General features: G+C 40.5%; 2 protein-coding genes and 1 non-coding gene across 3 annotated transcripts; all 3 read right to left on the reverse strand.

Moving 5' to 3' along the window:
• Positions 1 to 14,656: 14,656 nt before the first annotated feature.
• LOC133294819 (uncharacterized) lies at positions 14,657 to 15,694 on the reverse strand. The gene has a single exon (XM_061493575.1). The coding sequence runs from the start codon at positions 15,692 to 15,694 to the stop codon at positions 14,657 to 14,659; it is 1,038 nt and encodes a 345-aa protein (XP_061349559.1).
• A 171-nt stretch (positions 15,695 to 15,865) lies between these two features.
• LOC133294820 (uncharacterized) lies at positions 15,866 to 16,825 on the reverse strand. The gene has a single exon (XM_061493576.1). The coding sequence runs from the start codon at positions 16,823 to 16,825 to the stop codon at positions 15,866 to 15,868; it is 960 nt and encodes a 319-aa protein (XP_061349560.1).
• Positions 16,826 to 60,510: 43,685 nt separating this feature from the next.
• On the reverse strand, positions 60,511 to 60,617 carry LOC133294822 (small nucleolar RNA R71). The gene has a single exon (XR_009749253.1). It is a non-coding gene; the product is annotated as a small nucleolar RNA R71 (small nucleolar RNA).
• Between the last annotated feature and the right edge of the window lie 11,472 nt (positions 60,618 to 72,089).

Below are 72,089 nucleotides of genomic sequence, written 5' to 3' on the forward strand. Positions count from 1 at the left end.
AGGTCGGCTCTTTAAATCGTATGTCTTTAATTCCATTTTGTCGAGATTGTTGCTTCTTTTTTACTTATAGTTTAAAGCTCTATTTCGATCTTGCCGTAGTCGACTTATAATTCTTCAAGTTTTGGTCGACCTAGGAATATTCTTTTGTTCGTCAACAAAATTGTTATTCCTTTTTGGTCACGAAGCTCCTGAGGCTTCAATTACTTGCGTGGAAATCGATATGCATAGATAACAGAAAGTAACTGCTCTTTTTATTTGCATTTCAACGAAATCTCTTTACAAGGGCTGAGCTTAAAAGCTCGTTTTATTTGCTTGGAAATAAATCTACCTACTGGCTGAGCTTAATAGCTCGCCTTATTTGCGTAGAAATAATTCTAACTATTGACCGAACTTAAGAGCTCGTCTTCCTATTTTGAACTTTGAATATGAGACCTAGCTATAGTAGACCTTTAACTTGTCCGCGTTCCAAGTCCTCTTTACTGGTTTCTTGGAGATAGTTTCCAAGGTGTAGGCTCCATTTCCCATATTGTCTTTGATCTTATAGGGACCTTCCCAGTTTGCGGCGAGCTTTCCATCTCTTGCATTCTTGTTGCCGATGTCTGCTCTACGCAGGACTAAGTTGCCACTTTGAAATGACCGGGGTCGTACTTTTTTATTGAATCTGGCCGTAACCAAACGCTTGGCCATCATATTCTTATATCTGGCATTCTCCCTGCATTCGTCCAGTAGGTCGAGTTCCACAAGGAGTGCTTCCTTGTTTTGGCTTTCGGTTCCTTGTAACCTCTGTACCCTCCTCCAGGACGGCTCACCGATTTCCACCGGAATCATGGCCTCGCACCCATATGTCAGCTTGAAGGGGGTTTCTTCCGTGGCAGACTGGGCACTTGTCCTGTAACCCCATAGGACGAGGTGTAGTTGCTGAACCCAATTGCCTTTGGCTTCAAAGAGCCTCTTCTTCAACCCGTTGATGACCACCTTGTTGGCAGACTCGGCTTGTCCGTTAGTCTGAGGGTGCTCAACTGACGCAAACCGATGTGTGATTTTGAGGTCGGTCATCAACTCTCGGAACTTTTTGTCAGCAAACTGTGTTCCGTTATCTGTTATTATCTCGGCAGGAAGCCCAAATCGGCTGATTAGGTTTCTTTCAAAGAATCTTCGTATCCTTGCCGAGGTAATGGTGGTGAGGGGTTCGGCCTCGATCCACTTGGTGAAGTAGTCGACAGCCACTATCAACCACTTGAGTTGACCTTCAGCCGCAGTAAAAGGTCCCAGTAGGTCCATCCCCCATTTGAAGAATGGGCATGGAGCCGTGATAGTTTGCAGCTCTTCTGGGGGTGCATGAAGGATCAACGCATGCTTCTGACATTGTTCGCACTTTTTGACGTGCTCCTTCGCGTCTGCCTCCATAGTTGGCCAATAGTATCCTGCCCTTAGTGCCTTTCTGGCCAGGGCTTTTCCTCCCATGTGATGCCCGTTTATGCCCTCATGAATCTCGGCCAGCACGTATTCAACCTCATTCTTGCCTAGGCACTTCAGCATGGGTGTGTAGAAACCCTTTTTGTAGAGTTGCCCCTCTATTATGGTGAAACAGGCTGAATTCCTCACGAGTTTTCTGGCCTCTTGCGTTTCGTCTGGCAGGATTGCTTTTTCCAGGTAGGCCACTATGGGCCTTCTCCAATCCTCAGTCTCGGTTATCACTATCACACACGTCGGCTCCAAGATGCTTTGTTGTATCACGGTGCGATGATTTCCTTGGCCCTTTGAGCTGGCCAGTTTGGATCAGAGGTCAGCCCTATTATTCTCGTTCCGAGGTATGTATTGGATTATCACCTCGTCAAACTCGGCTAGCAGCTCCTTAACCTGGTGGAGGTACATCATCATGAGAGGACCCTTGGCTTGATATTTTCCCTCAACTTGTGAGGTAACCAGCTGCGAATCACTCATAATTTTTATTTTTCTGGCCCCATGCTCTTTTGCTTGCATGATCCCGGCAATAAATGCCCCGTATTCAGCTTGGTTATTAGAAGTCGGGAAGTGTAAGAACCCGCACCGTTAATTAAGGTATTTAATTAATTAATTATGCAAAATTAGGAAATGATTCCATAATTGACCCTAATAATTATTTATGAGGCTTAATAATCGTAATAAGTGATTAAGAATGCTGAAAGTCGCTTTTCGGAAGAAAAGTGCAGATACCGGTTCTGCTAGTCGGTATAAATGCGTGCCGAAAAAGTATCCCGGAAAATTAATGTAAGTGCATGATAATTTCTAGAATAATATGTAGGACTTGTAAAACTAGTTTCAAGTCCAGATAGTGAGAACTGGTGCTGGAAATCGGTACTGGCTTGGAAAAGCGCGTACTGGAAAAGTGCTCAGAAAATTATAAGAAAAATATGATAAGTCTTAGAAAATTATGTAGTTTCAGAATCCAAAGTTTGGGATTAAAATGCTAAGCGTAGCAATTAAAGTTAAAACTGTGAGTTTAAGTGGCTTGGGCTATAAATACCCTTTTAAGGGCACACAACCCTAGAAAACTGCCTCTATGCGTGAGTGTCTTGTGGTGGCTGATCAGTTTTACTCTGTGTTGGTGCTCTCTTCCCTTGTGTGAGCCTTGTGACCTTCTACCTCCATGTTACCTCTTCCTAAACACTTGGGCTTGAGGGTGTGTGAGTCTTGTGAGCAGAAAAGAGTCATCTTCCTGAGTTTATGAGTTGTTGTTTGTGAGGTTCTTGCTCTGAGTTGGAGAGTTTGGAGGGGAGTCATCTTGTTCTTGGTGGTTTTGAGCTCCAAGTAGCTTCCTTGGTGAGGAAAGGACTCATCTTGTTGGTCCATTTTCGTGTACCTGTAGAAACAGTACTTGGAAGGGTTGTTGGTGAGCTCTTTGGGTCAATCTTGCTGAGTTTAAGCTTGTGGTATGATCTTCAACCTTTAATCATGAGTTTAATGCTTAAAAATGGTAGCTTGATGCATGTTAAGGTTAAAAGATGATAACTTGTTGTTGGGAGAGGCTTAACACATCTAGAAATGCATGATTAGGTGTTTAAAATCGGTAAAAAGGGAACCTTTGAAGGATATCTTCACGAAAATGCAGAAACTGCATTCTGTCGTGAGATATCCGGATAACTGTCGAACTGATATCCGGATATTGGATATCCGGATATGTGAATCTGTATATCCGGATATGCATATCCGGATATGGACAGTGAGATATCCGGATATTCTGGGATTTCGCAGAACAGCAGCTGTGTTGTGTGTACAGTAGGCTATTGGGGGTTTGTGGACCCTAGTTTGATGAAGTTGAACTTCTGTATTTAATGGATTAAGCCAGAATCATGGGATTAAGGGCTTGTGGCTTTGTTAGAAGCTTCAAGACTTGAAAACGTAATGAAAAGGCGTTGTCTTAATATTGTATGCTTGTGGTGCATGTTGTTGATGTATTGTTGGTCCATAACAGATTGTGAATCTGCTGTGTTTGGACTTTGAGCTGTGGACTCTTGGCTTTTGGAGTTAGCTTGCAAGGTAAGCTTTCGTGTCCTCGGTTTAGCCATGTTGTGGTTCCACCATGTCCCATGGGGGTATGGTTTATGCATGCTGTGTACATGCTTTTGGATATTTGATATGTCGATTGAACTTTACATGTAATGGCTTTTAATATGCATGTGTTGTTTCATCTTAACGGGAAGCCTGAGTATGTAGCGCCATACAAGATGGTGTACCGGGGTGAATGCAAGTGGTACTTGCACGGTGTGTAGGTGATAGGCGTATACCTGCACTGTCTCTGGCCAGTAGATTAGTATTGACACACATGACATGATTATCTGCTGCATTGCATTGTTTTAGAAATGATAAATGATAAACTGCTTTTGAACTTATATTGCATATGTAAGTGAGCTTGGGGTGGAAGATCCTTGAGGACTCACTGACTTACTGAGATTTCTAGATTAGAGATCTTACCCCACGTTTGGGGAATGCTTATTTCAGGATCAGGTAGTATGAGTATTGATGCCTCAGGCAGCAGGAGGCCGGAGCTTAGCTGATTATGTTGTTTCTGCTTATATGTTAGCATGACTGGATTTGGATGTTGTTTATGTTTTCCGCTATTTATGATATGTTGTTGTTGAGACTGATGTTGGGCATGTTTCCTTATTTGAGTGAGCATGGTGATTGTCCATGACACTTTCTGTTAGTACTTGTAGTTTGAAGTTGTATAAACTGTTAGATAGTCTGGTCTGCATTGTTGTAGTTCCGTGACTAGAGCCACACTTTTATTATCTATGTTATAAGGTATTTCAGTTAGCTGTTTTATTGCAATTACATACAGGCGATGTTTTATTAATTGATTATTAAGTAAGTTGGTAATGTTAATGGCATCATAATTGAAAAGAAAAAGTAATTCCGCATTTTTAATTAAGCGCAGCTTAATACGATATTAAGATAACATTACCGGATATATACGGGGTGTTACATTTATGGTATCAGAGCAATGGTTCGAGGGAAAAGCCTGTATGTATTGCAATTGCTAGGTTGTTTGGTTGTGTCTGTCTTTGTGTTTACTCCGTCGAATTTTATTATGATGATGTATATGTTATCACATTGCGTGGGCCTGATCAACTCATAATTTGTGTAACTTGTGCAGAGTCATGGTAAGGTCCGGGAGAACACGAGAGACTTCTGAGGATCAATCTGATCTTATCCTGACTGCATTGGCTGAGATGCAGGCGGCTAGGTTAGCCTATCAGGAGGCCGCTAGAGTGGCCAACGCGGCAATTATGGAAGCTGTTCGCGAGGCGAACCGGATAGCCGCAGCTGAGGTTCGTGAAGCGAACCGGAGGACCACTGAGGAAGTCCTCGAGGTGAACAGGATGGCGAACATGACGATGATGAGAGTCATGTTGGAGGAGATGAGAGCTGGTCCTGCTATTGGCCAGGCTCCACCACCACCGCCTCCACCTAGTGTTCTGGAGGAGAGCCATAGTCACATCGGCAGTGCTACTCATGCCGCTGAGACGGGGGAGCCCCTTGTGGGGATTGCTGAGGATCGTGATGTGATCGATCGCCGGCTGAATGCTTTCAGGAAGCATAAGCCACCTGTGTTTGAGGGGTCTCTGGATCCTATTGCTGCTGCGAGATGGCTAGAGTCGTTGGACAAGATCTTTCGGGTTATGCAGTGTACAGACCCACAGAAGCTGATGTTCTCGACCTACATGCTGGAGGGCGATGCCCATGAGTGGTGGACGCACACCTCTCGTGCTTTCGAGAGGCAGGGCCGTGTCATGACGTGGCCATTCTTTGAGGAGTGCTTTCTGGGCCGATACTTTCCCTATGATGTGCAGGAGAGGAAGCAGGGAGAGTTTGATCGTTTGGTACAGGGCTCGATGTCTGTTGATGAGTACCTGGCTAAGTTTAATGAGCTAGTGAAGTTTGCACACTTCCGGATGGTTCCTCCTACTCCGTTATTTCTAGCAGCTAAGTTCCGCAGGGGACTTAGTGAGGTGATTGCTGAGCATCTTGCTGGTGCTGCTTCGAGGGACTTTGGTACACTGGTTCAGCAGTGTAAGGACATCGAGGATGTTTGCGTGGCAAGCAAGGCCAAGAGGGCCAAGGTTGAGGAGAGCAAGGGAACAGGTGGTTCCACTCCTGCTCCTACTTCTTGGAAGGACATGAGGTTTGCTGATAAGGGCAAGGGAAAGCAGTTAGCGACTAGGAAGGCGCCTGGTTAGTTCAAGAGAGCTGTTTCACATCAGGGGAGTTTTGCTAGGCCTCCTACCACTCCGAGATGTTCGGGATGTGGGAAGGAGCATGTGGGACGCTGTGCTACGGGGCAGTTGCTATGCTTCAAGTGTGGCAAGGAGGGCCACTTCTCTAGAGATTGTCCGTCTTCGACGGCGAGAGCTGCAGCTGTTCAGGAAGTTCCTTTGTAGATGGTTTCGATGGTATCTTCTGCACCTGCAGTGCCACCTTCTGTTGGGAGAGTGTATACACTAGATAGGCAGCAGTCGGACCGCGCTCCGAACCTTGTCAGAGGTACTGTGTCTATTGGTGATTCTTTTGTGGATGCTATCTTTGATTCCGGGGCTACTCATTCGTTTGTTGCTACCCCGATTGCTTTGGGGCTTGAGTTGCCCAGTGTTGTGCTTTCTCCACCGTTGCGGGTGACTACCGCCACCGGAGAGATTTGTGATTCTACCACTGTACATCGCGATGTAGCGTTTCAGTGGGATGGTCGTGAGTTCTCGGTAGATCTGATAGGATTGCCGATGGCCAACCTTGAGATTATTCTGGGCATGGATTAGTTGTCTAGAAACTGTGCTTTGATTGATTGTTGTGCAAAGCGAGTGGTGATGTCTCCGTGTGATTCCACAGCTAGTTCCTCACCATACATTTCACTGCTGCAGGATAGGAGAGCGCTGCGAGCAGGGGCATTGGGTTATGTCATGTTGGGTGGTTTGGTGAGTGGGACACAGGAGGATATCACTGGCATTCCTGTGGTGGGGGAGTTCCTTGAGGTGTTTCCTGAGGAGATTCCTGAGTTTCCGCCACAACGGGAGATAGAGTTCTCCATTGACTTGTTGCCCGGTGTGGGGCCGATTTCTTTAGCTCCTTATCGGATGTCGCCACCGGAGTTGGCTGAGCTGAAGAAGCATATTGAGGATCTTTCGGCGAAAGATTTCATTAGACCGAGTGTGTTTCCTTGGGGAGCACCGGTTATCTTTGTGAAGAAAAAGGACGGGACAATGCGATTGTGCACCGACTACAGGCAGTTGAACAAGGTGACAATCAAGAACAAGTATCCTCTTCCTCGGATTGATGATCTGTTGGATCAGCTCAGGGGTGCTTGTGTGTATTCCAAGATTGATCTCCGGTCCGGATACCATCAGATTCGGGTGAAGCCGGAGGATGTCCCGAAGACCGCGTTTCGTTCGAGATACGGTCATTTTGAGTATTTGGTGATTCCGTTTGGACTCAAAAATGCGCCGGCAGTGTTCATGGATTACATGAACAGGATTTTCCAGCCGTATCTGGATCAGTTTGTGATTGTCTTCATTGATGATATTCTGATCTACTCCAAGACTGAGGAGGAGCATGTGGAGCATCTGAGGACAGTTCTGCAAGTGCTGAAGGAGAAAAAGCTTTATGCTAAACCTTCCAAGTGTGAGTTTTGGCTCAAATCAGTCAAGTTTCTGGGGCATGTGATTTCAGCAGATGGAGTTGCAGTGGATCCCAACAAGATTGAGGCCGTGTTGGATTGGGAGAGACCCAAGACAGCTACGGAGGTGAGGAGCTTCTTAGGTTTGGCAGGTTACTATCGGAGGTTCATCAAGGGTTTTTCCATGATGGTTCTCCCTTTGACTCGCCTTACCCGAAAGGAGACTCCATTTGTGTGGACTCACGAGTGTGAGGCGTGCTTCCAGGAGTTAAAGGAGAGATTGACTTCTTCACCTGTGTTGATCCTTCCTGATCCTGAGGAGCAATTTGAGCTTTACTGTGATGCTTCTGGAAAGGGGTTGGGCTGTGTGCTGATGCAGTCTGGTAGAGCTGTTGCTTTTCCTTCGAGGCAGTTGAAGCCTCATGAGGAGAACTACCCGACTCATGATTTGGAGTTGGCTGCGATTGTGTTTGCTTTCAAGATTTGGAGGCATTATCTTTTTGGTTTGAGGTTTGTGGTGTTCAGTGACCACAAGAGTTTGAAGTACCTGTTCGACCAGAATGAGTTGAACATGAGGCAGAGGAGATGGATGGAGTTCATAAAGGACTACGACTTTGAGCTTAGGTATCATCCTGGCAAGGCCAATGTGGTAGCCGATGCTTTGAGTCGGAAATCCAGTAGTTCATCCAGTTTGCTACTTGGTAACTTCGATGTGGTTGAGAAGTTCCGCCACTTGGCAGTGACCGCTCCGTGTGCGAGCGTACTTCTCGGGTTGGAAGCATCAGATGTCGTGAACGAGCTGCTAGAAAAGATTAAAGAGGCACAAGTTCAGAGATAGTGTCTGGATTATGTGAAGAACCAAGACAGTGTGTCTTGGAATGATGATGGATTGCTTTTGTTCCAGCAGAGGATTGTGGTTCCTCGAGGTCCGTTGACAGAAAAGGTTATGGCAGAAGGCCATAAGGGTCAGTTTTCTATCCACCCTGGTGCTACTAAGATGTACCAAGACTTGAAGAAGAACTTCTGGTGGCCGGGCATGAAGAAAGATGTTGCTATCTTTGTGTCCAAGTGTTTGGTTTGCCAGAAGGTGAAGATTGAACACCAGAAGCCGTCTGGTAAACTTCAACCTCTTGAGATTCCATAGTGGAAATGGGAGAGCATTTCCATGGACTTCGTTGTGGGTCTGCCGAAGACTCAGGTTGGCTGTGACTCGATATGGGTCATTATGGACAGACTGACGAAGTCTGCCCATTTTCTTCCAGTGAAGGTGAGCTTCACTACAGAGCAGTTGGCCAGACTGTATGTTCGCGAGATTGTGAGGCTTCACGGGGTGCCCGTGAGTATCATTAGTGATAGGGACCCGAAGTTCACATCTCGGTTCTGGGAGGCGCTGTAGGGAGCTTTTGGTACGCAGTTGAGATTGAGTATCGCCTATCACCCTCAGACTGATGGACAGACTGAGCGGACTATCCAGACCTTGGAGGACATGTTGCGGGCTTGCACGTTGGAGCAGGGCTCGGCATGGGATAGGTACCTTCCATTGTAGAGTTTTCGTATAACAACAGTTTTCATGCTAGCCTGGGCATGGCACCTTACGAGGCGCTCTACGGTAAGAGGTGTCGTACACCTACCTGCTGGTCGGAGGTTGGGGATCGGGAGTTGTTTGGCTTGGATTTTGTCCAAGATACCACCCTGCAGATCCAGATGATCAGGGAAAAGCTGAAGCAGACGCAGAATCGTCAGAAGAGCTACTACGATGTCAGGCATCGACCACTGGAGTTCAGTGAGGGTGAGCACGTGTTTGTGAGACTTTCACCTGTCACCGGTGTTGGACGGGCACTCGGAGTGAGGAAGCTGAGCCCGCGCTTTATTGGGCCATACCAGATTCTTGGGAGAGTAGGACCTGTTGCCTACCGGCTTGCCTTGCCTCCGAACCTGGCCAACATCCACGACGTGTTTCACGTGTCTCAGCTTCGGAGGTACATAGCAGATCCTTCGCACGTGGTGCAACCGGATGATGTGGAAGTTCGGGAGAACTTAAAGACTCCCGTAGGTCCACTAAAGATTCTCGATCGTGGCGAGAAGCAGCTGAGGAGCAAGATCATTCCGATGGTCAAGGTGCAGTGGACCGGAAGGACTCCTGAGGAGTGTACTTGGGAGCATTAGGACGAGCTTCTCCGGCAGTACCTCGAGTTTCGACCAGGTATGTTTCTGATTTTGAGGTCAAAATCCTAAAAAGGTGGGGTGAATGTAAGAACCCGCACCGTTAATTAAGGTATTTAATTAATTAATTATGCAAAATTAGGAAATGATTCCATAATTGACCCTAATAATTATTTATGAGGCTTAATAATCGTAATAAGTGATTAAGAATGCTGAAAGTCGCTTTTCGGAAGAAAAGTGCAGATACCGGTTCTGCTAGTCGGTATAAATGCGTGCCGAAAAAGTATCCCGGAAAATTAATGTAAGTGCATGATAATTTCTAGAATAATATGTAGGACTTGTAAAACGAGTTTCAAGTCCAGATAATGAGAACTGGTGCTGGAAACCGGTACTGGCTTGGAAAAGCGCGTACCGGAAAAGTGCCTTTCTGGCCAGGGCTTTTCCTCCCATGTGATGCCCGTTTATGCCCTCATGAATCTCGGCCAGCACGTATTCAACCTCATTCTTGCCTAGGCACTTCAGCATGGGTGTGTAGAAACCCTTTTTGTAGAGTTGCCCCTCTATTATGGTGAAACAGGCTGAATTCCTCACGAGTTTTCTGGCCTCTTGCGTTTCGTCTGGCAGGATTCCTTTTTCCAGGTAGGCCACTATGGGCCTTCTCCAATCCTCAGTCTCGGTTATCACTATCACACACGTCGGCTCCAAGATGCTTTGTTGTATCACGGTGCGATGATTTCCTGGGCCCTTTGAGCTGGCCAGTTTGGATCAGAGGTCAGCCCTATTATTCTCGTTCCGAGGTATGTATTGGATTATCACCTCGTCAAACTCGGCTAGCAGCTCCTTAACCTGGTGGAGGTACATCATCATGAGAGGACCCTTGGCTTGATATTTCCCTCAACTTGTGAGGTAACCAGCTGCGAATCACTCATAATTTTTATTTTTCTGGCCCCATGCTCTTTTGCTTGCATGATCCCGGCAATAAATGCCCCGTATTCAGCTTGGTTATTAGAAGTCGGGAAGTGTAAGAACCCGCACCGTTAATTAAGGTATTTAATTAATTAATTATGCAAAATTAGGAAATGATTCCATAATTGACCCTAATAATTATTTATGAGGCTTAATAATCGTAATAAGTGATTAAGAATGCTGAAAGTCGCTTTTCGGAAGAAAAGTGCAGATACCGGTTCTGCTAGTCGGTATAAATGCGTGCCGAAAAAGTATCCCGGAAAATTAATGTAAGTGCATGATAATTTCTAGAATAATATGTAGGACTTGTAAAACTAGTTTCAAGTCCAGATAGTGAGAACTGGTGCTGGAAATCGGTACTGGCTTGGAAAAGCGCGTACTGGAAAAGTGCTCAGAAAATTATAAGAAAAATATGATAAGTCTTAGAAAATTATGTAGTTTCAGAATCCAAAGTTTGGGATTAAAATGCTAAGCGTAGCAATTAAAGTTAAAACTGTGAGTTTAAGTGGCTTGGGCTATAAATACCCTTTTAAGGGCACACAACCCTAGAAAACTGCCTCTATGCGTGAGTGTCTTGTGGTGGCTGATCAGTTTTACTCTGTGTTGGTGCTCTCTTCCCTTGTGTGAGCCTTGTGACCTTCTACCTCCATGTTACCTCTTCCTAAACACTTGGGCTTGAGGGTGTGAGTCTTGTGAGCAGAAAAGAGTCATCTTCCTGAGTTTATGAGTTGTTGTTTGTGAGGTTCTTGCTCTGAGTTGGAGAGTTTGGAGGGGAGTCATCTTGTTCTTGGTGGTTTTGAGCTCCAAGTAGCTTCCTTGGTGAGGAAAGGACTCATCTTGTTGGTCCATTTTCGTGTACCTGTAGAAACAGTACTTGGAAGGGTTGTTGGTGAGCTCTTTGGGTCAATCTTGCTGAGTTTAAGCTTGTGGTATGATCTTCAACCTTTAATCATGAGTTTAATGCTTAAAAATGGTAGCTTGATGCATGTTAAGGTTAAAAGATGATAACTTGTTGTTGGGAGAGGCTTAACACATCTAGAAATGCATGATTAGGTGTTTAAAATCGGTAAAAAGGGAACCTTTGAAGGATATCTTCACGAAAATGCAGAAACTGCATTCTGTCGTGAGATATCCGGATATCTGTCGAACTGATATCCGGATATTGGATATCCGGATACGTGGTTTTGGGATATCCGGATATTGGATATCCGGATATGTGAATCTGTATATCCGGATATGCATATCCGGATATGGACAGTGAGATATCCGGATATTCTGGGATTTCGCAGAACAGCAGTTGTGCTGTGTGTACAGTAGGCTATTGGGGGTTTGTGGACCCTAGTTTGATGAAGTTGAACTTCTGTATTTAATGGATTAAGCCAGAATCATGGGATTAAGGGCTTGTGGCTTTGTTAGAAGCTTCAAGACTTGAAAACGTAATGAAAAGGCGTTGTCTTAATATTGTATGCTTGTGGTGCATGTTGTTGATGTATTGTTGGTCCATAACAGATTGTGAATCTGCTGTGTTTGGACTTTGAGCTGTGGACTCTTGGCTTTTGGAGTTAGCTTGCAAGGTAAGCTTTCGTGTCCTCGGTTTAGCCATGTTGTGGTTCCACCATGTCCCATGGGGGTATGGTTTATGCATGCTGTGTACATGCTTTTGGATATTTGATATGTCGATTGAACTTTACATGTAATGGCTTTTAATATGCATGTGTTGTTTCATCTTGACGGGAAGCCTGAGTATGTAGCGCCATACAAGATGGTGTACCGGGGTGAATGCAAGTGGTACTTGCACGGTGTGTAGGTGATAGACGTATACCTGCACTGTCTCTGGCCAGTAGATTAGTATTGACACACATGACATGATTATCTGCTGCATTGCATTGTTTTAGAAATGATAAATGATAAACTGCTTTTGAACTTATATTGCACATGTAAGTGAGCTTGGGGGGGAAGATCCTTGAGGACTCACTGACTTACTGAGATTTCTAGATTAGAGATCTTACCCCACGTTTGGGGAATGCTTATTTCAGGATCAGGTAGTATGAGTACTGATGCCTCAGGCGGCAGGAGGCCGGAGCTTAGTTGATTATGTTGTTTCTGCTTATATGTTAGCATGACTGGATTTGGATGCTGTTTATGTTTTCCGCTATTTATGATATGTTGTTGTTGAGACTGATGTTGGGCATGTTGCCTTATTTGAGTGAGCATGGGGATTGTCCATGACACTTTCTGTTATACTTGTAGTTTGGAGTTGTATAAACTGTTAGATGGTCCGGTCTGCATTGTTGTAGTTCCGTGACTAGAGCCACACTTTTATTATCTATGTTATGTGGTATTTCAGTTAGCTGTTTTATTGCAATTACATACAGGCGATGTTTTATTAATTGATTATTAAGTAAGTTGGTATTGTTAATGGCATCATAATTGAAAAGAAAAAGTAATTCCGCATTTTTAATTAAGCGCAACTTAATACGATATTATGATAACATTACCGGATATATAAGGGGTGTTACAGGAAGACCAGGTGAAGTGAATGCTCAATGGACACTCCTTCCGGGGTCTCAATGATCACCCCGGCTCCGCTCCCCTTGGAGTTGGACGATCCATCTACGTGTATTGTCTAGAGATCTTCGTTCCCTTTTCCCTTTTCATTGGATGAGGTTAGCTCCAAGATGAAGTCGGCCAGCGCTTGGGACTTTATCGCCTGTCTGGGCTCATACGCAATGTCGAACTCAGAGAGTTCGATTGCCCAGTTTATCATTCTGCCAGCGAGGTCCGGCTTGTGGAGGACTTTCCTGATGGGCTGATTCGTTCGCACAATAACTCGGTGACTCTGGAAGTAAGGTCGGAGCCTCCTTGCCGTGGTAAGCAGTGCGAATGCGACTTTCTCGAGCTTCTGATAACGAAGCTCAGGACCTTGCAAGGTTCGACCTACAAAGTAGATTGGCTGCTGTGATTTGTCAGTCTCCCGTACCAGGGCGGCACTGACGGCCTCTTCCCCAACTGATAAGTACAAGATCAGCATTTCTCCGGGCTCTGGTTTGGACAGTACAGGATGAGTGGCCAGGCAGTTCTTAATATTTTCGAATGTGTTTTTGCATTACTCTCCCCAACCGAATTCGGCTTCCTTTTTTAGGAGCTTTAAGAAAGGCAAAGCCTTTTTAGCCGATCTAGGCAAGAATCTGGTCAGGGCCGCAAGACATCCTGTGAGCTGCTGAATTTCTTTCTTGCTTTCGGGCTGCTTCATTTCAAGCACGGCCCTGCACTTGTCGGGGTTCGCTTCTATACCTCGGTTGGTAAGCATGAAGCCCAGGAACTTTCCAGCTGGTACCCCAAAAGCGCATTTCGCTGGGTTCAGCCTGATCCTGTGAGCTCTTTACTGCTCAAAAGTTTCCCTGAGGTCATTTATATGCCCTGATATTTGCAACGACTTGACGATCATGTCGTCGATGTATACCTCTAGGTTTCTTCCAATCTGCCCTTGAAAAACGCGATTCATCATCCGTTGATATGTCGCCCCTGCATTTTTTAGGCCAAAAGGCATGACTTTGTAACAAAAATTGCCCTTCTTAGTGATGAAGGCGGTTTTTTCGTGGTCGTCGGGGTGTAGTGGAATTTGGTTGTACCCCGAATACGCATCCATAAACGATAGTAGCTGAAATCCTGACGAATTGTCAACTAGCTGGTCAATGCTCGATATGGGGTATGAGTCTTTTGGGCAGACCTTATTGAGGTCGGTGTAGTCCACGCATATCCTCCATTTCCCGCTTGGTTTTTTTACCATCACTACGTTAGACAGCCAAGTGGTATACTGTATTTCCCTAACGAATCCGGCTGCTAGCAGCTCGTCGACGTGCTCATTCAAGGCATGACGTCAGTCAGACCCTATCTTCCTCTTCTTTTGGGATACTGGCCGTGAACGGGGTACATGGAGAGCTTGTGGCAGCAGAAGGTTGGGTCAATTCTAGGGATTTCTGAAGCTTTCCAAGCAAATATATCGCGGTTTTCCTTTAACAAAGAGACCAGCTCCTCTTTGAAGTCGGTTTTTAGGTCTTTTCCCACCTTGGTGTGTCTTTTGCCGTTTTCCGCAATATCGGCATCCTCCAACTCTCCTTGGGGTTCTGGACGAGGTGCCAAGAGCTCCTCTCTTACGTTGAGTTCAACCAAGTTGACCTCTCTTCCGCATGTCTTCAGTGATTGGTCCTTGGTTCCTCCTTCTTTAAGCCGAGTTGGAGATGATGGGCCTCCATGGTGGACTCGTAGAGTCTCGTAGTAGCACTTTCTTGATTCTTCTTGATCACCTCTTATAGTGACGATCTCGTTGTTCATCCCAGGCATTTTCAATGCTTGATGTTTCGCGGAGATCAACATATCTCATTCATGGATTGTGGGCCGACCAATGATTACGTTATAGGAAGACGAGGTGTCCACCACAACGAAACGAACCCTTCCAGATCGGAACGAGTCCTTCGTGCACAAGGTCAACTTTAGGTCGATGTACCCTTTTGGAGGGGACGTCGCTCCATTGAACCCGACCAGCTCAGTGACACATGGTTTTAAGTCCTTCTCGTCGAGGTTCATCCTCTGGAAAGCGTCCCAGAGAATTATGTCGGCTGAACTTCCGTGGTCGATAAAGATTCTCTTCACTCGGCAATTGACTAGCACTCCGGTGATCACCAATCCGTCGGTGTGTCCGGGTACAACCATTGCTAGTTCCTCCTGAGTGAAGAACAGTCTCGGGGGAGCCGGTTTGCTGTCCTTTTCTTTGAATGTCGGCCTGTCTCTTACCGACATGACCTCTTTTAGGTACCTTCTTCTGGCGTTAGCCGAGTCTCCTCCCCCACCTAGAGCTCTACTTATCACGTTGCATTCGAATTCGGCTTCAGGAAAAGCCTCGTCCTTTTCATCGACCTCTTTGCCTTTGGAAGGTCGGTCTTGTCTTTGGTCCTTTCGATCGTCTCTCTTTGGGCTTCGACTTCGGCTTCGGCTTCTTTGCTTGCGCTTATTACTTTTCTTGCCCTGTGTTCGGATGATATACTGCTTTAATTTTCCCTCCCTGACATGCTTTTCAATTGCATCTCGGAGGTCCCAGCAATCATCCGTAAAGTGACCGTTTTGGTCGTGGAATGCGCAGTATTTGCTTCTATCTAATCCGAACTTGGCTTTGAGGGGTCGAGGTCTCTCGACATTGCGCATTTCGGTCTGTGCTACCTCTTTCCATATCTTGGATCTGGACACGTTCAGCGGTGTATAATCGTCATACCTCCTCCTTGGTGATCGGTCTTCCGACCTTTTATCACGAGTGTCATTTGCTTTTTTGGATCCCTTCTGGTCCCGGTCTTTGTTGTTTTTCCTACTCGGGCTCCGACGTGTAGGGCTTCGTCCTCGTGATTCGACATAAACCTTTTGCATGTCCTCTACGTCAATCTATTTGTCCGACCTTCTCCTGAACTCCTCCAGATCGTTCACCGGGTTCTTATAGATGGATCTCGCCAATGGGGAATCGCCATCCAATCCCGAGATGATTAAGTGGAGGTGCACTGCTTCAGTTAACCCTCGTACCTTGAGGGCGGCATCCTTGAATCAGTCGAGGTACTTCCTCAGCGATTCGTTCTCCTTCTGCCGGATTCTTCCTAAAGCACAGGCTGGCATCGGATGCACCTTGCTTGTTGCAAAGTTAAGTCGGAAAGTCCGAGCTGGGTCCTCAAACGAGTCGATTGAGTTCCTAGGGAGCCTGGTTATCCAGGTCATCGCTTGACCAGTCAGCGTTGTCGCAAAGATCCTGGCCTTAATAGGTCTAGTGATCCCGTTGAATAACATCTCGGTTTTAAAAGCCTCTAAATGGGCTTCTGGGTCCTGACTTCCATCGTATGGAGGTATCCTGGTGCTCTTGAATCTCGGCGGTATGGCCAAGTTCATGAGCCTCTCAGTGAATGGGCTATCATTAGCCTCTTCATCCTCCAGATAATTTTCGTCCTGGTTGTCGTTCGGCCCACCACCATTCTGGTTGTTACCGAGGTTAAGGTTCTGCCCATTCTGCCCGTGTCCTTCAAGTGTAGCCGCGTTCTGTTGTCGCGGTCCTCCATCGCCAGCATTGACGGGCCTTCTAGGTCGATCTCCAACGTTTTGAAGCTGGAGGTCTGCAGCATTCTGATGCTGGGCGCCTTCGGCGTTCTGATGTACGCCTTCGGAATGTTGCTGCTGAGGTCGGTTGTTTACGACCCCTCCGGCTCCCCTAGTCTGGCCTTCCGCGTTCAAGGTCCTCAGTTCGGCCTCCAATGTTGCCATCCTTTGGGCATCCATACGCTGCTGGGTCAGGAATCTGTTTTCCATCTCTTGCAACCTTTGAAGGATTGCTCCCATGGCCATGTTTGTCACGTTTAGTGGCTCACTATGTGGAGGCGGACGAACTGCAGCAATTGTTGCATTCGGCTGGGGTCTGGGAGTCGGTCCTTGTGTTCCGACCTCGCCGACCTGTACCTCAACCAGCACCGGGTTTGCTTCCAATTGGGGTTGTTCCGATGCAGGTTGGTGTTGAGGCATGCCATAAGGCTAAGACTGTGGTTGACGCGGCGGTATTTGGGAGGTACTAGACATCGAACGTGTGTTCGTCATCGTGGAATGGGAGTCGAAATTTATCGAGTTCCCACAGACGGCGCCAATGTTAGGTCCCGGATGGACCGTATTGCTATACCGTAAGGTATGCGCTCAGAGATAGTGTATACTGAGTGTATACTAGGCTTATTGCCGAGGTCCCAATCACTGCGCACAAGTAATAGGCTTGTAGCCAAGGGGTGGGTGTGTGCACAGTGTGGGCAGTATTAGTAAATAGGTTCAAAGTGTATACCTGGGGTCTTTAACCTCTTATTTATAAGGGTTACCTCTTGGGCTTGTGTAGATCTCCCAGTTGTAGTAGGATTTAACTTCCTTTCTGTTGGGATAGGGACTCTATCCTTAGCAGCCTTACTGTTTTATATTGTTAGGATAATTGGGTAGTTATCCTTTAAGGGATCCTTGGGTAGTTGGGATATGATATTCATATCCATAACAATGCTGTATAATTCTTTGAACTTGACTCTGGTTGAGTATCTACACAGGGAACATCTTATCCAAATATATATATATATATATATATATATATATATATATATATATATATATATATATAAAGAATAAATCAGTGTTTAAAAATCCGGTCCAGTCATCGACCCAGCTGAGGTCAGGGTCACAGAGTCACGGGTTCAACCGAGGGATCACGGAGTCACTACGCAGACCCGATTTTATATATTATATATATATATATATATATATATATATATATATATATATATATATTAATTAAAAAACAAATCACCATTAATCATCAAAGATTCAAAATATACTTAACATAATTCACCAATTACAACCATAAGTCAATATTACACCACCTAATTAAAGTATCAAGATACCAAAGTACAAAACTCATATTCTAATGATACCAAATTATCAAGATACCACAAGTCTAGGTCACTTGAGAGAAGAGAACGATTAGATCTAGATTTGCAAGTATTTTTATTTTATTTTTTTTAATAAAAAGACGTTGTTTCATGAAATTTTCTTTTAAAAAAGACACATGTAGTGATTCCCTTTGACCCCTCTGACCCGGGAGACACTGAAATCCGACTGAATTTTTGGGGTTGGAGGGATCGATGCGCATATAGGATCCAACATATGACTCCAATCCTCAGAGGAGAGAGGTCAGAATTGATCCGGATCAGCCCGAGAGATGAAATGGGTTTTAAAACACTGGAATAAACTCGCTTTTGCCAGACTTTGATGCCTTGTTCCTTTTATTATTATTATATTATTTATTAAAATTTTCGTTAATCTGTTAATCTGTCAATAACTGATATTTGATCATCATATTAGAAAGAGATATAAAAAATCATCCATTCGCCAGGTAAAAATTATTTGTTTTTATTATTATTATTTTTAAAATATTATGAAATTTATAAATCTAAAAAGAAATTCTAGTTTCAAATTAAAAATTATAATTTACACTTTAAATTAATCAATAATTTATAACTTTACTACTTGTCTGAAAATTATTGATGAATAAATTTACACGAAATGAGAATGTATTCTCTTAAGTTTTTTTTAAATATGATAATTTCATATTGAAATTTTTTATTATTTATTAACAGATTAACGATAAAAATTTTAATAATTATTTTCTTTTATTTATTTTACAACTTTTGTCGTCCAAATTTTGATAATTAATCTACCAATAAATGACTAATATCATATTAAAAAGAGACAAAAAAATTCATTCGCCAAGTTAAAATTAATTATAAGATTGGAAAAAAATAAATATGCTAACAAATAAATTCAAGATTTAATACATTTGACTAATTTATTATAAAATTAAAAAAAAATGGTTCGGTAACAATCCTTTTTCAGTCAATCTCACATTAAGAAAAAACAATTAAAACGAGAAGTATCCTTTAATACCGAATATTTAGTTCATCATCCACTAAAATTAAAAAAAAAATTGATTTAATTGATCGGTTCATTGTTATAATATCATATCAGTGTCACTTATCTTTATTTTTAACTAATATATATATATATATATATATATATATATATATATATATATATATATATATGTGTGTGTGTGTTATAGAAGTACTGAAAAAATATAGAAAAAAATTAAGCCACTCGGCATCCTTTTGAGGAAATATTTTTGATATTAAAGATGGGAGGGATATATTTACAAATTTTTTATTTACAAACTGCATTACGTATTCCCGGGAAAACACTAGGTTACACTACGTTCTCTCAGGAGTACATAGTAATTTGCAAAAATTTGTAAAAAAAAATTAGTAAACAAATCCTTTCCCATTAAAGATATATTGAGCACTCGATACATCTTTTACTAAATATGATAAAAATAATATATTTATATTACCCTTATTTTTATTTTTATGATTTCTTACTTTCATATCCTCATTTTTTTTTTTCTGTTTAGGAGAATGAGTACTTATTCTCAGTCCCTGAGCACCGAGAATATGCTCCCCTTTTGAGGTCATGGGTATGCATGTTAAACAAAATATTATCATTCATAGTTGGATTTTGTCCGTTGATTATCATTTATATTTTATTTATTTATTTGGTATCCTGTTTAACATATATTAATTAACTTATATATGATTCATTGGGTTGAATTTAATTGGTTAGATTATCATAATCATATAGATGATCAGTGTAACACCCCGTGTATACCCGGTTTGTTAACATGTCATCGCATTAAGCCACGCTTAATTTAAAAATGCGGAATATTTTTTTCTTTTCAATTATGACGTCATTATCATTACCAAGTTGAATTACTTAATTCATTTCCAAAACATTGCATGTATGTAATTGCAAAACGGACAGCTATCTACACTGAATAATATCATATATAATTAAGTGAGTATCTAAGTCACAGAACTACAACCCGTAGTCCGGACAACATCTTGATACATTATTACAACTCGAATCTAAACTAAGACATAGTCAATCAATGTGGCATGGACAATCCTCATGCTCACCAAATAAGGCAACAAGCCCAACATAGTCTCAACAACAGTATCATAATCATAAAGCTAACAGCAAAATAGCAACAGACATAATCCAGCATCCAACATAATCAGCATACTGCATATAAATCAGCTAAGCTCCGGCCTCCTGCCGCTAGAGGTCTCAACCCCTGCATTACCTGAATCTGAAATATGTGCCCCAAACGTGGGGTGAGATCTCTAAACAGAAATCTCAGTAAGACAAGGGGTCCTCAAGGATCTTCCACCCCAAGCTCACTTACATGTGCAATATAAGTTCAAAAGCAGATATATGATATAAGTTCCAAAGTCAGTGTAATGCAACAGATAACCATGTCATGTGTGTCGAGATATTCTAATGGCCAGAGAAATGCAAGATATACGTCTATTTCCTACAATCAGTGCAAGACGCCACTTGCACGCACCCACAGAGTCACCATATTGTATGATGTAACACCCCGTGTTAACCCGGTTTGTTAACATGTCATCGTATTAAGACACGCTTAATATAAAAATGTGGAATGACTTTTTACTTTCAATTATGACGTCATTATACTTAGTCAAGTTGATTATTATAGTTCAATCACAAAATATCGCCTGTATGTGATTGCAATCCAAAACTAACTAAAATACCTCATAACATAGATGTGAGTATCTAAGTCACGGAACTACAACACGTAATCCGTACAATATCCTGATACATTATTAATTACAACTTGAAACAACTAAAACATAAAGGCAAGTCAATGTGGCATGGACAATCCCCATGCTCACCAAATAAGGCAACAACGCCCAACAGCAGTCTCAAATCAAATAGCGTGACAGCAAATATAAAGCAATGTCAGCATCCAGCAAAATCATCATAATAGCATGCAATCAGCTAAGCTCCGGCCTCCAGCCGCTAGAGGTATCAACCCCCGCATTACCTGAACCTGAAATAGTGCCCCAAACGTAGGGTGAGATCTCTAAATAGAAATCTCAGTAAGACAAGGGGTCCTCAAGGATCTTCCACCTCAAGCTCACTTACATGTGCAATATAAGTTCTAAATCAGTGCAATGCAGCAGATATTCATGTCATTTGTGTTATAACTATTCTACTGATCAGAGAAGTGCAGGAATACGTCTATTACCCACACAGTACACGCCCATGCTGTACCCACCCACAAGACCACCTCATGGCTTCCTGTCTAGGCGGAACACCACATACATATCATATAGCATTTGCACTTAACAGTTCAATAGCATTTCAGCAAATCAATACATGAAAACACATTATGCATATAACCATCCCCCCATGGGACATGGTGGAACAAACATTGGCTAAACCAAGGACACGAAAGCTTACCTTGCAAGCTAGTTATCCAAGCCAAGAGTCCACACAAGCTCAAGGTCCTCACACAGCACAATCACAATCTGTTAGGACCAATAACAACATCAATATTTATACTCTACAAGCATACGATATAAAGACAACGCCTTTCCTTTGCGTTCCAAGTCTTAAGGCTTCTCACAAAGCCACAAGCCCTTAATCCCTTGATTATGACTTAACTTAATCATTACAGAAGTTCAACTTCCACAATCTAGGGTCCACAAACCCATAACTCAGTTCTGTATAAACAGTACCGTTACTGTTCTCGAAAACCCATAATATCCGGATATCATATCTAGATATTTCGCGACAGAATGCAGTTTTGCATTTTCACGAAGATATCACCCAAGGGTCCAAATTTTACCATTATTATACGTCCAAGAATCCATTTTTAGGCATATACAGGTTCATATACGTGTTGGTTACTTTATTTTAACATATTACATGCCAAGACTCAAGCTTTAACCTATTAAAACTCATGATCAAGTTAGAGAACATACCCAAGGCTCCAAAGCAGGAGCAAGAGATGCTCTTAGAGCTCTCACAACAGCTCCTAAAGTCAGACTTGCAAGGAGAACGAAAATGATAGCAAAGCAAGGTCCTTTCTTCCCAAAGATTGCTTCTTGAAGCCACCCAAGCAAGGGACAAAGGCTCCTTCCCCACAAACAAAGGAGTCATCCCACAAAACATTCCCAAGCAGCACCCTCAACTCAGCAAAAGCTGAACTTCAACCTCACAAGGCACTCACTCTAGTGTTTACAAGGTAAAAGAGGAAGAAATCAAGTGAAAGGTGACAACTTGGTGGTTTTCCAAAGAGAGGAGAGCATGAACGGAGAGGAGGCTGATCACAGCTCCAAAAACTCACGTAGAACTCAGATTATGGCTTAAGGTTATGTGCCAAAGTTGTATTTATAGTCGGTTTAAACATAAACGCATTGTATTAGCGCTAATTGCTACGCTTAGCAATTTAATCCCAAACTTTGGAATCTGAACCTGCTCAATTTTCTAAGATTTGTCATATTTTTATTTTATTTTTCGCAGCACCTTTCCGGTACGCGCTTTTCCATAGCCAGTATCAGTTCTGGCACCAGTTCTCATTATTTTAACTTGAAACTTGTTTTACAAGTCCTAAATATTATTCTAAGAATATTCATGCACTTATTATAATTTTTCGGGATACTTCGTCAGTAAGCATTTATAGCGAGTAGCAAAACCAGTATCTGCACTTTTCGTCAGAAAAATGACTTTCAACATAATTAATCACTTTCTATATTTATTAAAGCCTTCTCGTAATTATTGGAGTCAATTATGGAATTATTTCCTAATTCTCACAATTATTTAATTAATTTCCTTAATTAACGGTGCGGGTTCTTACATATGACGCCACATACTCAGGTTTTCCGTCTAGATGGAACAACACATGCATATTATAAGGCCCTTATACTTAACAGTTCAAAAGCATTCCAATCATCAAAGCATGAAAACACATCATGCATATAAACCATTCCCCCATGGGGTATGGTGGGACCAACAATGGCTTAACCGAGGACACGAAAGCTTACCTTGCAAGCTAGCTATCCAAACCAAGAGTCCACACACAAGCTCAAAGTTCAAACACAGCAGAATCACAATCTGTTTGGGACAAGCAATCATATCAATATTCAAACATACAAGCATACGACACAGACAACGCTTTTCCTTAACGGTTCATGTCTTAAGGCTTCTCACAAAGCCACAAGCCCTTAATCACTTAGATTCTGACTAAGATTAATTACTACAGAAGTCAACATAAGCCAATCATGGGTCCACAAACCCAAAATACCATTATGTAAGAACAGTACCACTACTGTTCTCGAAAATTCAGAATATCCGGATATATGTCGGGGGCATATCTGGATATCACTATCCAGATATCCATATCCGGATATCACAGAGCCCATATCCGGATATCAATATCGGGATATCAATATTCGGATATTTCGTGACAGAATGCAGCTTCTGCATTTCGCGAGATATCACTTCCAAGGTTCCATTTTTAACACTTCTAAACGTTAAAGCATGCATTTTTACTCTCTTTTAAGTTCATGTATTGATTGGTTACTTGTTTAACTCATTAAACATAACAATACTCCACTTGTAACCGTTAAAACTCATGATAAAAGGTGATGGAGGTTACCCAAGCTTCAAAACAGAGAAGAGAGGTGCTCTTGAAGCTCTCACAACAGCTCCTCAAGTCTGACTTGCATTGAGAACGAAAATGACACACCAAGGAGGGTTCTTTCTCTTCAAAGGTCACACCTTGAAGCACACAATGACATGACAATGGCTCCCTCAACCCCCACAACTAAGTCAGCTCCAAGACTCTAGAAAATCGAACCTCAAACTCAGAAGAGAGGCCTCCCACTCATTCCCTATGATCCCTCTCACTCACACAAGGTATTTTGGTGAAGAGAATGGAAGAAAGGTGGTTTCTTTGCTGAAAAATGGAGGAAGCAAGCCTAGGACAAGTTGAAGAAGAAGGCAGCAGCACACACACTCGGCACCCACGTATAAGGGTTGATTATGGCCTAGGGTTGTGTGCAAAATGAGTATATATATAGTGTTTTAAGTCTTTAACACATAATATTAGCACTAATAGATACGCTTAGCATATTAATCCCAAACTTAGGATTCTGAACCTACTCATTTTTCTAAGATTTATCATATTTTTATTTTATTTTTCGCAGCACCTTTCTGGTACGCGCTTTTCCATAGCCAGTATCAGTTCTGGCACCAGTTCTCATTATTTTAACTTGAAACATGAAATCGCAGTCCTATATATGATTCTAGGAATATTCATGCACTTATTATAATTTTTCGGGATACTTCATCGGTACGCATTTATACCGAGTAGCAGAACCGGTATCTGGTGTTTTATCTTCACCTTCTGACAATTCAAACATTTGGACACGAAAACAACAATGTCTTTTTTCATTCCACGACACACCGTCTTGGTTCTTCACCAAGTCCAGGTTCTCTCTCTGCACTTGCGCCTCTTGGATCTTTCCATACGCTTGATCTCGACCCTCACAGTCTCCATCTCGAAAAGTGTACCCCCCAAACAAGGAAGTCACCGTCAAAACACAAAACTTCACAACGACATCAAAAACGTCATTCGATTCTCTGGGATCACCAGTCACTTTCTCAATAGAGGTGACCTGACCCCAGATACTCCAAAACCACACAAAACTTAAGTGAGTTTGGTCCTATTCCATGACTCTAACATCGACTAGACTTACAATTTTACAAATCATTATTTTCAAATTGAATTCATATTCCTTCCCCAGTACGAAATCATAATCATGTTCCATTCTACCAATACATGTTAGTTAACATGTTCATTCACATAGTAATGTACCTTAGTTCACGTACACCTGCAAAATTTTCAATTTCAATAACATAATAAATCAAAAATCAATGCAACGATATACCTCAATCTCTATGGTATTTGCAAAATCGAGATTCAATTAAAGGTGAAATAACTTTGACACATTACCACAATTTATCGTACTTATTTCATGCATTACACTACTCCAGGTGTTAACATGCCAACTACTTATGAAGTATATCAATAATCAACATAAGAACCTAGAGTCATGGAGACCATTCAACCCACAAACTACTTGTACCTGCACAAGACTCGCATATACAAGATCGCGCGTGGCCTTGCCACAAAGTTCAAGTGTTGCACACTTAAAATCCCTGAAGAGAAATTCACATTCTCAAACAAGGCACCATCATGATTAAGTAATGGCGTAAGGCATCATACCTTACAATGAAATTGACCGGTCCTCCCCATGAAGACACGCTCGGTTGAATGAAGTCTTTTGCCGAAAGATCTTCAATGAGCTTCTTCAGCTCCGCAACTCCGATGGCGACATCCGGTATGGAGCTAGAGAAATAGGCCCCACACCAGACAACAAATCAATGGAGAACTCTATCTCCCGCTGCTGCAGAAACTCAGGAATCTCCTCAAAAAACATCTCGAGGAATTTCTCCACCACAAGAATGCCAGTGATATCCTCCTGTGTCCCACTCAACAAACCTCCCAACATGACATCACCAAATTCCCTGCTCACGCGGCTCTCCTAGCCTGCAGCAATGAAATATACGGCGAGAAACTGGCTGTGGAGTCACACAAATACACCATCACTCGCTAGGCACAATAGTCAATAATCACACAGCTTCTGGACAACCAATCCATGCCCAGAATGATTTCCAGATTAGCCATGGGCAATCCAATCAGATCTACCGAGTAGTCACGGCCATCCCACTGAAACACGACATCTCGATGTACAGTGGTAAAATCACACTTTTCTCCGATGGCGGTGGTCACCCGCAACGGTGGAGAAAGCACAAACATAGGCAACTCAAGTGTAAGAACCTGCACCGTTAACTAAGGAAGTTAATAAATTAATTATGTGAAATTAGAAAATAATTTCATAATTGACCCTAATAATTATTATGAGGCTTAAATAAATATAGAAAGTGGTTATAATGTTGAAAGTCGCTTTTCTGACGAAAAGTGCAGATACCGGTTCTGCTAGTCGGTATAAATGCGTACCGATAAAGTATCCTCGAAAATTATAATAAGTGCATGAATATTACTAGAATAATGTATAGAACTTGTAAAACGAGTTTCAAGTTAAAATAATGAGAACTTGTTATCAAAAAATAATAATAATAATAATAATGAGAACTGGTGCCAGAACTGATACTGGCTATGGGAAAAGCGCGTACCGAAAAGGTGCTGCGCAAAATATAAGAAAAATATGATAATTCTTGTAAAATTAAGTAGGTTCAGAATCCTGAATTTTGGATTAAAATGCTAAGTGTAGCAATTAACGTTAATACTGTGTGTTTAATTGTTAAGTGGCTATATATACATTAGTTTGGCACTAAACCCTAGGCCATACACTATCCTACGTGACTCTTGAGGGGCTGGTCAGCTGGTGCTTGGTTCTATTGTCTCCCTTCACCATTTTCTTGGTCAAGTTGTCACATTTGCTTGAGTTCTTCACCTTTGAGCTTGTTTACACTTGAGAGCTATCATTGTGAAGGGGTGAGGGTGCATATTCTGAGTCCTTGCCACTGTGTGAGTCAGTTTTGAGGGCTGAGTTTGGGAGTTGGGTTGTGGGAACCTTGGTGATGGCATTTTGAACTTCAAAGTGTGACCTTTGTGAAGAAAGAACTCATCTTGTGTGCCATTTTTGTACACCATCTTAGCCTGAGTATTTGGAGCTGCTTGGTGAGCTCCAAGAGCCTTCTTTTCTGAGTTTGAAGCTTGGTAAGTGTTACCACCCTTTGATCATGAGTTTAATGCTTAAAAATGGAACCTTGATGCATGTAATGAGTTAAAGTTGACAACTTAACGTTGGGTAATGTCAAACACTCCTAGAAATGCATGTTTAGGCTTCTGTAATTGGTAAAAGAGGAACCTTTGGATGATATCTTCGCGAAAATGAAGAACTGCATTCTGTCGCGAAATATCCGGATATGGATATCCGGATATGTGTTCTGTGATATCCGGATATTGATATCTGGATATGTAGTTCAGTGATATTCGGATATTGATATCCGGATATGCCCCCGACAAATATCCGGATATTCTGGGATTTCGAAGAACAGTAGCTGCACTGTTCATACAATAGGCTATTGAGGGTTTGTGGACCCTAGTTTGAGGAAGTTGAACTTCTGTAATAATTGAACTAAGTCAGAATCAAGTGATTAAGGGCTTGTGGCTTGTGTGAAGCCATAAGACGTAAAACCTAAGGAAAGGCATTGTCTTTATGTTGTATGCTTGTAGAGTATGATTGTTAATATATTATTGGTCTATAACAGATTGTGATTCTTCTGTGTTTGGACTTTGAGCTGTGGACTCTTGGCTTGGATTGTTAGCTTGCAAGGTAAGCTTTCGTGTCCTTGGTTTAGCCGTGTTGTGGTTCCACCATACCCCATGGGGGAATGGTTTATATGCATATTGTGTTACATGCTATGATATATTTGAAATGCTTTTGAGCTGATATGTGCAATGGCTTATGATATGTATGTGGTGTTCACTCGATGGGATGGTATCCTAAGGGTAGGTACGGCAGAGCGCGTACTGTGTGGATAATAGACGTATTCCTATATTTCTCTGGCCAATAGATTATTGTATTGAAACACATGACATGATTATCTGCTGCATTGCACTATTTTGGAAATGATATTGTTAAACTGTTTTGGAACTTATATTGCACATGTAAGTGAGCTTGGGGTGGAAGATCCTTGAGGACCCCTTGTCTTACTGAGATTTCTTGTTTAGAGATCTCACCCCACGTTTGGGGCGCTTATTTCAGGTTCAGGTAGTATAGGGGCTGATGCCTCTGGCAGCAGGAGGCCAGAGCTTAGTTGATGATATTGTTGTATGTTATGCTGACATGTTGGATGCTGGATATTCTGCTGATATTATGTTTTTAGTTGCTTTTATTATGCTGTCGATGTTGAGACTTCTGTTGGGCTTGTGCCTTATTTGGGTGAGCATAGGGTTTTTCCATGCCACTTTATGTTAGTACCTTAAGTCGAGTTGTATAACTTAGTAGATGGTCCGGTCTACGTGTTGTAGTTCCGTGACTAGAGACTTATACCTGTTATTTTAATTAATGAGGTATTTCAGTTAGCTGTCTTTTGCAATTTACATACAGGGATGATTTTATTTAATTGATTAAGTAAGCAAGTTGGTAATGATAATGATGTCATAATTGAAAAAGAAAAAGATATGCCCAGAATGATTTCCAGATTAGCCAAGGGCAATCCAATCAGATCTACCGAGTACTCACGGCCATCCCACTGAAACACGACATCTCGATGTACAGTGGTAGAATCACACTTTTCTCCGATGGCGGTGGTCACTCGCAACGGTGGAGAAAGCACAAACATGGGCAACTTAAGCCCCACTGCAATCGGGGTTGCAATAAAGGAATGCGCAGCCTCGGAGTCAAACAATACATCAACAAAAGATCCACCAAAGGAAACAGTACCTCTGACAAAGTGTACACACGTCCAGTAGCAGGTGGCACAATGGGTGCCGCTGCAGCAGTCAAAGGAACCATCTGTAACAGAACTGCCTGAATCGCTGCCGCTCTCGCCGTCGATGATGGACAGTCTCGGGAGTAGTGGCCCTCCTTGCCACAGTGAAAAACAGATCAGCTGCCCCGTAGCACAACATCCTGCATTCTCCTTTTCGCACCCCGAACACCTAGGAGTGGAAGAAGGCCTAGCAAAACCTCCCTACTGCGAAGAAGTCCGCTTGAACTGACTAGGCGCCTTCCTAGCAGTTAACTGTTTCCCGCTTCCCTTTCCAGCAAACTTCCTGTCTTTCCAGGAAGTGAAACTACTTGTTCCCTTCGTCTCAGCAATCGTGGCCCTCTTGGCCTTACTCGTAATACAGACATCCTCAATGTCCCGACACCGCTGCATCAGTGTCCCAAAATCTCTCGAAGCTTCTCCAGCAAGGGGAACAACTATCTCCTCGCTAAGTCCCCTACGGAACTTAGTAGCCAAAAAGGTCAGAGTAGGCATAGCCATCCGAAAGTGTGCAAATTTCACCAGCTCATTAAACTTTGCCAGATACTCGTAAACCGACAACGAGCCCTGCACCAACCTGTCAAACTCCCCCTTCTTCCTCGCCTGCGCATCATAAGGGAAGTACCGACCCAAAAAGCAATCCTCGAAGAATGGCCATGTCATAACATAACCCTGCATCTCAAAAGCGTGAGAGGTGTTCATCCACCACTCATGGGCATCGCCCTCCAGCATGTAGGTCGCAAACAACAGCTTCTGCGGGTCATTACATTGCATAACCCGGAAGATCTTATCCAGCGCCTGAAGCCATCTTGCAGCAGCAATAGGATCATAAGACCCATCAAAGGAAGGTGGCTTATGCTTGCTGTAAGAACCCGCACCGTTAAATAAGAAAATTAATTAAATAAATGTGAGAATTAACAAATAATTCTATAATTGACCCTAATAATTATTATGAGGCTTAAATAATATTGGTAAGTGAGTAATTATACTTAAAGTCGCTTTTCTGACGAAAAGTGCAGATACCGGTTCTGCTACCCGGTATAAATGTGTACCGGTGAAGTATCCCGAAAAATTATAATAAGTGTGGGAATATTACTAGAATAATATATAGGACTTGTAAAACAAGTTTCAAGTTAAAATAATGAGAACTGGTACCAGAACTGATACTGGCTATGAAAAAGCGCGTACCGGAAAGGTGCTGCGAAAAATAATATAAAAATATGACAAATCTTAGAAAAATGAGTAGGTTCAGATTCCTAAGTTTGAGATTAAAATGCTAAGCGTGGCTATTAGCGTTAATACAGTGCGTTTAAATCTTAAATGGCCTATATAATGCCTTGGCACAGATTTTTAGGCCATTCTTTGGTGCCTACGTGAAATTTCTGAGAACATTGGCTGCTGCCACCCCTCTCCCTTGGTCACCTTTGCATGAGAAAACCTCCAAGCCACCTCCTTTCTTTGATTTCTTCACCTCTAAACAAGTAAACACTTGGGTGTGAGCATTGGTGAGGGTGAAAGGTGTCATCTTCTGATTTGAGGGTGCTGTGTGGATGTGGGGAAGGGGCTGTTTCTGAGTTGTGTGGGTTGGGAGTCTTTTCCTTGGTTTGGGAAGCTCCAAGGAGCAACCTTTGTGAAGAAAGAACCATTGTGGTGTGTCATTTTCGTGCACCTTCAAAGTCATAACCTTTGAAGCTGTTTGGTGAGCTCCAAGAGCATTCATTTCCCTGTTTTGAGCTTTGGGTAAGTGTCACCTACCTTGATCATGATTTTTAATGGTTAAAAGTGGAACCTTGATGCATGTAATGAATTAAAGTTAGTAACTTGTGGATGGATAAGCTTGAACACACATTAAAATGCATGTTTAAGACTCTGGAATCGTGAAATGAACCACCTTTGGATTGATATCTCGCGAAATGCAGAATCTGAGTTCTGCCGCGAAATATCCGGATATTGGGTTAGAAATATCCGGATATTGATATCCAGATATGGGGTTCTGAATATCCGGATATTGCCAGACAGATATTTGGATATTGATATCCAGATATGTCCTCGACGAATATCCGGATATTCTAGGTTTGCGAGGACAGTGATGGTACTGTTCATACAGAATGATATTTTGGGTTTGTGAACCCATGATTGGTCAATGAGGACTTCTGTATTAATTAATCTAAGTCAGAATCAAGTGATTAAGGGCTTATAGCTTTGTGAAGAGCCTAAAGATATGAAACATAAAGGAAAGTCGTTGTCTTTACATCGTATGCTTGTTGTGTTTGAATATTGATATATTTATCGGTCCAAAACAGATTGTGATTGTGCTGTGTGTGGACTTTGAGCTAGTTGGACTCTTGGCTTGGATAGTTAGCTTGCAAGGTAAGCTTTCGTGTCCTCGGATTAGTCTGTTGTTTGTTCCACCGACCTCCATGGGAGGGTGGTTTATATGCATAGTATGCTTTTATGAAAATGATATATGCATTGATATATGTCTGAGACATGTTGATATAGTTGTTGATGTAATGTATGAATGTGATGTTAGTATTTGTACGATCAGGCAGCTACCCTGGTGGGCAAGGCACTATAGCTGTTGATGTAATGTATGAATGTGATGTTAGTACTTGTATGATCAGGAAGCCACCCTGGTGTGCAAGGCATGAGGCAGCCTCCCTCATGTGGGTAGGTAACAGACGTGTATAAGCCCTATCCTGTTCCCTGGCCAGTCAAACCGCACTTGCATACATCACATGCTTAATAAGTCGTAGTACTTGGCTCGTTGAGCAAGAGATGATAATGTCATGATATAAATGCCTTAACATGAACATGCATTGAAAATTAATGTTTTAAACTTATATTATACTTGTAAGTGAGATTGGGGCGGGAGAGTCCTTGAGGACCCCTTGTCTTACTGAGATTTCTTTTTAGAGATCTCACCCCACGTTTGGGGCACACATTTCAGGTTCAGGTAATGCTGGGGTTGAGACCTCCTGCAGCAAGAGGTCGGAGCTTAGTTGATTGACGCTTGCCTGCTTATGCTGATTATGCTTGGATGCTTGATTATGTCTGTTGCTATTATGTTATTAGCTTCATTTTATGATTATGTTGTTACTATTGAGCTGTGACTTTGTTGGGCTATGTTGCCTTATTTGGTGAGCATGAGGATTGTCCATGCCACATTGATTGACTATGTCTTACTTAGTTTTGAGTTGTAGTAATGTATCAGGAATATGGTCTAGGCTACGTGTTGTAGTTTCGTGATTTAGATACACACAGTTATTCTATTTTATGAGGTATTTCAGTTAGCTGTCTTTTGCAATCTACATACAGGAAATGTTTTGAAAATAAATTAAGTAATTCAACTTGGTAATGATAATGACGTCATAATTGGAAAGAAAAAGATATTCCGCATTTTTAATTAAGCGTGGCTTAATACGATGACATGTTAACAAACCGGATGCATACGAAGTGTTACACTTGCGGAAAGCATTAAGCTGGCAGTCAATCACATCACGATCCTCAGCAGGCTCCAAGTAGGGTTCCATCACCCCAGTAAGAGGAGTAGCACCCTTAACGTGACTCAGGCTCTCGTCCTGAAGGCTAGGTGGAGGTGGAGGTGGTGGTGGTGGCGGAGGGAAATGACCAACATCAAGACCAGCCCTCATCTCCTCCAACATGACTCTCATCATCGTCATATTCGTTAGGCGGTTCGCCTCCAATACATCCTCAGTGGCTCTCCTGTTCGCCTCTCTGAAGGCGTCCAGCATAGCCTGGTTTTCCATTCTCATGGCCTTCTGGTCGGCTAATCGAGTCGTCTGCATCTCAGCCAATGCAGCCAGGACGGGATCAGGTTGATCCCCGCTATTGTCTTGGTTCCTCCGAGGTAGTACCATGACTCTGCACAAGTTACAAAAGGAAGGAGTTGATCAGGCCCACGCATTGTGGTCACATGTGCATCATCATAGCAAAACCCAATAGAGAGAACACACAGACACGACTTACAACAGAACATCCTAAGTTATTGCAATACATACAGGCTTTTTCCTAGAAAGTGCTCTGATACCATAAAATGTAACACCCCGTGTATACCTGATTTGTTAACATGTCATCGTATTAAGCCACGCTTAATTTAAAAATGCGGAATATCTTTTCCTTTTCAATTATGACGTCATTATTATTATCAAGTTTAATTACTTAATTCATTTGCAAAATATTGCCTGTATGTAATTGCAAAATGGACAGCTATCTACACTAAATAACATCATATATAATTAAGTTAGTATCTAAGTCACGGAACTACAACACGTAGTCCGGACAACATCTTGATACATTATTACAACTCGAATCTAAACTAAGACATAGTCAATCAATGTGGAATGGACAATCCCCATGCTCACCAAATAAGGCAACAAGCCCAACATAGTCTCAACAGCAGTATCATAATCATAAAGCTAACAGCAAAATAGCGACAGACATAATCCAGCATCCAACATAATCAGCATACAACATATAAATCAGCTAAGCTCCGGCCTCCTGCCGCTAGAGGTCTCAACCCCCGCATTACCTGAACCTGAAATATGTGCCCCAAACGTGAGGTGAGATCTCTAAACAGAAATCTCAGCAAGACAAGGGGTCCTCAAGGATCTTCCACCCCAAGCTCACTTACATGTGCAATATAAGTTCAAAAGCAGGTATATGATATAAGTTCCTAAGTCAGTGTAATGCAACAGATAACCATGTCATGTGTGTCAAGATATTCTACTGGCCAGAGAAATGCAGGATATAAGTCTATTTCCCACAATCAGTGCAAGACGCCACTTGCACCCACCCACAGAGTCACCATATTGTATGACGCCACATACTCAGGTTTTCCGTCTAGATAAAACAACACATGCATATTATAAGGCCCTTACACTTAAAAGTTCAAAATCATTCCAATCATCAAAGCATGAAAACACATCATGCATATAAACCATTCCCCCATGGGGTGTGGTGGAACCAACAATGGCTAAACCGAGGACACGAAAGCTTACCTTGCAAGCTAGCTATCCAAATTAAGAGTCCACACACAAGCTCAAAGTCCAAACACAGCAGAATCACAATCTGTTTGGGACCAGCAATCATATCAATATTCAAACATACAAGCATATGACACAGAGACAACGTATTTCCTTAACGTTTCATATCTTAAGGCTTCTCAGAAAGCCACAAGCCCTTAATCACTTAGATTCTGACTAAGATTAATTTCTACAGAAGTCCACATAAGCCAATCATGGATCCACAAACCCAAAATACCATTATGTAAGAACAGTACCACTACTGTTCTCGAAAATCCAGAATATCCAGATATATGTCGGGGGCATATCCGGATAATAATATCCGGATATCACAGAGCCCATATCCGGATATCAATATCCGAATATTTCGCGTCAGAATGCAGTTTCTGCATTTCGCAAGATATCACTTCCAAGTTTCCATTTTTAACACTTCCAAACGTTAAAGCATGCATTTTTACTCTCTTTTAAGTTCATGTACTGATTGGTTACTTGTTTAACTCATTAAACATACCAAGACTCCATTTTTAAACGTTAAAACTCATGATCAAAGGTGATGGAGCTTACCCAAGCTTCAAAACAGAGAAGAGAGGTGCTCTTGGAGCTCTCACAACAGCTCCTCAAGTCTGACTTGCAAGGAGAACGAAAATGGCACACCAAGGAGGGTTCTTTCTCTTCAAAGGTCACACCTTGAAGCACACAATGTCATGATAATGGCTCCCTCAACCCCCACAACTAAGTCAGCTCCAAGACTCTAGAAAATAGAACCTCAAACTCAGAAGAGAAGCCTCCCACTTATTCCCTATGATCCCTCTCACTCACACAAGGTATTTTGGTGAAGAGAATGGAAGAAAGGTGGTTTCTTTGGTGAGAAATGGAAGAAGGAAGCCTAGGACAAGTTGAAGAAGAAGGCAGCAGCACACACACTCAGCACCCACGTATACTGATTATGGCCTAGGATTGTGTGCAAAATGAGTATATGTATAGTGTTTTAAGTCTTAAACACACAGTATTAGCACTAATAGCTACACTTAACATATTAATCCTAAACTTAGGATTCTGAACCTACTCATTTTTTTAAGATTTATCATATTTTTATTTTATTTTTCGCAGCACCTTTTCGGTACGCGCTTTTCCATAGCCAGTATCAGTTCTGGCACCAATTCTCATTATTTTAACTTGAAACTTGAAATCACAGTCCTATATATGATTCTAGAAATATTCATGCACGTATTATAATTTTTCGGGATACTTCATCGGTACGCATTTATACCGAGTAACAAAACCGGTATCTGCACTTTTCGTTAGAAAAGTGACTTTCAGCATTATTAATTACTTACCAATATTTTTTAAGTCTTCTCATAATTATTAGGATCAATTATGGAATCATTTCTTAATTTCACACAATTAATTAATTTCCTTAATTAACGGTGCAGGTTCTTACAATCGGTTTCTTTTTTTTCTTTTTTTTGGTAATTAAGTTTCTTTTATTTTACTAATTGTGTAATTGCATTATATCCACTTTTATCTATTTAATTAATTTTATTCATTTCTCTTATTACTTCTTTGTTTTTATTTTTTTTCGTCAATTTTTATCATGTTTCTCAACATATTATTTAAAATTAAATTAAATTTTAATTATATATAACTTTTTTAGTATCATAAATTTTTAAAGGTATTTTAATGTATACGTCAATAAAACTTGACCTTTGAAATGTTGCAATACTCAGTGGCATCTTGTTTGGTCCCGGGATAATCTTAATTTGGAGCGTTTTGGTATTGATCCGGTTAGAATATTGGATTACTGGATTATTGGTAGAATCAGTTAGTTATTGGTTGGATCGGTAGATCCGAATATATTAAAATATATATAAATATAAACATATAAATTTAATTATATTCTTCGTATCTAAATTGAGTTAAACAAGATTCACTAAATAAGCTCAAAAATTACTCAATCACACTTTTACAAATTCATAAAGCATAAATAAATGAAAATGAATGCTATTACTATGTCAATTTCAATTGCAACTCATAATTCTCATAACATACCTCTCAATGACATTCAAAATGTCAGATATTATGGACTCATATTTTTCAAATTCATCTACATTGAAATGACATATATCACATTCTCTTAATTTATTATTCTGTAAATTGCTTCAGTATTGGAAGTTAAAATTTGAGGTCATTGTGGAAGAGTATACTGCTAGCAAATAAAATTACAAAATGTTTTAAAATTAGTTCTACATTTTTTTCTACACAAGATGAAATAATTTTGGTTTTTTATTATTAGGGTTTAAATTATCTTATGTTACTTGAGAGAATTCTCTCATGTTAGTGACACATGAAAAGTCGTGTCATTCTTTTTTCTATTTTTTGATTTTTTTAAAAATAGTGGGACCCACATGATTTGTTTCTATAACATGAGGTAAGCTATCTCCTGCAATAGGAGATTAATAAATCCCTTATTATTATTATAAAAATACATGACCCCGACCTGGTCATCGAATTTTGACCAGGACCGATGCATGGTCAGTCCAATATTTGACTCAAATCGATTCAATGACCGGTTTGCCAAATTCTGAGTTGACAAAATCGGATCAGGTCAGGTTACACAACACTATTAATTTCCTTAAAACAAAGTTAGAAAAACTAAGGCTCTGTTTGATTTCAGTTCTACAGAACAGTTCTTTAATTTTAAAAACAAAAAACCAAAAAAAATTGTTTGGTAACGAGTGTTTTGGAAAAATAATTTTAAGAAAAGCATGTATTATTTAGTTTTTAAAACAAGAATCAGAGAACATCTATTAGGTGTTTTTGTTTTGTTTTTTAATTCTCTGTTTTGGAAACAAGAAAAAACACGGAGAACTCTTGTTTTCATTAATGGCAACTTTGTAATTATGACTGAATCTTATAATATTAGAATTGAACGATGTGGTTCTGAAAATAACTTTTCCAACCCTTTGTTGTCTCATCCACCAACATCTCCTATCTCATTAATCGCAATGTGACTGACTGAAAACCCCCCAGCAAATTAGCAACCCTGATGCACTCTTAGGTAACTTGGCCGCTAATAAAGTATGCGACCAGTGGCAAACACCACCTCAATGTTTCTTCAAGGTGAACATTTTTTAAAAACTTTTCCTGATGTGACTATTTAAGCCGAGAGGAAGATGGTGATGGTTAGGCTCATTGCTTGATTTGAGCTTTTACTTCCATTAAGGTATGAGTCGAATACGAGCTTAGCTTGAAGGAGTAAATAGTGACAAACAATATATAGACCCATAACTGTTTACTAGTCAGCTTCCAAGCAAATTGATTTTGAGTTATATTTATAACTCGATTAATTATATCCTTGATGGTGGCTTTTTCACCCTTTTGCCCCTTATTAATTAATTAATAACTATTTTGCCCCTGATTCGAAACTATCTACCAATCTGCCCCTCTTTAATCGACTACCTTGCATTTTTAATCGACTAAACGGTTGTTGGGAGATTTAATCGACTAAATCTCTCTACTTAATCGATTAAAATCATACTGACTTATTTTTTTTTTGTAAAATATGAAGATTTAGTCGACTAAATAGGGAGATTTAGTCGACTAAATCTCCCAGCAGTCATTTTTTGTCTGTTTTGGTCATTTAGTCGATTAAAAATGCAAGGTAGTCGACTAAAGAGGGGCAGATTGATAAATAGTTTCGAATCAGGGGCAAAATGGTTATTAATTAATTAATAAGGGGTAAAAAGGTGAAAAAGCCCCTTGATGGTGGTACTATAGTTTTTGAGAATTTTATAGTGACAACAAAATGATGATGATGCGATTTGTCATGGTGTTAAAATTTTTATTAAAATGTATTTAAATTTTTACATATGATTAAAAAATTATAAAATGAAGTTGACAAAAAAATAGTAATCAAACAAGTTTTCTATTTTTTAACTTTGAAAATATATTTTCAAAACAAAATTACCAAGCAAGTTTTTCAGTTTTTTAAGTTTTAAAACTCTTTTAAAAACAATTTTATGAAATGAATTTTCTTCTTCTTTTATTTTGAAAAACAATTCTTATAAACTATTTTACAAAACTGTTTTAAGAACAAAAAAATCAGAACAATATCAAACAGGACCTAAATAACTTATTTCTCCCTTTTCAAATTCTGTTTTTTGTCACCATTTTAATAAAAGAGAATGGAAATAATTTTGTACGAAAAAAGCTCTTGTGGATGTAAAATGATAATTGTCAACTTCTAATTATTGCAAATACATGCTCAATATGAATATCCAAATGCTCACAGAAATAGAAGCCAAATCTTTGGTCTCTTCTGAACGTTTAATTATTGTGGTTAATAAAAAGACATAATAAACTGGTTGAGATTTTGACAAAAATCACGTGTAATTAATGAAGTCATGTTGACATTTTACAGTCTTCCCGCTAATTTATTTAAGTTTGTTGTAAAGAACGAAATTGCTTATGACATAATTGCTTGTTTAATGTATAATCAGTAATATCATTCTAAACATCAATTTTTTTTTTTTTTTTTGGTAAACTTCTAAACATCAATTTGTTTGATCATAATATTACAGTAATATTCTGGTAATACAAATTCGATGATTTTCAATTTAATATTAATTAATCACAACTCATTATATTAATGTGTAAGAGCACTCAATATGTTGTACTCAATGTTATGGACCAGAGAAAGGCCCACAGCAATATGAAGCCCAACCAACGTCATCCCAAAGGTCAGTTCTATAAATAAGACTAAAGACCACAGGTATGACTGATCTCTCTAACCTTATTTCATTCAAGACACGACACTGCACACACACACCCCAATTGGCTAAAGCCATCATATAGTGTGTAGTGATCAGTTGTCCCCAATATACCTAATTCATAGGTATCTAGAGAGAAAGCTCTAGATCCAACATCAAAGACCCGACCTTCTGTCGGACATATCTGCTTCAGGCAGAACATTGGCGCCGTCTGTGGGAACATTGAACCCACGACCACGTGATCAAAAGCCACGATGGTAAGAGCAACAAGAAGTGGATTTCGACATCCGTCGAGATCGAATTCCAGAATCCAGCCTATTTCTCCAATCAGGGAGAATCCTTTGGATGGACGGCAGATAGATGCCAACGCCGTGCACGTGAGTGATGTGCATTCCGATTCGGCATCGACTCCAGCTGTAAACCAAGACGCTCCTTACGTGCAGGGTTTACAGCCAATGGAGGAACAAATAGCAGATACTGCACAGGCACCGATTGGTGCAATTGCTAATTCGCGGGTAACAGATCTGGCAGTTGCCGCGGTGCTTCGGAGAATGCAAGAGATGGAGAGGAGACACGGGCTGGAAATGGAGGAAGCTGCTAGACAAATGCGAGAGCTGGAGGCCCGAGTGGGTCGAGCTACCAACCCGAACCCGGAGCAAGAAATAACACGGGTTATGAATGACCTACGGATCGCAGCCACCCAGGCGAACCCTAATGGGGCTCAGGCCCAAGGAAGAGGGGTTGGAAACGTCGGAAGTCGGCCTCAAAGAAACACCCCCAATGTGGTCCATAATCAAGGACCCGAAGTTCTTAATAGGAACGGGGGACAAGAGAGACCGAACCTGAACCCGAACCCGAACCCGAACGATGTATCCGGGGTCTACAGGAGGAAGTATCATAGGGGGCAATATAATTGCAGCCCCTTCGCGGATGAAATTGTGAATGCACCATATCCAGAAAACCTAAATCTGTCTGAAATTCTGAAATATGACGGAACGCAAGACCCTCAGGTGCATTTGGATGCCTTTGATACGGCAATGTATATTAAGGGGATCGAAGAACCGCTGATAACCCGGTTATTTGCAACCACCCTGACAGGAGCAGCCCAGGCGTGGTTTTCCTCCCTGCCAGCAGGATCAATCAGGTCGTTTGAAGAGTTCGGAGGCAGGTTCTTGCTAAACTTTGCTACAAGCAAAAAACAGTCGAAATCTGAATTTGCGTTGGGAAAAATAAAGCAGCAGCCCGACGAAACCCTGCAGAAATATCTGGATCGTTTCAAGATGGCCGCGTTACAAGTTCTTGGGCTATCTGAAAATGTTCACCTTCATTTGGTGATTGCCGGTCTTCACGGATCTTCCAAGTTGGCCAAGTCCGTCTACAAAGATCCTATACGAACTCTAGTTGAGTTCACTACTCGTTCCAAAAAATACTTGGAGCTCGAACAGATGGAAGTGGAAAACGCGGAACCAAAGCCGCACCAAAGCCAGGTAGAAAAACCTGGAAACCGAAGGCAAAATGATTTCCGGGGTAAAAAACCTGAAGAGAAAAATTTATCCAAAATAAGATTTGACAGGTATACGCCTTTAAATTCCTCTCGATCCCCAATCTGGAGGGAAGTGGCATCCACCGAGATGAAAAGGGTGGATAGACCTCGGCCACTACTGAATCAAGTTGGGCTTGATCAATCACGATATTGCGCGTTCTATGATGGTCCTGGTCACACAACCGAGGAGTGTTGGGATCTTAGAGATGCAATCGAAAGATATATCAGGGAGGGAAAATTGCGTCAGTATCTCATCTGAACTCAAGGATAGAAGAACAATAAGAAGAGGAAAGGAGGACTGTAGATGAGCCCGAACAGAGAGAAGAAGTTCAAGGATGAATTCCGAGGTAAGAAACCGGCTAAAGAAGACGATGAATTTGTGGAGCCCGAATTCGAGTGCAATGTTATTAGTGGAGGATTTGGTGGTGGAGGTGATACGATGAACGCCAGAAAAAATACTTAAGAGAGGTGCTTTCGATTCGAGAGCGGCCTAAATTTAAGTTAGAAGAGCCAGAGGCACCACGGCTGTTCTTTACAAAAGCAGAGTTGGAAGATGTCATGCCGGGACACGTTGACGGGTTAGTCATCACCGAGACACTAGTTAACTGTAAATTCAAGAAAATGTTCGTGGATAACGGCAGTTGTGCCAACATAATTCTATGGCAGGCATTCCAGAAAATGAACTTGGATGTGGAGGATCTGAGGCCCTGCAACACGACTCTGATGGCTTTTAATGGTTGCGACACCATTCCCAAGGGTATATTGATCTGAGACTCACCCTGGGAACAAAAGAGGCTTACAACTCAGAAAGAGTAAGATTCATTGTCGCCGACTTCCCATCGGAGTATAACGTAATTTTGGGAAGACCAACAATTCACGGTTGGGATATGCTGGTCTCCACTAAGCATCAGAAGATTAAAATGATAGGTAAGCAGAATACGGTTATTACCATTCAGGGGGATCAAAAAGAATCACAAGACTGTTATTTTAAGTCAGTCAAAACAATAAGCAGCAAACACAAGGAATCAGCCAGTTGGAACACCAGCAATAAACCGGAAACCTCCAAAAAGGTAGTTACACCGGTAAACATGGTGGAGCTGGATATGAGGGATGAAACTCAGATTCCAAGACCAGAACCAGAGGGGGAAGTGGAGGAAGTAGTTATCGGAGAAGAAATTCAAATTGCCAAGGTTGGCAAAGGGTTGATTGATGAGGACAAAGTTTGAATTACTGAGTGCTTAAGAAGGAATGTGGATGTTTTCGCTTGGAAGTCCTCAGAGATACTTGGGGTGGACCCTCAGTTCTGCTGTCATAAGCTTACAGTGTACCCAGGATCCAAACCGGTAGCCCAGAAGAAAAGGAAGCTCAGTACGGAACGTCGTCAAGTGTTAGAAGATCATGTAAAGGAGTTATTGGAAGCAGGATTCATCAGAGAGATACAATATACAACCTGGTTGTCAAATGTGGTCATGGTGAAAAAGCCAAATGGAAAATGGAGGGTGTGTACAGATTATACTGACCTGAATAAGGTATGTCCCAAGGATGCATATCCCATGCCCAACATTGATCAGTTAGTGGATAACTCATCCGGGTTCCAGATGCTGTCCTTCATGGATGCATACTCAGGATACAATCAAATCTCGTTGCACCCAGAAGATCAGGAAAAGACCGCTTTCATTGGAGAAAAGGCAAACTATTGTTATAATGTGATGCCTTTTGGATTGAAAAATTCAGGAGCCACTTACCAAAGGATGATGAATCGGGTATTTGCCGACCAGCTTGGCAAGAACGTGGAGGTGTATATAGATGACATGATAGTCAAATCAATTGATTCAGCAACGCATGTTCAAGACCTGGAGCAGACCTTTGAAAAATTACGGCAGCACAACATTCGGCTAAACCCGGCTAAATGTGCCTTTAGAGTCCTTGCAGGGAAGTTCCTAGGATTCATGCTGACCCACCGAGGTATAGAAGCCAACCCGGACAAGTGCAGAGCCGTGTTAGAAATGAAGGCCCCAGGGAATAAAAAGGAAATCCAGCAGTTGACTGGGAGGTTAGCCTCACTCACTAGGTTTTTACCTCGGTCTGCAGAAACTGCGTTACCATTTTTCAAGCTGTTGCGAAAGGAGGTGCAATATGGCTGGACTTCAGAATGTGAAGTAGCATTCCAAGAGATCAAAAAACAACTGGCATCACCACCAGTCCTATCTAGTCCCAGAGAAGGAGAACCATTGATAATGTATCTTTCGGTGGGAGATATGGCTGTTAGCTCGGTTTTGGTTCAAGAAAATGAGGAGGGACAACAACCAATCTACTTTGTAAGTCGGCTCTTACAAGGAGCAGAACTTCGCTATCAGAAGTTAGAAAAAGTGGCTTTCACCCTTCTAATCTCGGCTCGAAGGCTTATAGCATATTTCCAGGGGCACCAGGTTGTAATTCGTTCGGACTTGCCAATACAGCAGATCTTACATAAACCTGACTTAGCAGGGAGAATGATGGCTTGGGCTGTGGAGCTATCAGAGTTTGGCATATCCTTTGAAAGCCAAAAAGCAATAAAGTCTCAAGCATTGGCAGACTTTGTTAGGGAGCTTACTTCAATCCAAAAAAAGTGCCCAGCAAAGTCAAACACATGGAAAACTTATGTGGATGGGTCCTCGAACTCTAAAGGGATTGGAGCCGGGGTAGTTGTTGAGAACCCGGAAGGAATCTCGGTTGAATACTCTCTGCAGATGAAATTTGAAACGTCCAACAACCAAGTGGAGTATGAAGCATTCATCGCCGGGCTACATCAGGCCAAAGAGCTCGGAGCAAAAAAGCTGCAAATCTTTAGTGCCTCGCAATTGGTCACTTCGCAGGTCGGAGGAAGCTACCAAGCTAAAGGACCATTGCTAGCAAAATACCTAGATTCCGCAAGATAGTTAATGGCGGAGTTCGAAGAGGTAGAAGTTCGCCACATCCCACGAAATGAAAATGGCAAGGCCGATATATTGTCGAAGCTGGCAAGAACCAAAGGATGGGGAAACCACAGGACGGTAGCACCATAATCAATTACATAGAAAACGGAACGCTCCCATCCCAAAAGGTAGAAGCTCGGAAGTTGGTTAGGGATGCTGCAATGTATGCAATGATCGAAGGAAAATTGTATAGAAAAGGCATTTATTCCCCCTTACTGAAATGCCTGAGCTTGGATAGGGCAAAATATGTCCTATCCGAAATCCATGAGGAGATAAATGGCCAGCACATTGGGGGCAAAGCGCTAGCTCGGAAGGCCCTCAGAGCAGGATATTTTTGGCCCTCTATGGTTCAAGATGCAAAGGAACATGTGCAGAAGTGTGATCAGTGCCAGAAGCACAGTAAAAACCTGTTGGCACCGCCAGAAGAGTTAAGCTTGATCACAGCTCCGTGGCCCTTCTTCAAGTGGGGCATGGATCTTTTGGGCCCATTTGCTGCGGCTGAAGGGCAATTAAAATGGTTGATAGTAGCTGTTGATTACTTCACCAAATGGATAGAGGTAGACCCAGTGGCTACAATTACCACCGCGAGGGTGCAGCGTTTTTTCGAAAGGAATTTGATCTGCAGATTTGGGATTCCAGCCGAGGTGGTCACTGACAACGGAACCCAGTTTACAAGTAGTGCTTTTCAAGAGCTAATGGAGAATCTGCACATCCGGCATTGCTTTGCATCCGTGGAACATCCTCAGTCTAATGGCCAAGCCGAAGCGGCAAACCAGGTTATTATATCTGGGTTGCGTAAAAGGATGGAGCAGTGTGCTAAGGGGAAGTGGGTTGAGGAACTATGGTACGTACTATAGGGATACAGAACCACGATTCAAACCTCCACTGGAAAGACCCCGTTCAGAATGACCTACGGAACCGAGGCCATGATCCCAGTGGAACTGGGAGAACCGTCATGGCGAAGGGCTCAAGCTTTATCTCAAACAGAAAGAGAGAATAATAGCAAGTTAGCTATGGAGTTAGATTTGATAGATGAAGCTCGGATTACATCACATTGCAAGAATGTCGCGGCAAAGCAACTAGTGGCAAACCGATTTAATAAAAAGGTCAAGCCACGATCATTTGATGTAGAAGACCTGGTCCTTCGGAGGGTAGACATTGGAGGTCAGAATGCAGCTGAAAGGAAATTGGCCCCGAGATGGGAAGGCCCATACAAAGTCAAAGTTAAACTCTCAAAATGAGCTTATATCCTGGAAACTTCAAAAGGGAAGCAAGTTAAAAGGACTTGGAACGCGGACAAGTTGAAGAAGTATTTTAGTTAAAAATTTCTCATTCATTAATTGTAATTTTCCAATTCAAAGTTCAGTAAATGGAATAATTCGCAGTATTTGAAGAAATAATAGTTGTGCAGAATCTTATTTCCAAGAAGAAATCTGAAGTATTGGGACCATCTTGCCCACGGGCAGAGGCCATAACCCGAATACAAGCATTGAACCTTATTGCCCATGGGCACAGGTTGTAACGTCGAGGCGAATGAACTTCGACTTACGGGCGGGGTTCTAGCCCGGCCAAGAACGTCGAGGTATTTGAACCTTTTAGCCTACGGGCAGAAGGTTCTAGCCCGGCCAAAAACCTCGAGGTATTTGAACCTTCTAGCCTACGGGCAGAAGGTTCTAGCCCGGCCAAGTATGTCGAGGTATTGGAACCATCTAGCCTACGGGCAGAGGTTCTAGCCCGGCCAGATTGTCGAGGTATTTGAACCTTCTAGCCTTCGAGCGAGACGTTCTAGCCCGGCCGAGAATATCGAGGTATTGGGACCATCTAGCCTACGGGCAGAAGGTTCTGGCCCGGCCGAAAACGTTGCGATAGTTGGCCAACTTGCCTACAGGAAGTTGGATTAAAACATTCGTGCCGGCCTACCGAATTGAGAAGGGACTTAAGGGGACGCCCTTAATTCCCTAACATCCTTAAAAGAGAAGGTTTGTTGAACAACAAATACCGGCATGCATAAATTACAAATATTAACAAGGATAAAGGCAAAATTGCCATATTAATTAAACATGTTTGGTTAGACAAGCAGAGTTTTCAAATTGATTGGAAAGCAAAAAATTACAAAGTAAACCGGCATCCCGGCTCTTCACCCTGAAGCATCCACTTGCATCATCCCCCTCACTTCTGCCTTAAACTCGGCACCAGCGGCCTCCATGGCGACATCAATTCCGATCTCCGCAGCCCCTTGCATAACCTCTGTTTGAGCTATGCTACTTTCTGGCAGACTGGGAATTGACGGATGAAGAGGATAGTAAACCCCGTCGCGAACATAGCCAAAGCAATCAAGCTGATCAAGCCGCAGAGGATATTCTGGGTTAAAATACCTCACCTGGTTTACCCCATTTTTAAAAGCACTCATTGCGGCCTTTTGCAGAGCAGACTGGCTAAAATCATAGGCTTGCTGCAAATTTTGGAGATCTGACTTTAATTTTTCAACCTCAGCGGTAAGATCGGATACTCTCACACTCCGTTCAGCCAGCACTTCGGATTGATCTTTAAAATACTTCAAAATATTATCCTTGCCAGGGGTAACACCAACAACTTCGGCAATAGACTTCAGCTCAGACTGGGAAGTCTCCACAGCAGCTTTTAGTTCAGCAGAGCTGTTTGTTAGCTCTTCGTTGACGAGCACAGCTTTCCCATACCTCACCCGAAGCTCGTCCAGCTCGGTAATGGCCTCAGAATGCTTCTCCAGGAGCAGGGAGTATGACTTTACAATGGAAGCAGCTTTGAGGGTATACAGCTCTGCCTTCTGGAGCTCCTCCATCTCGGCTCTAGAAATCCTCCTGGATCCGTAGTATGCGGGCGGGGGACGGATGACACCCCAGAATTCGGCTGTTATCCCTGAATCCCATAAAGCACCTCTCCTCAACCCGGCTGGGAGTACTACGGGAGCAGGAGAACCTTGGGGAAGAGTAATGACGGCATGAGTTCCGCCCCCACTAATCGAGGTTGAAGGATGAGGAATCCTGTCAGCCTCGGTGTCTTCAGCATCCCCAGTAAGGTCCAAGATGGAGACATCGGAATTCACGGGCAAAATAGAAGAGGTCCTCGTTGGGCTTCCTGTCCAGGGCCTCTTGGTCGGGGGAGCTTGTGGAGCAGAGGTTTGACCGGTTATAGACAAGATGTAGCCCGGACCTGGCCCCTCATCTTCTTCATCGAAATTCATTTCGAAATCTGCAAAGAAAAACAAGTCAAATTATAAACAATAACATGAAAATAATACACGTATCGATATGAGAAGCACATCATACTGGCGGGTTCTAGAGTAGGATCTGGGGAAGAATGAGATCTGGCTACCAAGGAAGCTGCGCTCAGATGACCTTGGGAGCCCATATGATCCAGTACGATCTTGGCATTAGTCTTATCGGCTTGTGTCAGTTTTAATTTTTAGTCGGATGGCTTGCATCGATGATGATCTTGCGTCCAGTACAGGGGGAACTTTGGCTCCCCATCATCGCCAATGAACCATGGCCTCTTTCCAACCTCGGCCACTACTTTAAAAAAATAAGCCTTGAAGCCCTTAAAAGATTCGCTGTATACAGAGAACAGCTTGCGGGAGGGATTACTAACTCAACCTCGGATGCTACTCCACCCCTTCAGTTCAGGAGGTTCTGAGCCAGTCCGAGAGGTATAAACAATAAAGAAATAAAAAAACAAAGGCACGGTACAAGGAAGGGACAACAAGTCGCAGAGCTGTTCGAAGGCAACAATATAAGCCCAGCCGTTGGGATGGATCTGGGTTGGTGCGAGCAGCAGGTGGTTTAGAAGTTGCACCTTGAATGAAGAAAAAGGAAATCGAATCCCAATCTTCGTCACCAGATCTCGGTAGAAGAAAAAAGAATGTGGTTCCTCAGGATTTCGACCGGAGCAAACAGGTTCGTCATCGGCAGGAACAAATGTGTTGAAATCAACCGGGTTGCCTAAGGGAAGCCCGGACACTTCTTCGGTGGTCATCTCTGAGGTAAAACTCAGTACTTCCTCCGTAACCCAGGGATATTGGGCACGAAGATTATCGGTTACTGACTTCGGACCCTTCTCTGCGGTACTCGTCCCGACCTCTGGACCCTAGTTGGAAGAAGCAATATTCACATTTGATTCTGTAGAATGGGACTCCATAAATACCTAGAACAGTAAAATGAAGGATTAAAAAGCAACAATAGCACGTAGCAAAAGGGATACGTACCCGAGCTAAACAAACTACTATCAGAGGAACTAGAATCGTCAGATATGGAGAGAGGAGCAGGGGTTGGTGAACCCAGAACGTGTGTACGGCCACCTAAAACTAGATCGGCCATGAAGTCATTCCCCCTCTCCACAAATTGGGCACCAAGGTATACACAATTGAAACAAGGCTCAGGGTTGGGAATGCTAGGACGGGAGGGGACTCTCACACTCTGATTCGGAGATCGAAAAGGTGTAATAGTGTGAACCGGGGTAGAACCTAATGAAAGAGAAGTTCCCCTGGACGGGTTGCCCAAGTTACGGGGCTCAACATCCCGGCCCCGGGTGGAGGAACCAGAAACCCTTCTACCTCGAAGACCCCCCCCCACAACCACGAATCGAGGATCGAGATGAAGAGGCTCCCCTACGGCCACCACCTCGATAGCCGCCTAACAGTGCAGCCTGTGTTTCTTCCTCGGTCCGAGGTCTGCCATACAACCAGTACCTCGAACTAGGTGGTAGGCTTTGAATGAACCTTTCCTCTTCTTGCGCACGTCGTTCTTCCTCTTCAGTGTCAATTTCATCACCACGACCGAAGACGCGGGGGCAAGTGGGCCTCCCTTGAATAGCATAATTTTGTTCGCCCATATCAGGAACTATTCAAAGCAGGGTGCGTAAGGAGTGAGCCAAGTGCAAATAAGCTCACATAAAGTGCAAGACCAATACAGAAGGTGCAATCACATAGAGAAGCAGACAAGTAAATAAGCTTGGAATAAAGAAAGGCATCATAAAACCAGCAGCCATGGTTTTGTTTGAAAGTAAATGGAGAACATGCCAGAAAAGAGAATCAGAGTGAAAGAAAATACCTACGAAGGAAGGTGTTGCAGAAACTGGTAGATACTGGATGAGGAGGCTCTGGTAGGACGAAACCCTTTAATAGCGAAGAAAAAAATGCTTCAGGAACGATTCGGAACAGCAACAGAAGCAAATGAATGATAAGTGAGGCAAGCGGTGTGAAATGTTGAAATCAAAGAATTAAACCCGCGAAAGTCAAAAGGTAGGGGTACTGTGGTAATTCTATAGTAGACAAGACAGTTGAGGGACGTTTTGGCAGAGGCATTAAATGGCAAGACGACGAGTAGCGCACCACGCCACACGTCGCGCCTATTAGGAGAGGGCACGTGGAGGGATAATCATTAGAAGGAAGGGAAACCGTTTCTCACTTCAGAGCAATCGTCAGATGGCGGTTACGCACCATCATATTCCACGTTGCCGACATTGGTGTTTGCATCCGGGTTCACATCCGGAGGCCAGGAATGACTTCCAGGGGAAGTCTTCTCTTTTAAAGCTAGACAAGGGAGCCGAAGTGACAAATCAGCTAGGTGACCAAATTCTGAACTAAAGCATAGCAGTCGGACTGGACATCCCGGCAACCTGAAGACTCAGTCTACCGGGCTGGGGGGGCAACTGTTATGGACCAGAGAAAGGCCCACAGCAATATGAAGCCCAACCAACGTCAGCCCAAAGGTAAGTTCTATAAATAAGACTAAAGACCACAGGTATGACTGATCTCTCTAATCCTATTTCATTCAAGACACGACAGTGCACACACACACCCCAATTGGCTAAAGCCATCATATAGTGTGTAGTGATCAGTTGTCCCCAAGATACCTAATTCATAGGTATCTAGAGAGAAAGCTCTAGATCCAACATCAAAGACTCGACCTTCTGTTGGACATATCTGCTTCAGGCAGAACACTCAGAAAAATAAATATACAACATGAATAATAAAACAAAGTTACTGTTGGATCTAAGAGGATTGCGATTATGGAATTTGACCTAAATAAGCTAGACTTATGTAAAGTATTTTGAAATTGACCTGATCTATTAGTTTGGTATAGATTAAATTATAGGTTTGACTTATATTTAAAATTAAAATGTCTAGCCTAGGCTAGTTAATCTATTCAAACCTATTATGCCTTCCAAAATTATCAAGAATTTGAATCATATTATTATTTCAAATTAATTAAACAATTATTTTATTTTATTTTATTTAAATTTTATAATATGATATAGACAAACTATACGCTTATAGGTAAGACTTTATAAAATAATACATCTCACTTGTTTTTTAAATAGTCTTTTTCCCAGGCTTGAACCTATTCTATTTATCACATATAAGATTAGGCTTAGTCCGATGTAGGCACCTGATAGTTGGCATGACATGTTTATGCTTCTACTTGATTAATATGAGATTTGAGGATCGAAATATCTAAAGAGGAAATAACAATAGATGGTGGCATGTTATTGTGCACCAAAAGAAGACTTGAAGGTAACGGGGTGTGTCTGTGCACAATAATAAATTAATAATACGTATGAGGCCAGAGTTTTAGAAGTTCTTACTTGTGGAATGAGACCCTTTATTTATAGAGGATTTTACATTTATTGAATAAAACCCCTAATCTCGAGTTTATGAGACTAATCACCATATAGGTCCAGAATAATTATAAAACCCAAAAAAAAAAGTGGCCTATTAGTTAAAGAAGTATGTTTCCTACCTTATCAAATTATAAATACTCGAATTCTAATATTGTGAAAATACTTAAGAAAAATTAATTCTCTTGATGTTTAAAGTTAATGCGAGGGAAACACTTTTAAAATAAATTGCAAAGAGATTTAATTTGTATCAATAAAAAATAATTTGAAAATATTCTTATTATACAAAAATACGAAATTACACTGCTAATTAAAGTGTCTGTTTAATTTGGAAAATTGTTTTTCTAATAAATAAAAGAATCAACTACCGATAATACTTCAGATACATAAAATAACACCAATTAAATGTACCATAACAACATAATCATTAAAATAACAATTTTGTTTTACCTTATATAATTGGATTCGTTTTTTCTGCAGGAAATAAATTATCTGCAGTAAGTTCAATATGTTGCCCAAGGCAGAAATTATGGTATTTTTATAATTTTAATTTATTTTAGGATTATTATAGTCTTTATAATTATAATTTTTTAATATTTCAATCCTAAAACGACGTTATTTTAAAAGTAAATACAGATATTTTATCTGTAATAACTGCAGAAATATTTTTCTGAATTATATTAAAATAAAACAGTCAAACCTTTTAAAATTTGAATCGCTATCTCACATTAAGTGAATGATACTGATTGAGGGATTAAAAAAAAAAAAAAAAAAAACTAATAATTCAAGTTGTTCTATATGTCACCAACCCAGGAAGCCAACTTCACCATTTACTACCTTACACAGTTACACCTAATCTTTCGCCTACCTCTAAATAATTCACAATCATATTCGCCAATGTCTCTAAGACTTTAAATTACTGAATTTGGGAGACCAGAACCGGCACAAAACCATTGTTTGCTTAAATAAGTATGTATATGATATCATTAATTGGTAAGAGTTGTATCAGCTAAATACTGATTTCAAGTTAGAGTCATGTGAACGGAACTGTATTAAAATTTGGTAAAAAAAAAAAAAAATTGTCACCTATGTGATCCTGGATAAATTGATTGATAATATAAAAAAACAAAATGAGTACCGTCCATAATTAACTTATATCAATATAATAAGGGATAGGATCAACTTATACCGATGTAAGAATAATAAGTCTTACATTAAATATTAACCGTTGATTTATGTAAATTTAATTGTTATAATTTATTGGGTCACACTTATTAATTATTTATTAATTCTCAATAAATTATAATCGTTATATTTGTAAAAATCAACAGTTAATAAGATTTAATGTAATACTTATTATTATTTATATGAGATAAGATCATCTTACACTGGTGTAAGAATAATAAGTCTTATACTAAATATTAATCATTGATTTTCGTGCATCTAAAGGTTAAGATTTGGTGTAAGACTTATTATTCTTATATCGGTGTAAGTTGATCATATCCATATATATATATATATATATATATATATATATATATATAATAGAAAGAGAGAGAGAGAAATATGTCTCAAGTCACTCAAGATAACTTTATCTCCGGTCACCCCAAAACTACGTCATTTTAATGTTAGGAGGATTAATGAATGATATTTTGGGATGGTGGAGAATTAATGAATATGGTGTTTTGATATTTTTATTTGTTTATTTATCATATGAATTTTACCAAAACATCTTTCATTAATTCTCTTAACACCCAAAATGACGTAGTTTTAGGGTAATCGCAGATAAAATTACCTCACGTGACTTAAGAAACGATAAACCCACACACACACACACATATGGGTTTAGCGGATGTAGAGTGATCGATCTAAGATTTGGTGCAATAAAAAAATTATAGAGTAAACACCTTTTTTGGTCCCTGGCAATATCTACGAAATCCTTTGTAGTTCCTGGCAATAAAAAAGGACCAAATTGGTCCCTAACAGTATGTAAAAAGGGCCATGTTAGTGAGGGAGGAGTTGACATAAGGACTAACGTGACCCTTTTTTTATAATTTTAGGGACCAATTTGGTCCTTTTTTATTGTCAGGGACTAAAAAGAATTTCGTAGATATTGCCAGGGACCAAAAATGGCGTTTACTCAAAATTATAACTATGTACTACGAGTAGTACATAGTTATAACTTATAATATTAAAGTTACATATTTTTTTCTCTTTTTAGACAGTTGTCGGGAGACGTAGAAAAAAAATATCTTTGATATTATAACTATGTACTATTCGTAGTGCATAGTTAAATTTTGAGAAAAAAGAGAAAAAAAATAATACAATTTTAATGTTACAACTAAAATGATCATCATTTAAAAGGACAAATATTTATAAAAAATAAAAAATAAAAAAAAAACGGAAAGCAAAAGTAATATTCGAAGCTTATGCTTGACGCCGTGAAGTCACATATCCATTGGAAAACTAAAAATAAAAAAGCTTCCGTTTTCAACTCTCAATTAAAGAAAATCACGACATTTTCTTACATAAACAATACGACTTTTACTTTTGTTTTTCTTTCTTTTAAAAAAAAAAAAAACTTATCTATGTTAGTCTTCATCTTAAGTCAGAGACTCAGAGGAGTGTTCGAACGTTGACTTTTAAAGTCATGGGCAGGTGGGTATTTTGGTGTCCTGACACTGACTGAATCTGTAGAGAGAAAAAAATAAATCTAAAAGATAAGAAAACGAAAGCACTCATATTATAGTATTATCTTATGTAGACTATAAAGACATAATTATGTGAGTTTTCATAATTAAAAAAGGATTTTATTAATTTCATGTTAAAGGAGGAAGTTATCTTATATCATAAAGATAAATTAGTGGGCTCCCCACTTGGAAAAATAAAAGAAAAGAAAAGAAAAAGATGACACAGTTACCAAAATGTGTGTGGGAGAGAAAACTTGTTTCATGTGACATGAGAATAGTTTTTTCCATAAAAAAAATGCAGGCTCATATTTTAATAAATGTGTAACATGAGATAAGATTTATTATGTAATATGAGAGAAACATTTGCCAAAAAGAAAACATAATAATATAACGAGTTTTTGTTTTGTCCTTTAACATGATATGGTAAAGTTTTCTACACACACAACATTTTGTGAGACCCACATTTTTTGAAACAAAAAAAAAAAAAAAACTAAGGCACGGAAAACAAATCTTAGTAACATGGCACTTTTCCTACAACATAACTCATATAAAACCCAAATATAACCACATGCCAATTACTGTGTTTAGAAAAAAATAAAAAAGAAAAAAGTAGTAGAAGCCAGCATATATTTCGGAATTAATTTTGACCTCAAATAAATTTCTATATTCTGCTGAATGAAAATAAGAAAATAAATAAAAGCAGTCCTATAAATTTTATTAGGGTATTTATCCGTGTTACATAAATTCATAAGCTTTATGTCTTTATACTAAGAGAATTTTAAAAACTATACAATATAATGAAAGTTGAAATGTAATTAATTGTTAGAGAAATTATATATAAAACTATTAAAGTGATCCTTATTTAACCTTTGAGCTTTTAGGTGAAATGATGGTTTATATGTTTCATAATTTCTATGACCATGACATCATGGGTTCACTATTCAGTGCATTTATTTTTTAGTAAAACTAAGTGTCTCTATTTAAAAACTTAAATTTTTAAGTGAGATGATTATTTATCATTAATAATATCATAATTTTTTATTTATGTTCTTCAATGAGTAAAAATATATATTTGTAATCTATGTATTTAGGGATAATATCATTTTACATCGGTGTCAAACTAAAAAATTTGATACCAAATTTAAACTATTGATTTTCTTCAATCTAATATTTGTAATTTATTGAAAATAAATAAATAATTAATAAGTTTGGCCCAATAAATTATAATGATTAAATTCACAAAAATCAATGGTTAAAATTTGGTGTCAAAGAATCCTGCCCAAAATAAAAATATATTTAATAGTTTAGATATTGGGTAATCATTTTCTCCTTTTGAAGGAGGAAATTTTTCTCTTATTAGTATCTCATGTCATAAGTGGGTCTCACCTTAATTTTTTTTTTCTCTTCACTATTTTGTAGACCCCACTAATGCCATGAGTCATTAGTAGGAGAAATATTTTCTCCTAGAGAATGTTTACCCTTTTTTTTTTTTTTTTGCATATCTGAGAATGTTTACCCTTATATATTAGACATAAACGACATTTATTCTATACAGTTGTGTATTCAATTTGAAATACCATTTTATTTGGGCCGTAAATTATTCATCAACATTAATACTTGGCGTATTATCAATTCAATAAAAAAATTTAAAATTTAAGTCCTTGGGTGAAGTTGAATGTAATTGGTTTCATTATATCTTTTAATATGTTTCATAATATGAGAATTTTTAAACTTTAAAATATAGATAATGTACAAATTCATTTAATCATTTATTTTTTGATTGTTTTGTGTTTAAGGTTTTTTTTTAATTGATTAAGGTTATTATTTTTTATGCGAAGATGAGGTCGTTAATGATTAAATTTTAGACATCTTGGTCGTATACTTTGATACCATTTATCAAGCAACCAATTCTTCTAAAGTTGTTGGGGGGAAGAAACATGAATGATTTTTATTATGAAAAAAATGTGTGTCATTTTAAGTGAGAGAAAGAAAAATATCATGAGGAGAGAGAGTAGACAAAAAAAATAAAGGTGTGAGTCTCACCTCTTTGTGAGAGTGAAATGACAGTTATGTCATTTAAAAGGACAAACACTTTTCCTTTTTATTATATCTCTTAACAGTTAGCATTTAAGAAATTATTCCCAGGTAGGGGTGTAATATGTCAGACGATCTATGTAAGCACCTGCACCGTTAATTAAGGAAACTAATCAGTTAATTATGAGTTTAATGAGATAATTCTATAATTGACCCCAATAATTATTATGAGGCTCTAATAATTGTAGTGAGAGAGTAATAATGCTGAAAGTCGCTTTTCTGACGAAAAGTGCAGATACCGGTTCTGCTAGTCGCTATAAATGCGTACTGAAAAAGTATCCTGAAAAATTATAATAAGTACATGATAATTACTAGAATAACATGTAGGACTTGTAAAAGGAGTTTCAAGTTAAGATAATGAGAACTGGTGCCCGAAACTGGTACTGGCTATGAAAAGCGCGTACCGGAAAGGTGCTCCGAAAAATATAAGAAAAATATGTTAATTCTTGTAAAATTGAGTAGGTTAAGAATCCTAAGTTTGGGATTAAAATGCTAAGCGTAGCTATTTTTGCTAATACAGTGTGGTTTGAGTTAATGAGGCTATATATAGGACTTTTGCACCAAACCCTAGGCCATGTGTGATGTGCCTACGTGAGTTTCTGATTCCTCTCCAGCCTTGTACCTCCCATTGCCACCTTCACCTCCCTTCCCTCTTGTGAGCCAAAGGTGTCACCTTTCTCCTTATTCTTGCCACTTAAACACTTGAGTGTGTGTGGGGTAACCTTGGTGGTGAGTTGTGAAGCATTTCTGAGGATATGCTTGCTGTTGGTTGGGAGTGTTAGGGGTTGTTTAGTCTGAGTTTGTGTGAGTGAGGCTTGTTCTTGGCTTCTTAGAGCTTCAAAAAGCCACCTTTTGGCATAAAGGGTCAAGCTTGAAGTGTATTTTCGTAGCCTTGTGAAGTCAGAACTTGGGTGCTGTGTTAGAGGCTTCCTTTCTGCTTCATTTTCGGAGTTTAGAGCTCTTGAGGTGAGCCATGATCACCTAAGTATCATTTTGAGGCCTAAAGCTTGTTTAATCAATTAAAAAGAGGAACTTTAACCTTTTGAGTAAAGGAATGTGTTTTTGGGTTCATAACATGTTGGTGGTTATCTGTTTAGAGAGTCATTGGACTCCCAATCACTTTTGGATCCTAAAATTTGGCATTATGCAGAAGTTGGCTCGAATTTCTGCATTCTGTTGAAGAACTATTCGAATACTTTTCGTGTAGTATTCGAATACTTGTTCATGGTAGTCGAATACTCCTTGCAGGAGTATAGGAATACTTTTCTGGGAAGAAAAGTATTCGGATACCTTTGAAGAAGTATTCGAATACTGGAAGGTATTCGAATACAGTGAGGTTTGGTATTCGGATACTGAGGTATTCGGATACTGGGGGGAAAAGCATTCAGACACTTGTGAGTATTCGAATACTTTATTGAAAGTAATCGAATACTATCTGGAGAGCTGGAGTATTCGAATACTACTCGTGGAGTATTCGAATACTTCCTGCAGAAACAACATGTAATGAGTTAAAATGAGTAGGAAAGACTTAATCACTTAATGTAATCTGAGCTATGATTATTGATGATTAATTATGGTATGGGCAGATTGTGATTGTGCTGTTTGTGGGCCTTGAGCTTGTGTGGACTCTTGGCATTGGATAGTTAGCTTGCAAGTAAGCTTTCGTGTCCTCGGTTTAGCCATGTTGTGGTTCCACCATGTCCTATGGGGGTATGGTTATATGCATGTTGTGTTACATGATTTGGATATTTGAAATGCTGTTGAGCTTTATGTGTAATGGCTTTTAATATGCATGTGTTGTTCCATCTTGACGGTAAGCCTGAGTATGTGGCGTCATACAAGACGGTGATCCGGGGTGGATGCAAGTGGCGTCTTGCACTATTTGTGGGTATTAGACGTAAATAAATCCTGCATTTATCTGGCCAGTAGAATAGAATTGACACACATGACATGATTATCTGCTGCATTGCACTGTTTTAGAACTGATGATGATAAACTGCTTTTGAACTTATATTGCACATGTAAGTGAGCTTGGGGTGGAAGATCCTTGAGGACCCCTTTTCTTACTGAGATTTCTTGTTTAGAGATCTCACCCCACGTTTGGGGAATGCTTATTTCAGATTCAGGTAGTATGGGGAATGATGCCTCTGGCGGCAGGAGGCCAGAGCTTAGTTGATGTTTAGTGCTGTTCATTTTATGCTGGCATGACTGGATTGGATGCTGTTTATGTTTTCTGTCATTTATGATTATTTGAGTTGAGATTGATGTTGGGCTTTGTTGCCTTATTTGGGTGAGCATGAGAGTTGTCCATGCCACTATGTTGTTAGTACTTTTTAGTTGAGTTGTATGAACTGCTAGTTGGTCCGGTCTACGTGTTGTAGCTCCGTGACTAGAGACATACTTATGTTATTTAAATTAATGAGGTATTTCAGTTAGCTGTTTATTGCAATGTACATACAGGCGATGTTTTGAAAATGGTTAAGTAATCAAGTTGGTAATGATTAATGACATCATAATTGAAAAGAAAAAGATATTCCGCATTTTTAATTAAGCGCAGCTTAATACGATAGTATGATAACATTACCGGATATATACGGGGTGTTACAACCTATTAGTGATCCATGACTCGTCCTATGTCAGGTCAAACCTGCCCTAGTAGATTTAGAAAAATAGAATAAACTCTAACCTTAAAAAAATCTTTTTAAAAATTAGGTCACAAGTCTTCTTTTACAAGGCTTACTGATTGTCATTGTTTCCTTCGATGATCTTCTTATATATAGTGCCTCATTATCATACCACATTCATCATTTGAAACTGACACTCATGTGTTTGCAGCAACATAATTTTTTTGTTAAATTGAGAAAATATGCATTTGGGGTGCCTGAAAATTCATATATGGGTCATATAGTTTGTGCTGAAAGAGTTAAAGCTGATCCAAAGAAAATTGTTGCAATGGTGGATTGGCCACAACCAAACTCAATCAAACAGTTGCGTGCATTCTTAAGTTTGACGAGCTACTATCGAAAGTTTGTCCATTAGTATGCTGCAATTGCTCTACCCCTTATGGATATGTTGAAATAAGAAAAGTTATCTTGGTCACTTGAAGTGAATAGTGCTTTTAATAAACTGAAAACAACAATGAGCTCCACTCCTGTTTGAGGCCTACCAAACTTTTATGCTCCTTTTGTTGTAGAAATTGATGCTTCCAACCTAGGTATAGGTGTTGTGCTCATTCAAATCTTCAGCAAATAGCTGGGTCCTCGATTATCAAAAGCATTCACATATATTCGTGAATTGTATACAACCGCAAAGGCGGTAAAGAACTGGAGACATTATTTCCTTGGGGCACATTTTATAGTTAGAATTGATCATCAAAGTATCTGCGAACTACTATCTCAGACAATTCAAACACCTAAGCAGCATCAGTATGTTCATAAACTTCTTAGCTATTCATTTCTGACTAAGTATAAACTTGGTTTGTCAAATGTAGTAGTTGATGCATTGTCAAGGAAATTTGAGGATACTGTCACGAGTTCCTTAATGGCCTTGATGATTGAGCCAAAGTTTGCGCTTATTGATCAAATAAAAGAAGAAAATGTATCTAATCAGAGCTACTTTCTCTGCACCAAAAGCTAATAGATGGTCTTCTACCTAATTCCTTATTCACATGTAAAGATGGTATCATATAACACAAGGGTTGATTTTGTCTGGGGTCCCAATCCTCTTTGAAGTCAGAACTCTTCGAGGAGGCACATTGCACTCCTTTAGGTGGGCACGCAGGATCCCTTTATACATTTCTTCGTTTATCTTCCTCCTTTCATAGGCAATATACGTGAAGAGATGTCACCTGCTTTGTGTAACACACCGTGTGCACCCGGTGTCTTAAACATATATATGGTAATAGCGCAGCTCAATAAACGTGAAAGCTAACTTTTTCTTTCCAATTATGAAACATATTATAATTAACCAAGTGGATTTACTTATTCTTTTTTATAAAATAACGCATGTATGTTGATGGGACGTAAATTCGTTCCCATCTAAGCCCATTTTGATGGCAAAATACCATACGCTCCCTCCTCTGATGAGCAACTTCAGCATGAAAATCACTTGTTTTACATATTTGTGACAAAAACACAGTGGGAGAACGGATGGTAACGTATTCCTTTAAAATATACTAAAAGGGGAACGGACTGAGACACATTTAATGCACCTGCTCCATTCATTTAATGCTTCCGTACACTTTGCAGGTAACGTAGCTTCTAAAAAGTAAGGCGGTGCACCAACTGAGCAGCTGGAAACGTGAAGAGCAGGGAATCAAGAGTTCTCATTGGCTGAAAAGAGAAGCAAAACATGGGAAGGCCTGCAAACTACGACTAATCATCACCAAACATTGTTCCATCCAGCAATTTGCGCAGCTTCCATACTCTGCTGCCACCGTCCCGTCCCCTCATTTAAGCAACTTGCTCCAAAGGATTTACAAGCTTTCCACTCTCCTTCCATATATAAATAGGACCACCCTCATACAAAAACATCATCGGATTCTGGAGGGATTAAAGTCCAGAAGGAAGAAGATCACCTAGTAGTAGTAGTAGTAGTTAGTAACTTTTAAGTTGTAACTGTAGTTAAGTGACAACCCCTTTTCTCTTCTCTGTAAACAACCATCAAGACTCCTCACGAGCAAATACCCATCTTTCTCCATTTTCTGTTTCTTTTTGTAAACTGTCTTTTAATTTAATATAAGTGTTTTTCTCTTCGTTCCAATCATTATCTCTTGACTGAATCTCGGGTCTATATGATATCAGTTGAGAATAATTATGTTTAAACTATCAGCCATGAGCTGAACTATCTGTGGAACGGGTAAACTGTGAAACTCTTAAAGAACTGTTTTCAAAACTCTTGACCGAAGCTTTTTGTATTTCTTTGGCTAAGTAAGCTATATTCATTGTGCGCCAATGGAAATTGGGTACATACTGAGAAAGGAACTTCAATAAGGAAGGGATTTCAGACAGCTTAGCCATTGGGGGAAGGTAGATGTCATGGCAAAAATGCTACTGGTCACCTTAGGAATAAGGGGCCAACTCGTCCATTTTAAGGTTCTGAACTAAGTACCTGTTGGAGTCAAGGGAGCCATAGGAATATGGAAACTTGTGAGCCATCTAGACCATGAGCTAAGGAATCAGAGTTGGCAGGCAAAGAAACTGGGACAAAGCCAAAAGGTGCTAAGTCTTGAGCAGAGAAAACAGCCCCTTTAAGAGTGAAGCAGTGAATATGTTCCTTCTGTTAAACTGTTTTAACCACCACCCTGTTGTCTCTTGAGTATAGTTATTTCTGTTTTACTAGTTTTATTTTATTTCATTTATCACTTATAAAACTCCAATGATTGTTATCTCACCTTCTTCTAAACAGGAAGGATCACATACATAACGCAGCGAGCAACTGTTTGCCATCAGATTGAACCTACTGTTCCTGAGGAACGTTGTCAAGACAGTAGGGAACGTTTGACCCGACAGTTCATTTACTAACTTTTCTTCTCATTTTCACTCTTTATAAACAGTGATAAAACAATAATTAGCACTCTATCCTCGTGGGAACGATAATTTGGGCATTAATACTCCCTTTATTACTTGATGCGTGCACTTGCGCACTTGGGTTGGGACTAAGGGACGAATCTGTGTTCTGCAAGAACAGAGGAACGTCCCCTATCAGAACTTATATTTTTCCACCATCAGCAAACCACCCAACAAGTTTTTGGCGCCGTTGCCGGGGACAGAAACACTAACTGTTGTTCTTATCATTGTTTTCTAACACATATACTGTATATCTGACTTTACATTTATATTTTTTTCTCTTTATCACTGAATCTGCTGTGCATATATATATATACCCTGTGTTATTGATTTATGAGTGAAGAGTTTGAAACAGACTCTAACCACTCCATTGAAGTACCTGAGTTTCTCTTTGATCCTGAGCCAGAACGCACACTCCATAGGAGAAGAAGGAACCTCAGAGAAAGATTTCCTGAAAACATGGCTGATCACAATAATAACAATGAAGAGGTTCTCCCTGAACAGAACTTCAGAACTTTGGCTGCTCCTTTCAGGAACAGACCAGACAGGGGAGTGATCCTCCCTCCTATAACACCCAATTTTGAGTTAAAACCTATCATGTTTCACATGATTAGGGAAGCAGGGGTCTTCAATGAACTCCCTGCAGAAGATCCTTACACACACCTCACCACATTCCAAGATATCTGTGACAATTTTAAAGCTGAGGGTATAACAGAAGAGAGCATGAGAATGAGGTTGTTCCCTCACTCTTTAGGCTTAAAAGCTAAAACATGGATGAAAACTCTCACCACTGGATCAATCCACACATGGGAAGAACTTTCTAACAATTTCATAGAGAGGTTTCTCCCAATGTCTCCACAAGCAGATGTTAGAGCAGAAATCTCTAACTTCAGAATGTTTTATGGAGAAAATCTCGATGAAGCATGGGAGAGATACAAGGACATCATAAGAAAATGTCCAAACCATGGGGTAGAAAGTTGGGGAGTGTTACAATCTTTCTATAAAGGACTTGATCATACTTCTCAGTCTCACTTAGATTTTGCTGCAGGAGGATATTTCTTTACAGGAACACTTGAATCAAGAAATGAAATCATAAAAGGGACTGCTAAAAGATGTCTCCAATGGCCAATAGACAGAGTGAGCCCAGTGAGGAAGCCAGGTATGCTAGAACTAGATAAACAAACTGCCATGGAAGCCAAGCTGGCATCACTCATGAATGAAGTGAAGAACCTAAAAGTCGACCAAGAAGCACCAAGGATGGAAGTCTTACAACTCACAGCAACTGAAGCAGAACCATGCTCAACCTGTGGTGACCTTCATGACTCAATAGACTTCCCATCCACTGCATTGGTGTGTTAAGCAGAAAATTTTGGCAATAGGAACTTCACCAGAGACAATCAACAAGCAGGACGAAATACACATTCAAGCCCTGGAGGAACTATCATTAAGGACCAGAACCACAACACCCAATGGAGGCCACCCATTAACCAGAGACCGTTCAACAACAATCAGCAGCAGTATCAGCAAGGTAGCAGCAGTGGACATCTGAACAAAGAAGAAACAACTACGTTCCGTTCTACAGAGATGACCCACGCATCAACACCCTGGAAAATTATGTCAAGGAATATATCACCAGGAATGATGCAGTGGTCAGGAACATTGAGTCCCATCTGGGGCAGATTGCTGCCAACCTTCAAACCAGAACACCAGGATCACTACCAGGGGACACTGAGGTTCCCTCAACCATTTCTGAAACACCTTAAGAGGTAAGTACCATGTCTAGCTAAAGACATTAAACTAAGCGTTGACTGGGAGGCAACCCAGTAGATACATTTGCTCTCTGACAAAGAGCAAAGTTTTGGGGTGGTTAATCTTAACGACACAGCTCCCAAAAAGGAGGGAACGTCTGATGTTCCTCTCCAAAAAGTCCAAATAAAGTACGTTCTGTTCCAGGAACGTAGTTTTGGGGTGGTCCCTGACCACACAATCCCAAAATAAAAAATATATATATAGATATATAGATATAATTATATGTTTTGTTCATTTAGATCTATTAAATAATAAGTGATAGGTTAATACGTCCCCTTTTCCTTAGTACTCACTATTGCATATCTTATTATTATTTATTTCAGTTATTTATTTATTTATTAGTTAGGAAAAGACAAAGGGAACGTTCCCTGAGTTAGGAGATAAGAGTGACTGGGACACCTGTCCCTGCTGAGTCACTTAAAAAGCTACGCAGCCATATCCAATTTGCATTCATTGCAATTCTTGGAAACACGCGCAGAAAAAGCAACCGTCTCCTCAACCATTAAGACAACTGCACCCTTTTTTTCCCCTCTCTCCCACGTCTTGACCTAAACTGTTCCATCTTCTCACACTCATCCCATCAGTAACTGGTTACTTACTGCTGACCACTCGTTCTGTAACGTCCCCATTCCACTATTTTTCAACCTCCTCTCCTTACCCTCCACGTCCCAGAAACCTTTCATTTTCTCCCCCACAGTCTATTTAAACTCGGTCTCTGATTTCTTCAAGTTCTACTACTTCCATTCATCTCAGAACCCTTTTTATCCATCCTGCATCTGTGCCCTAACTCCCTTTCTGAACAAAATGACTAAGCTTTCATTTAAAGTGACCCCTGTAGCCAACCGCGGCGAAGAACCAGAGCTCACTGAACCCACCATCATTCTGTACCCGGAAAGGAACATTTCTCTGTAGCAGGACAAAATGGTTCTGCCTTCATTTGTGAAGGAATCACTGGACAAACTTCGGTGGTTGCTTTTCGCCACTGATGAGCGTGAGTTAAACTTGAACTGGGTGGGGGAATTCCTATACCAGACCAGGAGGATGCCCGAAGAGGAGGCACCAGATGTGGTCATAGTAAGGGGAAAACAAGTATCATTTTCCCCCGCTGATGTCCAGGAAGTACTCCACCTTCCCTTTGTCACCAAATGTCCATACCAGGAATATTTGGATAGTTGGGAGGTGTACCAATTTCAGAAGGATCTGAAGCAAACAGCAGCCCTGGACAAACCCAACTACTTCAAAGGGTCCCTCTGCAAGGGGAGCATGAAGGACATAGCTAGGTTCTGGGCACTGTTTGCCAACTCCAACATCACCCCCACCTCTCATGAAGCCTCTGCTAGCTGGGGACTTCAAGTTAAAATTTACTTCATAATCAAGCACATCCCTTTTGATGCAGTAACCCTCATCTACAACAGCTTGCAGAGGAACATAAGGAAAACTACGGTCTTTCTTCCCTGCCTCATCACCAAACTCTGCAGGAGAGCTGGTGTAGAGGAACACCCAGATGACACCACAAAGGTGGCATCTGTCATTGATGTTAAGACCTATAACGGTCTTAAAAGCACCTACAATGACACCACCTAACCTATTCCTGCCAACCTCAGACGTTCCCCCACCAGAGATAGTGAGGAGGAAACATTTGTGGCCTCACTGAAGAAGACCACCAAGACCACTCCTACAAAATCCTCTTCCTCTGGCCACGTTTCGGCCAGAAGAACCATCCCTCCTCCTACAAAGGTGAAGAAGGATGCCCTTGTTGCTACTGATGCCAAGCAGGGCAAGAAGAAATCTCCTGCCAAACCTCCCCCAAGAAAAGGGGAACGTTCAAGTCAAAGGATAAAGAGGGTCCTCAATAGCAATAGGCCAGAGGGAGCATCCTCTGCAAAGCCTATCACCCTCTCTGACCAGAAGAGTGAAGATAATGAGCCTTTGGCAAAAAGGATGAAGGCTGGCAGAATGTCAGCACCAAAACCAGCTGCAAAGGAGACGTCCCCAAGCAACTCAGACTCTACATTTTCTGACATTCCATCCCCACCACCTGCTCACTCTCCACTACAACAAATCACCCCACAACCCTCTCCTAGGCAACAACAAGGAAAGGGACAGAAAGACAAAGAAGCAGCACCTGCTGCAGAAACACCGATGGCTGAGCAAGAAGCTCAACCACAAAAGAAAGATGACAGAGGAAAGGGGATTCTTATGGAATCCCCTAAAAAGAAGGCGAACCCATCCGTCCCCAGGAAAATTAGTCTGGAGGCCTTCTTCTGTACCCCATCAATCGTCCTGACACCACTGAGGATGAAGCTCTAGCTAGAGCTCTGGCAGAGGAAGAAGGGATGACATTTCCTCCACTGATGGGGAACATATTGAAGCAATACGCTCATCATCCAGACCACCAGAGGATGAGCCCAGGCAAGCACCTGAAGCACCTTTGACTGGTGGCAGCAGCCAACAGCAAAACCAACAGTCGTCCTCCTCCCCTGCTACAGCAATCCCTCTCCCAGCTAGAAAGAAATAACAAATTGGGATTGTTGAGATTTTTGAGATGATGGGGAAGAAAATAGAAAAGCTGTTGCCAGCAAGGCAATCCGTTCCCCAGATTAACATTACAAGCACCAATGAAGAGCTGAAAGCTCTTAAGGACGGATTGAACCAACTCTCTTCATCCTTCAACCAATTCCAGGAACAGCAGAAGGTAGAAAAAGAACAACAATTCAGCATCATCAAAACCAACATCCAAGAAGCCAACACTGCCTCCTATGCATCCACACTCAAGGCTGTCAAAGAAGAAATCAGAAGAGCATCTGACTCCCTGATACTCTCAAACTCTGTATAACCACAGAGCTGAACTCCTGCTGAACAAGCTCCTCCTCAAGCATGCTGAAGAAAGGAAAGAAACCAAGGAATCCCTCAGGGCCTTTGGAACATACTTGGAGAAGAAAATTTATCAGCTGGAGATGAGACTGATAGATGTTAATAATGAGATTATCCACACTCGCCATGACAGAACAATGATGAGGTCCACCATCAACTCCTTGGTCGCAATCATCAGCGATCTACTGAAGGATGCTGAGAAATGGCTCCCTGTAAATGAAGTCCGCAGATTGCAAGATCTGCTCAGGAGGAGACCATTGACACAGGAGGAGATTGATGAAGCAAAGGAAGCCGAAGCTGCAAAGAGGAACCCTTGGGACAGGAGACCTCCATAATGAAAAGGAGAAACCCTCCTAATTATCTTAGCTTAGTTGTTTTAAATTCTGTTTTTAATTTAGTTTCTTTCCGTTCCCTTGTAATTAATTTTTTTGCTATGAAAAAGACTTTTTTTGATCAAACTGTTTGGTATATACATGCATTTCAGTTGTAGTATTAAGACTGCCCAATTCTTTTGAATTAACTAACATACATAAAACACAAAGTCACTGACTAATCATGCTTGTTCTTTCTCTGAGTACTTAAAAATAGAAACAGTGCAGGGAAGGATCAAAATAGAATCATGATGCTCTCTGGCAAGTATACCGATCGCACAAGTAATATAGAAAGTAAGTAAAGTATCATCTCCACAGGGATTGTAAACCAAGTACTACAATAACCAGTCCCCTTAAGTTGGAAAACTCGATTTGTTGTTTGGAAAATTGCGAATTGATTTTGAGTAACAAAAAGAAATAAAAATAAAGTCTTGTTTTTGAATTTTTATTTAAAAGAAATAAAACAATAACAATGAAGATTGATTTTAAAAATATGAGAAAAACATTGTAGCTAGAGCGCACTCACCTTATGATCCCCACTTCTTACTTTGGATTGATTCACAATATTTATTCATATAATTACTCGGATAAATTATTATCTAAAAATATTTATTAGTTAACCCTCAATTCCTTGCAAGGTTAACCCTTTAATCCCCAATTGGAACCCCAATTCCTTGCAATGTTCCTCGTGATATTAAGCAATCAACGCAATAATTTAAGCATCCGCAATTAAATACACATCTACTCCTAGCATGCATACCAATTGTTGTCCTACCCCCTTTCAAGATCAAAACCCCAATATTCCTATCTAGGGTTCTAACCCTCAAACTATTCTTAACTATCCGATTGATCAGTTCTAATAAAGAAAACAAAAAATACGCACAAGGTAGAGAAAAAGATAATTATATAAATGAATAAAACTAAATCAATCCATCGTAACAAGGGTTCACATAGGGCTCGTGACCCTAACTACAGTAAAAGAAAACTAGCCAAGCATAATCATGGCTAAAAATAATCCAATGTTCAAAAACATAAAATTAAGGAGAAAAGAGAAGAAGAACTTGATCCCAAGAATCCCCTCCGAGCTCTGCCGTCGTCTCTCTTCAGAAGAATAGGTCTGAATACCTAATTCTGCATTTGGATCCTATTTATAATCCTCTTTCTTCCTTCCAAAAATACCCCCACGGCAACACGGTATTATTTTCCCGCAACCCGGCGCCAGTTGGCGCCGGTTTGGCGCCACTTCGCGCCGCGCCTCTGTGCAAAATTGCAAAGTCGGAACCGAATATTCGTAACATGGCGCCAGTTGGCGCCATCCTTTACCTTTTGGGCGCCAACTAGCGCCACTTCTTCACTTCCTTAGCGCCATCTTGTGCCACTTTTGTGTGGAGTTGGCGTGGTGGCGCTAGTTTGCGCCATTCTGGCGCCAACTAGCGCCAATTTCCTGGACTTTGGCCTATACGACATGATGCAACATGGAACTTTCCTGTGTGTGGAGTCGCGTCAACAGACTTTTTATAATTTGTAATTTTTCACTCCTCTTTTTCCTATAAAAACACAACCAAAAGGTGAATATTATTGATATAAAAAGAATCAATATAAATAGCAAATATGTATTTAAATTGCTCTCTTATGACCCAATTCTTATCAATTTTAATACTGAAAAACCACACTTGCCAGAGGCACATCAAATCATTCCCAGATTTAAACGTTGCTGTCCCCAGCAATGTACAAGACTCAATCCAGGAAACAATTAATTCTTCCAATACAACATCATACAGACAATCAAGAGATCACTATGCTAAGCATGACTGAATCAATGCAAAGAACTCCTAACAATGCCTTCTATTCTCATGAACATGTCAGAATCTATCTTGAACACCCCTGACCAAGATAATCATATAACGCTCAGCACTCAAGTGTTTAAAGGAGTAACAATCACTCGATCCATCACAGCAATAACATTACCATAAGCTTGATCATATTCTCAAGTTCCTAAAGATGAGGAACATTAACACATGCATAATTGATCAAAAAGACTTCACAGGTTGTAACTTGGCCAGGCTTAAGGGTAGGAATTTATGGTTAGTAGCTCAAACAACAATGAGATTGAAAAACTGGTATTATTTCACTTTAACATCATCCAACTCAATGGAGTTTCTCCACTCAGATTCCCACAGAATTTCGGGAATTAATTCCTATCAACCCCTTTTTCTATACATTCATCCTTTTTCTTTTTCTTGCTTTTTCTTTTCTTTTCTCTTTTTATTTTCTTTTTCTCCCTTTGTTTTAAGGGCACAAATGAAATTTTACCTCCCCTAATTACTTGACCTTTGTGGAGCTTACCTCAATTTCTTTGTTTAATTTTTCAACACATCAGTAATTCAATCTCAATTAAGGTAAGTCACATGGATATAGGCTAAGCCATCAATCATGAATTATGAACAAAAAGGCTCAGGCTCAAAGGGGTTAGCAATGGAAAAATTCATACATGTGGGTTATTTTTGGCCAATAGCTAACAAGAACAAAATGCCTTTATCATATTAACCGATGCATGCATCTCAGAGAAATAGAGCAAGTTCTAGAATGCTATCACAATGAGGTTTCTCAGAATAAAATAAGTGTTTAAGCACAAAACCTCACCAGCTATGATGTCAAGCTAGACTTCCAAAAGAAACATCAGGCATCATTAATCATTCAAACACAAAATTCAGACAAACGAGCAATCATAAAGTCTACTCATGCCCATACAATATAATGCCAGAAGTTCATACAAAACATGTTTTCTAGGATGAATCAGGCAAGTTAACTAGGGAAAGCTTATCTAAACCTGGGACTTGCTCAGAAAACATGTTCAAATTTTATTTTATTTTTTATATATATATCACACAAAATAACTATAAAAATAACTAAGAAAATTAAAAGAGTTAGAGTATCTCCCCTAATAGAAGAATTGCAGTTCTCAGGTGCAAGCCTGCCTACCATTCCCAGATTTAGAGAATTGTTGTCCTCAACAATAATTAAACCACGAGAAAGAATAAAAACTTGCACAATAGAACAAACAGTGGCATATAGAAGAAACTATAATGCGCACATTAAAACATCAGAGAAAAATATACTAACACAAAGTAACTAAAGAAAAGAAATACGAAAAAAAAAACTAATATACAAGTTCTCCATCAGCAAGGAGATATACTTAACCCTCCATGTCATCCCCCTCAACAGCGTGGGATGACTCGACAAATGGAGGATCTGGTGGTACTGGATGCCTTGGTGTATGAGACCACAATTCCCAGATTTGGTCCAAACCAAGAAGCCATATTAAGAAATATTTGAAGCATTGATTTTTCCGAGAGATAGAGTCTCGGTGTCTCTTGTCAAACTTCAGCTTCCGGTATCTCTTCCAATTCGTATCAAAGAGTTTGATCACCTCCTTTCTTAGTACCTTCTTCAGTATAGGATGACGCCTCCTTTTGGGTTTCCTCCCAGGTTTGTCATCATCTTCATTGAGAATTTTGTTGGTATGGGAAAAGAGATCTTTATTTTTCAATTCTGTTTCCTCTTTCTTCAATGCTTCAATCACCGCCTCCTTATTACCCAAGAAGACATTTTTTTGAGGTTGAGGAAGCTCCTTCAAATCCACCTTCATGGCACCATCTTCCTTGGCATCATCCGCTACACTTTGTTTTTCCTTTGCTTCAAGACTAAAACAATCATCTTTGTGGAAGACTGTTTTAGAGAATCAAAGACGTTGATGGTAACGGTCTCATCATTCATCCTTAGCTCAAGCTTCCCGTTTTCAACATCAATCAGTGCTCGAGCAGTGGCCAAGAACGGTCTACCCAGCAAAAGAGGCATCTCAGCTCCCCCTTCCATGTCCAACACTACAAAATCAGCAGAAAAGATGAACTTGACCACCTTTACAAGAACATCTTCAATAATACCACTAGTCTTCCTCAAAGACTTATCAGCAAGTTGAAGAGATGCCAAAGTGGGCTTCAACTCGGTGATCCCCAAGGATTTACAAACAAAAAGGGGCATCAAATTAATGCTAGCCCCAAGATCGCATAATGCCCTGCCAATTTTTGTATCCCCAATTTCAATAGAAATTTTGAAACTCCCTGGATCACTAAGTTTGGGTGGAAACTTCTTGTGTATGATGGCACTACACTCCTCAGTGAGTGTTATAGTTTGGCATTCCTGCAGCTTATATTTTTTTGATAACAAGTCCTTCATGAACTTGGCATAATTGGGCATGCAAGCCAGAGCTTCAGCAAAGGGAATGTTGATATGCAATTTCTTGAATATATCCAGAAATCTTTCATAATGCTATTTTTGAGCATCTTTCTTAAACCTTTCTGGATAAGGTGTCATTGCCCTCACATATTCTGGTTTCAGTTCAAACTTCTCCTTTGCAACTGGCTTTTCCACTTCAGCAGGTTTTTCAATTTCTTTTTCTGGCTCTCCTGCAGTATCCAGCTTCTTTTCAGCTTCCACATTTATTCTCGGCTTTTCTGGAGCTGCTACCACTTTACCACTTCTAGTGGTGACATACATACAATCCTCTTTTGGATTGGTGACTGTGTTACTAGGGAAATTACCTGGAGTTCTATCAGCAACTTGCTTGGCCAGTTGGGCAATTTGATTCTCCAGATTTCTGATCGAAGCACTCATGTTTCTGGTATTAGCCCTAGTCTCTTCCATGAAAGCATTTGTGTTTTTGGTATTAGCTCTAGTCTCCTCCATAAAAGCATTGGAGTGTTGAGCCATTTGTCCAACTAACCTCTCCAAATCAGAAAGTTCCTTTTGTGGAATAAGAGGAGGTTGCAGAAAGTTGTTTGAACTATAATCAAGACCACCTCCTTGACCTCTCCTCTGAAAATTATTTCTGCCAGGAGAATTCTGATTTCTTTGAAAATTTTGTTGGGGCTTCTGCTCATACCAAACCCCATTCACTTGCAACTGCTGTGGATTATCACCCATTAGAGTGGGACACTCATTAGACTTATGAGCTTCCTTACAATATTCACAAACCACAGGAGTTGATTGAACCTTGGACACTTGAAATTTTTCAAACTTCTCATTCAAGTTGTCAAACTTCTTGGACAACAGCTTTTGTTCGGCAAGCATAGCTTCATTGCTTTCCAGCTTTATTACTCTTTTTCTTGCCTGAACTGGGAAGCTCTCATTCTCATTTCTTGCATGTTTCTTGATCAAGTCAATGGCTTGCTCAGATGTACTCTGCCGAATAGAACCCCCAGCTGCACTATTAATCACCAATCTTGTGTCAGGAGAGATGCCATTAAAGAAAATTGCTACCTTTCTGTCATCATCTCCCTCATAGTGCGGACACTTCTGGATAAGTTCCTAGAATCTCTTCCAGGTTGCACACAGCGATTCTCCTTCAAGCTGGCGGAAGTTTGGGATCTCATTTACCAGTTGGTTGTACTTCTCCATAGAAAAAAACTCGGCAAAGAACTTTGTGGACAAGTCTTCCCATGTCATGTTACTATTAGCTGGCTGCCTTTCTATCCATCTAAGAGCTTTTCCCTTAACAGCAAAAGGGAATAATCGAAGCCTGATAGCATCAGAAGACACTCCATTGTGCTTGGTAGTGTCACAGATCATCAGAAATTGATCTATGAACTCATGAGGATCTTCCTCCTTAGCACCAGAAAACTGAACCCTTTCCACCAAAGTAATCAAAGATGGCTTCAGCTCAAAATTGTTTGCCTCCACCGTCGGCCTGATTATACTTGAATTTGGCCTATTGAACACCGGAGTCAGATTGGTGTCCAACAATCTTGGAGGTGGGTTGTTTGCATTGTTGTTACCCGCCATTTCTTGTATTGGTTGTACAGGTACGTTCTTGAATTCTTCCCAAATTATCTGCTTGGCAACTTTCTGCAGTCTCCTCTCAGTCCTTGAAATTTCTGGATCAAATACAAAGTCTGTAGGAGGAAGTCTACCTCGCATAAAACTCAGAAAATTTTGTTAGTAGCACTTGCAAATACAGAACAAGATAGAACAAAAATAAAAATAAAAATCCAATCTCAAAGATCAACGGTTATTTGTAATATTGGAATTAGCAATCCCCGGCAACGGTGCCAAAAACTTGATGCTCTCTGGCAAGTATACCGATCGCACAAGTAATATAGAAAGTAAGTAGAGTATCATCTCCACAGGGATTGTAAACCAAGTACTACAATAACCAGTCCCCTTAAGTTGGAAAACTCGGTTTGTTGTTTGGAAAATTGCGAATTGATTTTGAGTAACAAAAAGAAATAAAAGTAAAGACTTGTTTTTGAATTTTTATTTAAAAGAAATAAAACAATAACAAGGAAGATTGATTTTAAAAATATGAGAAAAACATTGTAGCTAGAGCGCACTCACCTTATGTCCCTACTTCTTACTTTGGGTTGATTCACAATATTTATTCATATAATTACTCGTAAATTATTATGTAAATATATTTATTAGTTAACTCTCAATTCCTTGCAAGGTTAACCCTTTAATCCCCAATTGGAACCCCCATTCCTTGCAATGTTCCTTATGATATTAAGCAATGAACGCAATAATTTAAGCATCCGCAATTAAATACACATCTATTCCTAGCATGCATACCAATTGTTGTCCTACCCCCTTTCAAGATCAAAACCCCAATATTCCTATCTAGGGTTCTAACCCTCAAACTATTCTCAACTATCCGAATGATCAGTTCTAATAAAGAAAATAGAAAATATGCACAAGGTAGAGACAAAGATAATTATATAAATGAATAAAACTAAATCAATCCATCGTAACAAGGGTTCACATAGGGCTCGTGACCCTAACTACAATAAAAGAAAACTAGCCAAGCATAATCATGGCTAAAAATAATCCAATATTCAAAAACATAAAATTAAGGAGAAAAGAGAAGAAGAACTTGATCCCAGGAATCCCCTCCGAGCTCTGCCGTCGTCTCTCTTCAGAAGAATAGGTCTGAATACCTAATTCTGTCATTTGGATCCTATTTATAATCCTCTTTCTTCTTTCCAAAAATACCCTCACGGCAACACGGTATTATTTTCCCGCAACCCGGCGCCACTTCGCGCCGCGCCTCTGTGCAAAATTGCAAAGTCAGAACCGAATATTCGTAACATGGCGCCAGTTGGCGCCATCCTTTACCTTTTGGGCGCCAACTAGCGCCACTTCTTCACTTCCTTAGCGCCATCTTGTGCCACTTTTGTGTGGAGTTGGCGTGGTGGCGCTAGTTTGCGCCATTCTGGCGCCAACTAGCGCCAATTTCCTGGACTTTGGCCTATGCGACATGATGCAACATGGAACTTTCCTGTGTGTGGAGTCGCGTCAACAGACTTTTTATAATTTGTAATTTTTCACTCCTCTTTT

The sequence above is a fragment of the Gastrolobium bilobum genome, unplaced genomic scaffold (genome assembly GCF_033153095.1).
Source record: "Gastrolobium bilobum isolate Gb01-03AN ecotype WA unplaced genomic scaffold, APGP_CSIRO_Gbil_v1 utg5755, whole genome shotgun sequence".
NCBI classification, from domain to species: domain Eukaryota; kingdom Viridiplantae; phylum Streptophyta; class Magnoliopsida; order Fabales; family Fabaceae; genus Gastrolobium; species Gastrolobium bilobum.

Coding starts and splice junctions, on each gene's coding strand:
- LOC133294820 (XM_061493576.1), bottom strand. CDS start 16,825: ATGCCTCAACACCAACCTGCATCGGAACAACCCCAATTGGAAGCAAAC.
- LOC133294819 (XM_061493575.1), bottom strand. CDS start 15,694: ATGCAAAAGGTTTATGTCGAATCACGAGGACGAAGCCCTACACGTCGG.